Genomic DNA, 72,089 nt, shown 5'->3' on the forward strand with positions numbered 1-72,089 from the left:
TTTATTGAGCATGGTTTGTGACTATGGTTAAAACATAGACACAAACCATGTTGAAAAAAAAAACATGAAAAACATGAATAACCATGATCCAGTTTTCATGGTTACCCAAAAAAAACATGCATAAGCCATTGCAATACTATGGTTGTTTCAGAGTACTTAGAGGAACCATGGTTACTTTACTATAGTAAAACCATGGTCGATTTTCGTAAGGGCTTTAGCACCATTTGAACTATGCTGGAATGCCACAGCCTACCTGAGTATCATTGAAGGCAGTTAAAGCAGTTCTGTAAGCAAAAGGGGGTCCAACATAGCACTAGCAAGGTGTACCTAATTAAGTGGTCGTAGAGTGTATACCTAGATACAACTTTTTCTTTTTTTTTTAAATCTCCAACAAAAGCTATTATTAGCAGTGATGCAATTATGTATGATTTGATAAGGCATGAATTGCCATATTACATCATTTTATTTTGAAACATAAATAAAAATGACAAACTGGATGGTGTGACTATCAGGTTAAATGTTTATCTTAATTAATATTTATATTCAAACCACTGTAGAAAGCTGGAATAACAGCCAGAAGTGGTCTAAGCGAAACTGAGGCGGTTTTCTTTTTTTTCTTTCTTCAAATGGCATATTTACCAAAGAGGGTGATCCAAATAGCTATAGTACCGATATACAGATATATACTTCAGAGATACATAGCTCTCAGAAAAAAAAAACATAGAGGAAATTTACCACCCCCCCACCCCAACTGCTACCAGTGACCAGCACCCGCCCACCCAATTGCACCTCCACCACACTGACGTCTATGACAGTTTGATCATTTTAAATTTGATCAAAAGTAAAAAAAGAAAGAAAAAACACTATTTCTTCTTATTTCTTGGGTCAGTATTGTATGGGAAAATATGCTCATTTGTGTTTGTATGTGGTTTACCTTCAAACTTATCCCACATTCTGACAAACTTTATCATTTTCCGGGCTCCAGTCTAGGACATTAAAGGGTTAAAAATGTAAACTTTGGGGTATAATTTCAGCTTAATACCATTAAAATAATCAAATCCATACCTTATTCTGTATATTGTCATCCTTTAAATGAGAAATAAAGAGCTAGAGGTGAAAACGAACGAAATAAAATGTGAAAGTATGACTGAATTTCTACACTTATAAAGCCATTTATTTGCCGTTTTTTGACCAAAAGCGCAGTTTAAATGTGGTCAAATGTCCAAAACAACCACTCAATTGTATTCACTGGGCCACTATTGTATGGACTAATGTATGTAATTTACTTCAGAAGTTATGGCCCCTTCTGCAACCTTTTGTCTGGGTTCCAGTGTAGGGCATTAAAGGGTTAAAAATGGTAAACTTTGGGTTATTATTTCAGCTTAATACCAATAGAATAATCAAACCCAGACTATATACAGTATATTGTCATACTGTAAATGAGAAATGAAGAGCAAGTGGTTATAATGGACACAAGTTGGACATATGATTAAAAACATAAACATTTCTACACATTTAAGGCAATTTTTTTTGCCGTTTTTGACCAAAAAAGGTATTCAAATGTGGTCGAATGTCCAAAAATACCCCTCAATTGAATTCACTGGGTCAGTAATGTATGGAAAAATGTGTTCATTTGTCTCTGTATGTAGTTTACTTCAGAAGTTATGACCCATTATGCATCCTTTCCCCCCAATCTGCAGTGTTCCAATTTTTACATAGGCCTTCTGTGCACCCCAACTTTGACGGGGCGTCACGGAAATTCCCATTGGATTTGGCCGTGGATAAATTGTGAGGTGTGTCCAGACACCTGTAAGAACACATGGTAAAAAAATCTATTGGTAATAAATTAGTTCACGGATTTTCCAAAATATCCATATCTTTCCCTAACTATATTAAAAAATAACGAAAATAAAAAAGACTGGGGATGATATCACATAATGCACAGTCAATGGCAAATCTCCGCCCCTCAAAGTTGAAAAGGGAATATTTATCCGCGTATCATGTTTTTTCCATAGGCAGCTAATTCACCTGATCATTGAAACAATGTAGGCATTTAATTCCTGACCATTTTGCTGTTAATGGAAAAAATAACACAGCTTGCATTTCTTTACTGACACATAGTTTTTTGGCAAATTGATCTACCCCCGTCACCTCATTGCTCTATTGCTTTGAGGGAAGACCTGTCCTCTTTTTGACAGTTATCTCTCGTTGCCTAATGATGGTCAGACAACCGAACACTAACAGCGAAAAAGAGCACTTCTGAAAGTTTGAGACAATAATTTTTTTGCATGTACAAAACAAGTGTGGCCACTTGCCCCCCAACTTGTAACTTTTTGCCATGAAATCTGACGGTTCCGGGTAGCATGCACGCGCTAGCTGTATTCTGCCTCGTTGACTTTGCATTGACGTGACGTCACTCGGTCGGCTAGTTTTCGTTGTTATTTTTATAAGTCAATGGGCAAGTTTTGAGGATGGCAACAGCCAAAATATTGATTAATGGGTTGTCAGGTGGTGATATAAGCAAAAATAAAGTTACCACTCGTTAACACCAACAAACTGACAAGATATGAGACTGGGCCCACCACCTAATTTTGAGAATAGATTAACGTGCAATATTTTCTTTGTCGCGCGATAAGAGTCTCACATTATCGCAGCACGTTAACGCCGATAACGGCCCACCACTAATTTTGACACAGTTGTCTGTGTGTATTTGTTGCTGGAAATTCAAATGTGTTTCAATGTGTTTCAACGCCTGTGATTCCCATGGCTGTGAGTATCCTCAGGAGGATCTTGTGGTTGACTGTGTCAAAGGCTGCAGACAGGTCTAGTAGGATGAGGACCGAGGATAGTCCTTCCGTTCTTGCAGTCCTTAGAGCTTCAGTCACTGAGAGTAACGCAGTTTCAGTTGAATGTCCGCTTCTGAAACCAGTCACGTGTACTCTTGATTTGTCTAGTGAAGCAGGCTTGTCCTAGACCTTAACACTTAAGCCTGCCTATTTAACTCCTGAGGTGAAGTGGCTCGCAACGCCCACAGCAATAACCTCAAACAATGGCTAGTTTCTGGGGGTGTGGTCCTGATAATTGCTGTAATCAGGTCACCTGATACTTTTACACTACCACAGCTGACTTGACTAATTTCACTATAGCATGAAAACACATACACACAAATTGACAATCTTTACAGAACACAATTAGTAGAATATAGCAAAACACACTTACTGGCTGCAGTCACGTGTACTCTTGATTTGTCTAGTGAAGCAGGCTTGTCCTAGACCTTAACACTTAAGCCTGCCTATTTAACTCCTGAGGTGAAGTGGCTCGCAACGCCCACAGCAATAACCTCAAACAATGGCTAGTTTCTGGGGGTGTGGTCCTGATAATTGCTGTAATCAGGTCACCTGATACTTTTACACTACCACAGCTGACTTGACTAATTTCACTATAGCATGAAAACACATACACACAAATTGACAATCTTTACAGAACACAATTAGTAGAATATAGAAAAACACACTTACTGGCTGCAGTCACGTGTACTCTTGATTTGTCTAGTGAAGCAGGCTTGTCCTAGACCTTAACACTTAAGCCTGCCTATTTAACTCCTGAGGTGAAGTGGCTCGCAACGCCCACAGCAATAACCTCAAACAATGGCTAGTTTCTGGGGGTGTGGTCCTGATAATTGCTGTAATCAGGTCACCTGATACTTTTACACTACCACAGCTGACTTGACTAATTTCACTATAGCATGAAAACACATACACACAAATTGACAATCTTTACAGAACACAATTAGTAGAATATAGCAAAACACACTTACTGGCTGCAGTCACGTGTACTCTTGATTTGTCTAGTGAAGCAGGCTTGTCCTAGACCTTAACACTTAAGCCTGCCTATTTAACTCCTGAGGTGAAGTGGCTCGCAACGCCCACAGCAATAACCTCAAACAATGGCTAGTTTCTGGGGGTGTGGTCCTGATAATTGCTGTAATCAGGTCACCTGATACTTTTACACTACCACAGCTGACTTGACTAATTTCACTATAGCATGAAAACACATACACACAAATTGACAATCTTTACAGAACACAATTAGTAGAATATAGCAAAACACACTTACTGGCTGCAGTCACGTGTACTCTTGATTTGTCTAGTGAAGCAGGCTTGTCCTAGACCTTAACACTTAAGCCTGCCTATTTAACTCCTGAGGTGAAGTGGCTCGCAACGCCCACAGCAATAACCTCAAACAATGGCTAGTTTCTGGGGGTGTGGTCCTGATAATTGCTGTAATCAGGTCACCTGATACTTTTACACTACCACAGCTGACTTGACTAATTTCACTATAGCATGAAAACACATACACACAAATTGACAATCTTTACAGAACACAATTAGTAGAATATAGCAAAACACACTTACTGGCTGCAGTCACGTGTACTCTTGATTTGTCTAGTGAAGCAGGACGTGCACAGGAATCTCAAAGGGCAGTTGCTCTAACCTGAAGAAAGGGCACCCCCCCCCCAAAAAAAACAAAACATCAACAATGAGCGGCCTTCAGATTTTTTAGGAAACTGCACCATGGGTATTATTATTTTTAGTAGTAGTAGTAGAAGTAGTATATTATCATCATAATTATTAATATTATTTTATTGTATAGTATCCTGAATATGCGTACCATATGATATAACATGCTAGTTTTTAAACATATAGGCTTACCTATTAATCATATCAGAGATGATCAGCCTTATGCCCACCTGCCCTAAATGTCTCCTGATCCACATTTCCTCATGTGTGGTATGTGGCTGCCCCTAAATTAAATGAAATTATGAGAAAAAGCCTTGATAGTTTTTAAACCTGTATCAGTCACAGAGATGATCAGTCTTATGCCTACCTGCCCTATGTGCAGAGGTCTGTGGCTCTGAGTCATCCTCATCTTAAATGAAATGAAATGATGAGTAAATTAATAGGCTAAATATGAGGATGCTTAATCAATTAACCCACTGTCATCTTTATAATCCTTGTAGCAGCCAAAGTAGACTTTAAAGGATTTATCCGGAGTTGGAACAAGTTTGCCTGATTTTTGCATGTTTGGGATGAAATACAGTCACTCTAGAGCAAAATCAAGGCAAAAGGATGCGTTTTGAGAAAGTTTGATAATATCACGTTAGCCATATCAGCTATGCAATATGAAAGATGCGGGCATTGTTTTTCGGCGGTTACACACATTTCAAAAACACAACATTTTAAAGTCTTGCACAGCTCAAAACAACGTCACACGTACCTCATAATATGTTGAGGGTATCCACACATAAACCGAAGTGTCCAAAGCCCTTCATGTATTCTTGAAAGGTCTGCAGAATGTGTTTTGTGAAGCTACTACCTTGAGAATATCTAAATTACGGTCAAGACAACTATTTGACACTAAAGCCCACCAAGTAGATTGCCGAGTGCCTCGCATAATCAGCTTTGATTATTTCCATAGCGAGTAACCACAGCTGATGGTGCGACGCACTCGGCAATCTACTTGGTGGACTTTAGTGTCAAATAGTTGTCTTGACCGTAATTTAGATATTCTCAAGGTAGTAGCTTCACAAAACACATTCTGCAGACCTTTCAAGAATACATGAAGGGCTTTGGACACTTCGGTTTATGTGTGGATACCCTCAACATATTATGAGGTACGTGTGACGTTGTTTTGAGCTGTGCAAGACTTTAAAATGTTGTGTTTTTGAAATGTGTGTAACCGCCGAAAAACGATGCCCGCATCTTTCATATTGCATAGCTGATATGGCTAACGAGGCTAACGTGATATTATCAAACTTTCTCAAAACGCATCCTTTTGCCTTGATTTTGCTCTAGAGTGACTGTATGTCATCCCAAACATGCAAAAATCAGGCAAACTTGTTCCAACTCCGGATAAATCCTTTAAGTTATAATAAATAGAAATAGTTTAAAAATGGTTAAAAAGATCATTTAATTTGAATTTGAAATTTCATTAATAGGCATATTCCATGATTAAAATTCTGAATATTATATAGGAAAGCTAAAACAATAAGAATTCTCAGGTTTAGGTCATTTGTTGGGTCTTTTGTAGCCTATATTAAAAATGTGTACTGTCGCTTTAAGAATGGACGAGCTGGCTTTCACTTCAGATCGCAAAGAACCGTGGCGTGGGAGCACCAGTTCTTATATGTTGCTCTGAAGCTCCGAGCTTCTCGCAGACTTTATAACCTTTTATTTTCATTACAGATATTTTAGTCAGGTCATGCACATTTTGTAGGCCCATGTCTTGAGAAGAACAGTAAACGTCAGTTATCACGTGGAGTGATTCAGATTGAAGAAACACAGGACGAGTTGGAATTATCCTTTATGTGCCAGCGTGTACTAAGAATGCCATCAGGAATGACACAGAGGGGTTATCAAGTGGGCACCTCCTTCACCGGAGTTTCGTCGATTTAAGCCCACGACCCCTCCGGTAGGCTCGACGGTAACCCCAGGCGTCCCTGGGGTACCCCCCTCTGTGTCATCCCTGGCTGCCATTTGATGCCCAGCAGGTGTCCTGCCGTTTCAGCCAAAGCCATTGGCTGCTCCCTTCAGCTGCTTCAGCCAGTGCCTTGATGGCATGGCGCAGGCTCTGGCCTCTTACTCCTACATCCTTGAGCAGTCTGGTGGTAGATGACGCCACGAAGCCTCTGCATCCCACTTCTACAGGACGTACTTCAGTCCTCCAGCCACGCTGCTGTGCCTCTGCAGCAAGGTCAGCATACCGTAGGTGTTTTCGTTCATATGCCTCTTCTACAGACTCCTCCCAAGGCACAGTCAGCTCAATAATAAAGACCCTCTTCGCAGATGGTGACCAGAGTACCAAATCGGGTCTAAGTGTGGTGGCAGCAATTTCAGGAGGAAAGACAAGGCGTTGACCAACATCTGCCAGCATTTTCCAGTCCGAGGCTGAGTGTAGCCGGCAACGTTCTGTTGATGTCAGTGCACTGCGATTTGTCTTTGCCCCCCCCTCGCGCACGAATGTGACAGCTGGCAGGATGTTTAGCCTTGCAGGTGTTGCTGAATTGACAGTTGTTCGCCTGTTCTCCAAAGTGGCAGCAAGTTCTTTCAAAACCTGGTTGTGACGCCAGGTATAGCGCCCCTGGGCAAGACTCACATTACACCCTGTGAGAATATGCCTAAGGGATGCCGGCTTGGAGCAGAGTGTGCAGCCTGGATCTTCTCCTCTCCACTGCTGGAGGTTCATGGGTGTGGGGAGGACATCATATGTTGCTCTTATGATGAAGCTGAGTCGCTTTGCCTCCATACTCCACAGATCTTTCCAGTTCATTTTCCTTCCCTCCACATTGTCCCACTTGGTCCACTTACCCTGCTTAACAAGTGCCACCATCTTGGCCCTCCTGACGCCTTCCTCCTGGTTTTTGACCTCATCCACGATCATCCTCCTCCTTTCAGAAGCTGAGGCTTTGCTCCAAGCTGGCCGATGAGCAGTTAGTCCCAGCCCTCCTCTTCCATGCTGGACATGTCCCACGATGTCTGCATGCTTGAGAGCTGACACAGCCTCCTCCACCGCTCGTGCTGGTCTCCATTTGCGGCCTGCTGTGATGACTGGGGCGTTCTTGCTCACCATCAAGTCTTTGGACTCAGTCAGCATTACCTGTAGTCTTGTCTTGGTGCACTTGAATTCCTCCACGAGACTGGTGAGTGGCAGTCTGAGGAGGCAGTCTCCATAGAGGGCGGTGGACGTCAAGCAGCGTGGGACTCCCAACCACTTCTTTATGTAGTTGGAGATTCCCTTCTCCATCCTTTCAACTGTTGAGATAGGCACCTCATACAGTGTGAGAGGCCACAGCACCCGGGGAAGCAGGCCAAACTGCAGGCACCAGATCTTCAGCTTCCCAGGAAGCTCTGTGTTTTCAATGGCTTGTACTCCATCGTGTATGTCCCTCTGTAGTTGTGCTACCTGCTCCTTATCCCTCAGGCTCGCATCAAACCACCTCCCAAGGCTCTTGACTGGCCGCTCAGAAACCGTAGGAATTGGTTCCTCCCCGATGAAGAACTTGAGGTCTGACAGCACTCCCTTGACAATTGAAATGCTGCGAGACTTAGATGGTTTTATCCTCATACGGGCCCAACTGATGTTCTCCTGTAGCTTCCTGAGCAGACGTCTGGTACATGGTACTGTGGTTGTTAGCGTTGTGATGTCATCCATGTATGCCCTGAGCGGAGGGAGCCGGGCACTGGGGTTGAGCCTTTGTCCACTGACCACCCATTTGGAGGCTCGGATAATTACCTCCATTGCCATCGTGAAGGCCAAGGGAGAGACTGTGCAGCCTGCCATTATGCCGACCTCCAGGCATTGCCAAGTGGTGGTAAACTCTGTGGTGGTGAAACAAAACTGCAGGTCTTGGAAATAGGATTTAACCAAAGCTGTAATATGTCCAGGGATGTGGAAGAATTCGAAGGCAGTCCAAAGGAGCTCATGTGGCACTGATCCAAACGCGTTGGCCAGGTCAAGAAAGACGACGTGTAGATCATCTTTCCTTGCCTTTGCTGCCTGAATCTGGTGCCAGATCATGCTGGAGTGTTCCAAGCATCCAGGGAAGCCTGATATGCCTGCTTTCTGTACAGATGTATCTATGTACTGGTTGTTAAGCAGGTATGCAGAGATTCTCTGGGCCATCACCGAAAAGAACATCTTGCCTTCTACGTTAAGTAGGGAGATTGGTCGAAACTGGCTGATGGTTTCTGCCTCTTTCTCTTTCGGGATTAGGACACCTCCTGCCCTCCGCCACACTTTGGGAATGGTCTTCTTCTGCCATATCGTCCTCATCAACTTCCAAAGAAACCTTAGGACATCAGGTGTGTTTTTGTACAGCTTGTACGGTATCCCATTTGGTCCTGGGGCTGACGCCGTCCTTGCTCGGTGGACCACCCTTTCCACCTCTTTCCAAGTCGGGGGGCCAACGTCGCACTGATGTTCTGGGGGTGCGATTGGTGGGATATCTGCAGGAATTGCGAGATGTTCATGCCGTTTTGGATCAGAGTGTATGCTCCTGAAGTGGTCCTCCACGTCTCTTTTAGTTGTTTTTAGGGATCCGCTTTTCTCACTTGAGAAAAGGCCTTTCAGGAATGCATAAGGATCTTTGTAGAACCTTGTTCTAGTGCGTTCTATCTTCCTTCTGCGCTTCCTCAAGGTCTCCGCTTTGCGTAGAGATGTTAGCCGGATTTTGATGTCCATTTGGAGTGCGTTGATGCCTTCCTTTTCTACGTCTGTGGAATTTCTCCATACCTTCTTGAGCTGTCTCCTTTCCTGGACCAGACGCTTTATCTCCTGCTGTCTCCTCGATGTAACCACCACTGGGACTTGGTCTCTGCTCTTGTGTTTTTTAACACCGAACCGTTCCACTCCATACTGGTAGATCAGGTTTCCCATACTCTCCAGCTTCTTTTCAGCCGTGCCTTTTAGCTGCTCAAGGGACTTTGCCAGGTCAGTGTTGACAGCCTCCCACAGCTTCCTTTCTGCCGCACCAGGCCATTTCACCTGCGATTTGCGCCCAGCCATTTTTCTCTCAGCTGGAGGTCTAGCTGGTTGAGTGGATGGGATGGGACTCACCACTGCAGTCTCTGTGTTTGAGGTAACGTTCTGTGCCGTAGAGGTATTGATGCACTGCACACTGTGGTTGGCGTCCCGTTGCTGTGCTTCATCCGACTGACTTGACCCATTTCTAAGAAAGTAGTCAATGCGGGGTCTCTGCGGTTCCTCTCTCGCACACCCCTTCTTTCCCTGGTGTATCCTCAATCCCAAGTATGATGTTACTTTACTCCACCCGCAGACGCATCTCTGTAGTTTGTGACCTGTTGCTGCTGACGTAGCTGTATCGGGTGGCATGATAATCTCTTGTACTGCGCTGTGTCTCATAGTCGTTTTCGGTCCGGGGTCTGACACCATAGTTCCATCCGATGAGTCTTCTTGCGCCCTCACTCTCGCAGACTCTGAGGGTATTGTCTTCATTTGTCTTGACGTAGCAATGGCGGGTGCCCATGCGCCCTCACTCTCGCAGACTCTGAGGGTATTGTCTTCATTTGTCTTGACGTAGCAATGGCGGGTGCCCATGCTGCCCCTCCCTTTGCCTATCTCTCGAGGTGCAGGTGAATCTGAATTTGAAAACTTAATTTAGGAAGCTTCAATCAAAAATACGAATTGCAAAGCAAATCAGTTGAAACATGAAGCCTATTTTTCCGAGGCATATCTACAGCTGGCTGTCGGGTTTTTTTGCTACCTAAACGTGGCGCTGGCTGGCTGTCAGATGTATGATAACTAAAAGTTCTAAACTCAACATTGTATTAGAGAGGTTGATTGTGAGCATATTTTGTACCCTAATATGTAGACTGTGTGTAGGGCTCTAGCCGACACCCAGGCATCTTCAAAATCTTTCGTGTCTCTTATAGGCGCTCAAGCGCCTGTCGCGTGCCTTCTCCCTCCCCACCGGAGTTGTTGCGTAGCCGACCTACCTCACATCGCTCGTGCCCATTCTCGACGCCGGGTCTGATGAATTTGTATGACTGACTTAAGTCTTTATTGTACAAAACTTCAATCAAAATTATGAATTATAAAGAAATCAAATGATATTGAAATATGAAATTATAATTGCCATATTATTTTCCCCTCCCTTGGAAGGGCAATATCAGCCAATGTGGGCAAAAGGGCCGTTGCTCGGGCACCGTGGGCAACTATGCTGTGCACGTGCCTGGTTTCAAGCGCTGCCACTAAGGGGCGACACTTTCTTGGCGTAGTCAGGCAGGATTCCAGCAACAACACACAACCATGTCAAATCCTCAGAGTAGTGGAACTGATCAGGCAGGGGGAGGAAATGCTGTAGCCGAGGCTAGCCAAGGTGCAGCCCAATTGCTAGTGCCATGGTCATCTAGAGTAGCCTATTCTATCACTTCATATGATGACATTCTAGTATGGACAGATAGTAGACAGATTAAAAACCCAGCACTGAACACATTGGGGTGTATGAACGCACAATCTGATCCCTAATGTTGGTAGGCGTTGAAACACCAATTTAGGTGTCTTCTTGAGGACAGTACACAGCCGTGCGTCCATTTCAACAATGTGCCAGTGTTTTCAAATGATGTTTCTGAGTTCGGTGCCCAGTGGTGAATATTGAGTGACACATAAGGGGGGTGTCGCTTTTGCGCGGCCTAGATTTGGGTTGGAGGGCCTGTTGTTGGGTGGCTAGAGACATTTTAGGTTAGGCCTACTTCTTGTATCTCAGACCATTCTTCGCCTCCTCCAAAAGTGCCTAATTGGCCAGGAGCTTGTCATACATAGTCATGCACTCTGTAAGGTTGATGCAAACCTGGAGCTCTGCCTTCACAGTGTCTTGAAGATATTTCAGCGCCCCTTCGTACAACATCAGAAAGTCAGCCTTGCATCAGTTCCTCAGGTGTGGACTAAGCTCTTTCAGCGTGTTGTTTATCGCAAATCCAAAGTGGCTTTCCTGACGTCTTCTCTCCAGCTCGTTGTGTAAATCGGTCATCGTACACAGAGGTGATGCGAAATGACTTACCTTCAAGAGTCTGAATGCAATGCACTGAAGAGCACCATTGCATGGCTGATGAAAAAGAAGTAAAGCTCATGCAGTGACAGCTCTTCTCCAAAGCACTACCACAGTATCTTCAGACAGACATCCCCCCCAGGGTCCTGAAGTAACAGAAAGAGCCAGTGGTGAAGTTGAGGTCGGAGTGCCTGAAGTCTAGGGAGGAGAGGAGGACTTTATAGCTCCACGTGCAATCACTAAATAAGTAGGCTACCCCCATTAAGCCACAGCCATACCCGTGCACTGGCATGCATTGGCCTGAAGCGGGCACAGGAGGACGTCACAACAGATGGCAGTGAAGATAGCCAGCGTGTCATGACATGCAGCACAATGTTTCAGTGACCCATTTCCAGAATAGCGCAACATTCCTGCAGGTGCGCTGTCCTTGTGGCCAAGGTGCTGCAATGGCTGTACAATTTAAGGACATCAATTTCCACGTCCGCAGTCAACTTTTCCATTGCAAACTTGATGGTATCATGCAAAAGATGTGCAAGACAATTTGCAGAACAAATGTCTTCATTTGCGCTGTGAAGTTTGTGGAAAACACTTGTGTTTCCCGTAGTTAACGCTGGCATTATCTGCGTTACACCGCCGACACTTTCTTGAGGTCTAGACCAGCGGATTCCAGCTTGCTTATTAGTTGTGTGGTTATAGCAGCAGATGTCTCGTTGCTGTCACTATCAGGATGTGCTGAACTCCCTGTTCATAGTGGAAATAGCGAAGGACTATGGGGAAGCACTTGATAGCGCCCTTGTTGGAAGCATCTGTTGCCAGAGAAAAATGCAGGCCATTTTCAATTATATAGTTCACGTGAGTGCGTGTGGAATATGGGACCAACACATTTAAGCGTGGTCATCCCTATGTTCCCCGGGTCCTACGTTCCCCTCTACCGGGGAACATAGGACCCTTTTTCCAAAAAAGGGTTCTATGTTCCCCACTGCTTCAAAGTAGACTGCTGCCACATGGCAAAGTGCTGGTTGCTGTTGCAACTGTGGCAGGTTAGGTTTAGGGATAGTTTTGGTCAGGGCACAAATTGAAAACTCAAAAACATTGCATTACAACAGGTTAGTTATATATCGTTCCTCCTGACCGCCAGAGGCGGTGCTTACAGCACATGGATGTCAGCGCACGGGACGTGCAGGTCGAGTCTTAATAACAACAAATTCACTTGTGACCTGGGTGACGTCACCCTGTGACCCCGTGACCGGGGTCAAAAGTCCGGTGAACCCAGGAAGTGACCACTTTCACTTCTCGCATGCGAGTTGCAGGTTGAGTTGTTTGTTGGACTAAGCGCTGGCTATAGTCTCGTGCTTTGGCTTGGGGCTGTGTAGTTTCACCCCCCTTGAGACTGGGCTTTAGTTATTCATCGTTGTTCATCTACCTACGGATTTATTGAAAAAAAAAGATTGTATTTTGTCCTTTCGCTGGGTGTTCTCACTCGGCTGGGGCTGGCTGCCTAGCTCCGTAGCGGTGTTCTCTCGCCGCAGGACTGAGCGTGCATTTGGACTGGAGGTAAGGTTGCTTTCTTGCCGCGGTTTTGATTTGCTCTGAGATAATTTGTGGCACTCGGTGCCCTTTCTGTTGCTTGCTGCTTTCGGCTTGTAGCCATAGCCTGTTTGTAGCCTTGGTTCGCGGGCTGCCTTCTTATCCATACGTTTATGTTTGGGGGCCTCTTTACCATAATTACTTACCGGTAGTTCACGGAATCTCAGCGCTCTCGCTGGGTCCTCGCGCCTTTGTGCTCGCAGCTGGTGTATCTAGTTTCCAGATCTTTTTTTCTGCTGCTGTCTAGTGTTTGTGGCCCTTATATTGTTGTTTGTTTGGGGTGCGCTCACCCTTATGCATTGTTTACCGCCTTGTTTTTGCTACTGATGAACGTTATCGTTATCATTCTTTAGTTTGTACTGGGTTTTCTGCTTGCTTGAATATCTCCACTGCTGCATACACTGCCGGGCAAATCTTGAGCCGGATGATGGACAACGCGAGTGCCCATCTTGTCTGGGCCTCAGTCACCTGCAGGAGGGTTTAACCGACTTTGCCTGTGCTGATTGTATGTGCCTCAGCGTGGAAGCAAGGACTGCCAGGCTTGCGCTGGTGGCTGCACTGCAGGAGGCTCCCCGGCCCTCGGAGGGGCAGAGTGCCGTGCCTGTGCCCGGCGAGCGACATGGGGTGGCCCCTCGCCCCAAGTCTAAGTCGAAGTCTCCCCCGGCCCTTCTGGCGTCGAAGGTCCGCAAGATGTCGGCTGAGTTGGAGCAGGTGAAGGCCCTTTTGGCCGGCCTTCCGCCTCCGACGGGTACTGGTACCCCCGCACCTCCCCCGGCTGGCCAGCTGCCCGGGCACACGCCGCAGCCTCCAGCGGATGGGGGTGCCGTTATGCTTCCCCCGGATGATCGGCAGCGCGCACGCTCGCCGCCACCTCCCCGTCTATCTACAGCTGCTGGCTCCCGCGGCCTGGACGAGGTGTCCCTCATCGCCTCGGAGAGTTTGGATTTTATTAGGTCTGTGGCCCATGACTCTGTCTCTCAGACTGGCTCCCGGACGGTCAGCCCGGCTGGGTCCGTGACGGTGTCCGAGCACGGGTGCTCCACCGTTCAGCCCGCCTTGAGGGCCGCACTGACCCGCCTGGGGTTGGACTCGCCCCCGGCGGACCAGCCTCCGCATAGTGCCTTCTTTCGAAGCTCCACACAGCCCTCTGTATTAGCCATGCCACCCTCGGCCCCCTACATCCAGGAGCTGCAGAGGTGCTGGACGGACCCCAGGCGTTTTGCTCACCTCCCCAGTGACTGCCGGGCTCTGGCAACCATGAGGGATGCGGCTGCTTACGGCCTCCAGCAGATGCCGGGCATTGAGCCGTCTGTGGCGGCGTTGGTTTTATCTCCCAACGAGTCTCTGCGCCCTGACGCTCGGTGCCCCCGCGCTCAGTGCAGAGTTACAGACGATCTTCTGGTCAGGGGCTATGACACGGCGGCGCGTGTGGGCAGGCTCAGCAAGTCAATGTCTCACTTCCTGCTGGCCCTCGCCCAGACCTTACAAGGAACGGATGCTGGATCGCAGGAGCGGTGCGAGGCTGCTCTACAGACATTCGCCTATTCCTCGCGGGAGCTGGGGAGACTTATGTCTCTTCTGACCCTCGCTCGCCGCCAGGTCTGGCTGTCGCAGTCGCCGCTGCCTGCCTCGTCGCCCCTCTGGAGACCGACGGGGGCGATCTGGATGACACTGACGTCGTCCCACCGGCGGTCGGCCACTTCTCCAGCGAGCAGCTCCGGCGCTGGAGAGAGCTGACTTCGGACCCCTGGGTGCTGGTGACCCTCGATGGGGGTTACCAGATCCAATTCCAACGCCGACCGCTGAAGTTCCAAGGGGTCAAGACCACCACCATGGCCTGCCCGGAGAAGGCTCTCGTCCTCCGTCAAGAAGTCCACAGCCTCCTGGAGAAGGGTGCCATCTCTCCAGTCGAGCGGAGCAAATGGCAAGGTGGGTTTTACTCCGAGTATTTTCTTGTGCCGAAGAAGGACGGCGGTATTCGTCCAATTCTAGATCTCAGGGCTTTGAACCGCCATTTGAAGACACTGCGGTTCCACATGTTACGCACTGTGGATGTGTTGACCAGCATACGGGCGGACGACTGGTTTACCACGATCGACCTGAAGGATGCGTATTTCCATGTCCCCATTGCGCCACGCCACCGGCGGTTCCTGAGGTTCGCCTTCGAGGGTCGGGCATACGAGTTTCGTGTGCTGCCCTTTGGCATTGCTCTGGCTCCCCGGGTTTTCACCCGGTGTGTCGCAGCGGCGTTGGCGCCTCTCCAGGCCCAGGGCCTGCGCATTCCTGCCTTACCTGGACGACTGGTTAATATGTTCCCGGTCAGAGATTCTGGCCCGCTCCAACGTAGCACATGTGCTCTCGCATGTCGCCGAGCTGGGGCTCAGGGTCAACCTGAAGAAGAGTTCGTTGGTTCCGCGCCAGGAGACTGTCTTTCTCGGTATCCACCTGGACTCGAGGTCGCTGAGGGCTACTCCCTCTCAGGCCAAGATTGTCGACATCGGCCGACTGCTCGGCAGTTTCAGGCATGGCAGGTCGCTCACCCTCAGCGCCTCCTCGGCATGCTGGCCGCTGCTTACTTTCTGGTACCGCTGGGGCTGCTGGAACTGCGCCCACTCCAGAGGTGGCTGAACGACCTCCGCCTCCACCCGACCTTGCACCGTCGCCGGCTGATCAAGGTCACTTACACCTGCGACAAGCTTCTCCGTCCTTGGAGACGGAAGGCTTACCTCCTGCAGGGTGTCCCGCTCTCTGCTGTCCCTTCTCGGCGAGAGGTCATCACCACAGACGCCTCCCTGGAAGGATGGGGTGCGGTCTGGCAGTGCCGGACGGCCAGAGGCTGCTGGGATCCTCTGCAGCGGCGGCAGCACATCAATGTTTCTCGGCCTGCAGCGTTTCCGCTCGGACCTGGCTGGCAGGCACGTCCTGGTGAGGTCCGACAACTGCACTGTGGTATACTACATCAACCACCAGGGTGGCACCAAGTCCCTCCGGTGCTTGAAGGTGGCCCGGCGTCTGCTGCGATGGGCCCATCGCCATCTCCTGAGCATCGGGGCTGCGTATTTACCAGGTGCCGTCAACAATGCAGCGGACCTGTTGTCTCGGCAGGGCCCCAGTCCCGGGGAGTGGCGGCTCAACACAGCGGTGGTTCTCGCCATCTGGGAACGGTTTGGCAGGGCAGAGGTGGATCTCTTTGCGTGCCAGGAGTCGACACACTGCCCCCTATGGTTCAGTGTTCATGGCCCCAGTCCTCTGGGCCAGGACGCACTGGCGCATGCGTGGCCGAGGCGGCTGCTTTACGCATTCCCCCCACTGCCACTGATGGTGCAGACTCTTCACAGAGTGATGGTGGACAGTCATTCGCTTCTGCTGGTGGCTCCTCGGTGGCCCGGGAGAGTCTGGTTTCCTCAGCTGCTGCAGCTGTTGGACGGGGACCCCTGGTGCCTGCCGGTAAGGCGGGACCTTCTATCACAGCTGGTGGGCCAGATCTGGCACCCGGATCCGGCACCCGGCCAGACCCCCTGCTAGGGCTTTGTGAGCCGGCGGTGGTCAATACCATTGCCAGCTCGAGGGCACCCTCCACCATTTCCTCTATGCCAATCGGTGGAGACTATTCTCTGAATGGTGCCTGGCCCAGGGCGTGGAGCCTACACGCTGTCCCATGCCTGTAATTCTGCAGTTTCTTCAGTCGCTGTTCGACAAGGGTCTTACTCCTTCCACCATCAAGGTGTACGCCGCTGCCATCTATGCGCATCATGCCAGGGTTGATGGGCGTACAGTGGGATCCCATCACTTGGTGGCTCGCTTCCTCAGGGGCGCTCTCCGCCTGAGGCCCCCCCGGCGGGCCCGGGTGCCCACGTGGGATCTGCCCTTGGTGCTGCAGGCTTTCTGCAATGCACCTTTTGAGCCCGTGCTGACTGCGGATGTCAGCTGGCTCTCCATGAAGACTGCATTCCTTCTGGCCATTACGTCTGCCAAGCGCGTTGGGGAATTGCACGCGCTGTCGGTTGGTGGGGACTGCCTGCAGTGGCACCCAGATGGAAGTGGGGTTACTCTGTGGTCTAATCCCTCCTTCCTGCCGAAGACCCTCTCTTCTGGCTTTGTGAATTAGCCTCTCAGCCTGTCTGTGTTCACAGCGGACCAGGGGGAAGGGTCAGAACTTTTATGCCCTGTTCGTGCCCTCAGGATGAATTTGTCCCGTACTGAGGACTTCCGTCTGTGTGATGCCCTCTTCCCTGTGCCACACAGGTCCGAGGAGGGGCTTGGCACTCTCGAAGCAGAGACTGTTCAAGTGGATAGTGGAGGCCATACTGCATGCCTACAGGCACGGTGGCTCCGCAGTTCCTCGGGATGTTCGGGCACACTCCACTCGTGGTATGGCGGCTTCCTGGGCTTCGTTGAGGGGCGTTCCCCTCTCTGACATTTGCAGCGCTGCCTCCTGGCCATCCAGCTGCACGTTCACTCGTTTTTACAGGATTAATGTTGTCCCACATAATCCTGTCCCGATGGCGGTGGTTCCGGGCCCGTCACAGCAACACAGTACGGGTAGGCACCCCTCGTGACTTTGTTGGTATTGGTCATCCATGTGCTGTAAGCACCGCCTCTGGCGGTCAGGAGGAACGATATAGAATGAAGGTTACGTATATAACCACGGTTCTATGAGTTCCGGATGACCGCCAGAGCTTGGCTGTCACTCGGGAGTCTATGCAAGAAGACTTGCCAAGAGGTCACTTCCTGGGTTCACCGGTCTTTTGACCCCGGTCACGGGGTCACGGGGTCACGGGGTGACGTCACCCAGGTCACAAGTGAATTTGTTGTTATTAAGACTCAACCTGAACGTCCCGTGCGCTGACATCCATGTGCTGTAAGCACCGCCTCTGGCGGTCATCCGGAACTCATAGAACCGTGGTTATATACATAACCTTTGATTTAGGGATGGTTTTGGGAAGGGCACAATTTGAAAACTCGGAAATATACAATGCGGGGAACTTGGGAGCCTTTTTTCAAAAAAGGGTTCTATGTTCCCCGCTGCTTCCAAGTAGACTGCTCCCGCATGGCAAAGCGCAGGTTGTTGTTGCACCTCTGACAGGTTAGGTTTAGGGATAGTTTTGGGCAGAGCACAAATGTACAACTCAGAAACGTTGCATTTCTGACAGGTTAGGTTTAGGGATGGTTTTGGGAAGGGCACAATTTGAAAACTTGGAAACATACAATGCAGGGAACATAGAAAGATGGGAACATAGGACCTGGGGAACATAGGTACGCTCCCCATTCAAGCATAGTGCTTGCCCTTTGGTTCTGCCCAACGTCAGGCCTTTGGCCACTGCCGAATCACTGTGTACATGTCTGTCATCTTTTGCTGAGCAGTCCGAGTGGTGGTGTTTGATCGCGTGAAACAATTTGGTCAGCTTAGCAACGGTGGTTTTGTCATCGGTTGGTGTAACTGGTTCAAATGAAGATGTTGACGATGACTGTCCAGCACTGTTGACATTTCTTCTGTTGCGTGTCTCTCTATCGCACCTTTACCACGGCTTCTGACATTTATGTCAATGCAACAGATGTTGCAAAAGACAAAGTGATCTCCCTTTAAGCTCCTGCTGACAAAGTGATGTTCTAAGCACCACGTGTTGCTAAATGATGTCTTCCGATTTGGAATTTTTCAGCTATTCTTTCATCAACTACAAGCATACATACATACAGACACAGAAACCAAGGTTTTCAGTAGGCCTATACTTTTGCACTGCAAGCTTGAGCTAAAATCAGTCGGTAGCATGTCATTTTTCCGACGTCTCTTTAGTCCGATGCGTCAATATTCCGAACATTTCCCATTGATCCTACAGCCCACTAACTCGAAATAATTAAATTAAACCCTTTGCTCCGACAGCTCAATGTTCCGACCAATGGCTGTTTGGGGTTGGTCATCATCCCAGGTCGTATGTCCTGCTTTTCCCGGTGCCAAGTAGACTTCAGCTGCATGCGCTGCGACGAGCACATAGATGCCGTCTGAGTCGGTCTTGCTGTGCCCTAACCAAAACCACCCCTAAACATAACCTGTCATTAATGCAATGTTGCCAAGTTTTACAATTGTGCCCTACCCAAAACCATTCCTAACCCTAACCTGTCAGTAGGCTATTGCAATGGTTCTGAGTTTTAAATTTGTGCCTTGACCAAAACTTTCCCTAAACCTAACCTGTCACAGACAGCTGCATGACTACTGCGCAGGCTTTAGAGATGACGGTGATCTAAAGCAGCTTTTGGTCAGAACATTGGACTGTCAGGACAAAGGGTTTCATTTAATTGGTAAAAAGTTATCTGAGACTAAGTGCTGTATGATCAATGGGAAATGTTCGGAACATTGACGCATCGGACCAATGGGGCGTCGGAAAAACGAGCAGACCCCGATCTGTCAATGGCGTGTGCGCATTTCGGAGGGACAGCAGTTTCCAGACAATCAGAGCCTGCAGAGGCTCCATCAGCAGTGTGCATATCGTGAATGGTTGTATGGCCTACAATAAATCCCTGTAGGGTTATTTATCTGTGAACATCGCAGAATAGAGAGTGTAAATAGGCCTAACAATGGGTGTGGATTTGTGACAACCGATGCAACAGACGTCAATGACGCAAATGCAATGTGTTACTTTGTGAAGTGCGTACGGCCGTAAAATGACAAATAACATGCAGATTTTCCTAGCAATATAGGCTACAGCAATACATTCTGCTATGCGAAGTCTGGAGTAAAGTCTGGAGTAAAATGCAGCCGCAGATCTCGGGCACACATGACTGATTGCCAGTATAGTTTAATCAGCCTGATCTCCAAAATTTCGGTGCTCCTGGACACGGATGTTAAGGACACGAAATCCGTGTCCAGGAGCACGGATTTTGCTAAATTTTGTGCTCCTGGACACGGAATTGTTTTCCGTGATGGATACATGGAAGTGCTTTCTATATTCCCACAGCACTGTGTTAACTCTATCATTAGAACATACATGCCAAATGCTAATCCTAAACAAAATAATGCTATAGCAATTTAATTTGTGCCCTGACCAAAACATTGCCTAACCTTAACCTGTCATTAAAGACATATTTTTGAGAAATACCTTTTCCAATTGGTTGATAGGCTATCAAATTCATATAATGAATGAAAGAATACTAGCTGTGCCCAGACCAAAACAATCCCTAACCCTAACCTGTCAGTAAGAAATGTTTTTGGAGAAAAAATATTTGAAATTAGAAAAATCAAGACTCTGGAAACATAGAGCTGTGGGAGTACAGAGAGAGCACTTCCGTGTGTCCATCACGGAAACCAATTCCGTGTACAGGAGCACCGAAATTTTGGAGATCATGTCGGTTTAATCTAGGTCTGTGGTCAATGACATGTTGATCGTATCTTGAGGCCCCAAGCACAAGGCGAGGGCGGGAGGCAAGACAAACAGAGGGACACACCAGGGAGTCAGGATTTGGCTGATTAGCTTCGCCGATTAGCTAGGCACTTCCTCGTCGCAATTCCACCACCACTTTGCTCTTGGTGGGTGTGCGAGTTTAGTGTTGGGCACACATACCTATACAGGTGTGTGGTTGGGCATCTCCATGCATCCAATGTCCGTCTTCCATATATCTTTCTGGTCAATTGTAAGTCAGTCATTAACGTGGCACGTAATTGCCTGAGTAAACTGGTGGTGGAAACGACTCCATCTTTGAAGCTGAAAAATTCGTTACATTTTGGCTGAATTCACTAGGCTAGCATTTCCCATTGAAATGACTGGAGGCGGGACTTATTCACTCTCTCCAGTTCTTATACTACCTCCATGGGACACACGGATGTTGTAAACGGGTTGTAAAAACGGACCAATGGCCACCCTAGGAGGAGTTGAAGTGGGGTGCAATGCAAACTTTTTAGGGTTGTGGGACGTGTCTACACAGACGTCAAAGTGAACGTTTGGCCAGCCAGGTCAAGGGTGCGTCACCGTGGAGGCAGTATGCTGACCCTTGCAACAAACCTCAATGGGGATAAGCAGAGAAAGTAGAATAGAGGAGAAGCTTCACTCCAATTCGTTTCCATTGTAGCCACAGTTCCACCTAGTTACCTGTAGGTACTCTTACAATTAATGGACGTGAGGAATATTCTTCCTCACTAAGGGGCAACATTAAATGTAGGTATAATTGGAGGTGTCGTGGGCTCAAATTGTGTAACTACGTGGTTGGATATGAGAAATATATTCCTCAAACAAGGGCTACCACTGATGTAAGGGGAAATACAGCAATGTAATTATAATTACATTATTAAGTATAACATTCTTATACAGTTCCAAATATGTAATGTGTTATTACTATATGTGAGGAATAAGAGTATAAGAAATGATGCACGAAGACTGTGTTAAACGTCGTCCTTCTTGAGTATGTCCACAAATGTTAGTGTGGGACGTCCTCTTAACCGGCACCCATGTGGTGGTTCCCATAGCACCAGTTTGCTGGCTGGCAGTTCTGGGTGCCTTTGGCAATGTCCTGCAAGTCTCATTCAGATCAGCGTGTCATCTATACCAGTCTTTCTCAACAGGGGTGCCTGGGCACCCTGGTTGATAAATAAAATTATGTGATATAATACATATTTGTCTAAATTGATAAGTTAATGCTAGTCAGTGGAATCTTTCATCTGCCATCCGCTTCCGCGTCTGCCGCCGCCGCGTCCGCCACCGCGTAAGGTCTTTCGTGTTAACGCGATAACTTTTGAACGGATGTTTGGATTTGTCCCAGATTTTTTGGGTGAATGCTCTAGGGCAGGTTCAGGAACTGATTCGAGTTTGGAGGTCAACACTTTCAAGATGGCTGAATTCAAGATGGCTGAATTTTTGTTTGGCCCATAACCTCTGACTGGGTGGATGGATTTCTCCCAGATTTGGTGTGTTAATGCTCTAGGGTAGGTTCATGAACTTATTCGAGTTTGGAGGCCAACACTTTCAAGATGGCTGAATTCAAGATGGCCAAAAAAATTTTTGGCTCATAACTTCTGACCAGTCAGATGGATTTGTCCCAGATTTGGTGTGTTAATGCTCTAGGGTAGGTTCATGAACTGATTTGAGTTTGGAGGTCAACAGTTTCAAAATGGCGGAATTTTTATTTGGCCCATAACTTCTGACTGGGTGGATTGATTTGTCCTGTACTACCTTATTTTAACAGTTCACCATTTCAGTGAATCTACCATATTAGGTACAGTGTAACAATATTTAATACCATGTAATACTAGTGTAATACCAGTGTAACAATGTGCAATACCAGGTACAGTGTAATAACCAGTGTACAATATTTAATACCATGTAATACTAGTGTAATACCAGTGTAACAATATGCAATACCATGTAATACCACTTACACAAAAATACATGATGTAGTACAAAATTGGTACATGGTGTTACACTGGTATTACATGGTATTAAATATTGTTACAATGGTTATTACACTGTACCTAATGTGGTATTCACTGTAATAGTGAACCATTAAAACAGTGTTACCATTTGCCCCATTTTTTGCTTCATTTTCACAATAGTCATTTGGTTTTAAGCCTATGCACGTCATTAATCTATGTATAGATATTAAATATATTTCTTTAATATTTTGTATTTATCATATACGTTTATGAAAAGGTGGACGGGAGTGGTAGGAATGATCGGGGACTGGAAGCGTTGCGTTTCGGGGATATACCTTAAGCAGTCGAAGGCGACTGCACAGGCAGTCTAGTTAATTACTGTTAATGTATTACTTTTTGCTGTTATGCAGTAATGTGTAGGGGTAATCCCACATTTATTGGACGTGAGGAATATTCTTCCTCACGCAAGGGCACCAAAATATGTAGGTTCTACTACATTTATGGGTACGGGGACTATTCTTCCTCACACACGGGCACCAAAATATGTAGGGTCAACTACAATTAATGGGTACGACGTTAAATGTAAGGGAAGTACAGTAATGTAATTATAATTACATTAATAAGTATACAATTCTTATACAGTTCCAAATATGTAATGTGTTATTACTATATGTGAGGAATAAGAGTATAAGAAATGATGCATGAAGAGTGTGTTAAACTCTTCACGCTGGGTATCAATAATGTGTAGGTGTGTACTTATGGAATCGTCAATTGTCTAATTAATGATTTCATAAAACACGGTTCATGACCGTCTCATAAAATCATGACCATTATTGACAAATAATCTGAAGGTTTTGTGTGAATTCTTTTCTGGTTGACTTCGTAGAAATTGTTCAAATAAGACAAACACAGTTCACCACAATGCACATTTATTGTAAAAGCATCATCCGGTCATAACACTGATACAGCCAATGTGACTTGCAGGGCATAAGAACTTAGGTAAAATATACAATATATACACGGGGTATGAGAGGATGTGCTATGCGTGTGTGTGTGTGTGTGTGTGTGTGTGTGTGTGTGTGTGTGTGTGTGTGTGTGTGTGTGTGTGTGTGTACGCTATGCGAGAGAGAGAAAGAGAGAGAGAGAGAGAAGGAGGAGGCGCGCGCTCGATGGAGTCGCGCACCTCTGTCACCGCGTGTGCCGAGCGGTGGGAGGAGAGAGAGAAAGTGAGAGATGTATGTTCTATGAACTATGGCTCAAATGATTCTGCGCAGCTCTTGCGCGCAGGACCGAAATATGAGTTACCAGGAGGGGCGTTAAGCTTTCGGCTGATGAAGCGGGAACTTATCTTCAAGATAGGAGTTCAGGCTGATCAGAGAATACAGTCCTTTGTTTAAAGGTTTTACAGTATGCGTGGGGGGAGGGAAAAGGAAGCGCTTGGCGCTCTTTTACGACAATAGCTTACGTCCTCGACTCGGTAACTCTATGGGTTAAAACACTGGTACGTGTATCTCTGTGAGTGGATAATTTACATGTGGGTGCATGTAGGACTATGGCATTAATGCAACTAATGTAAACTAAGAATAGCGTGTGGCTATCTGTGGTGATGAGAGGGGAGAAAGAGAGAAAGAAAAGAAAGAACAGATAGAACAAAATAACCCAAAATAAAATATATCACACTCTACAAGTGTGGATATTTAAACACAACTCCTCAAAGCTATGTAACAGTCCTAACTGCATACCTATGCCCAATTCAGTGCTTACTGCGTTATCCTTGGTAGGAAGAGAGAGAGAGAACCCTTTTGATCTCTCTCGAGGCGAGATCCTTTGTTCTCCGAGGCGCGCAGGTCCTGTCTGTGGGTCCAAGCGATACCACGCGCCGTTCCGGGGCACGAGGTTGCAATGTGTCCAAAAAGTCTTGCTTCGTTGAACGGGGAAAGGAAAGTGGTATTTCGTTGTGTAGTCCGATTGTCTTTGCGCCGTCTTGCGAAGGTCCAATGAGAAAGGGATGCACGCAGGTCCGCTCCACGCGTAATAACTATACCGGCTGTCCACTCTCTTGGGGGACAGACAATCAGGCTCAGCCGAATCTCCGTAGACTCTAGGCGAGGTCCTTGATGTCGATACTAGTAAAAGATTAACAATTGTCCGTACAAAAGTTATCCCATAGCGCGTGAGTTCCTCGTGGGTCCTGACTCACTGCTCTCCTAGCAGTGTTGGCAAAAGTCACTCGAAATATCGCAACCGAATGCAATACAAACGAAACCCGGTTGAAGGAAGAAATATATCGACCATAGTGTTAACCTGGCCAAGATAACTTACAGTTTCAATAATTTCTAAAATAGACGTCTCTCCAAGGAGACGTGTCCCGGCACGTCTCACATCTCGATGGAGGAAGTCGGAGTCGGGGTGATAGCGGTGATTCATACCTTGACCTGGGGTTTTATAGGTACAGGGGCGGGGCTGAGCCACGTATGTAATTCGAACCAGGTACAGTAGAAAAGAAAATGGTGTCTGTATTTTACAAAATGGCGGGCATTTGTAAAATGAGGGGAAATGAATTAAACTTTAGGGGTAATAATGCCTACAAATGTAAGGCATTACAGGGCAAAACTCTGTAATATTTACTTAGTTATAATGCTAAATAACTTAAGTTACAAATGCATTACAATGACCTGGATTTTAGTGGTACTGTATTCAGTGTGGTGGGTCAGAAAGAAACTATTCCTGAACCTGGTAGTTTTTAGTCTGCATGCTGCCAAAACACCTCATGGATTGGAGATGAAAAAGTTATGACTCATGAGCTTGATTTACACTGTAATAAATTGCCAGATCCATATTTAGGCCTACAGTTCTTTTGGTGAACGTAACGAAAGCAATGCAGAAGTAGTGTGATGCCTTACATTTTAAATATAGTAATATTGCAATGTAATGGATTATTTTGAAAAGACGGTAACATGTAATCAGTAATGCATTGCAGTTTTTAAGTAACTTGCCCAACACTGATCTTTGGTTTGAACTGCAGCAGATGGTCTTCAGTATGCTTACATGCCTAAATGCATTGAGTTTCTGCAATGTGATTGTTGGATTAGACATTTGCGTCAATGAGCAGTTGGACTAGTATTCCTAATAAAGTGGCTGGTGAGTGTACGTATATTATTGCACCAGGAAACTTTGGTAGCCTAGAGACTGCACACATCCCCCTGACCCTGTGAGACTGAGTTCCGATTGATCCTTAGGGACTGAGTAAACCCAGGTTTACCTCGCACTGCCCTCGACTAAGGAAACCACACAACACTGCGCACACGGACAAGGACTAAGGCCAGTGTTGTCTCTCAATGGAAGAACAAACTACAAGTGTCCTCAAGTGTCTGCCTAATGTGATATAGTTAAGAGACTCTCAATGTTTGAATGACTTCTGTTTAGTGCTATGCATTGGCAAAGACATGGAAAGAGAAAATACCTCGGTTGTGAGAGTGTCTGAATTCATCATAACAGGTTTTGATCATCTCTCACATCAGAAACTGCTTGGGTCTATTATTTTTATTACTTATGTATTGATATGTTTTTTTTGGAGCGTGAACATGATTGTAATTATTAGAAACAAAGCATTGCATTCACCAATGTACATATTTATTTTCAACTTGGCGATTGTAGATCTACTGTACACCACTAGCTCTAATGTAACCATGATTGTTGTGCTTCTTGGAGAAATGAAAACTATTTCCTTTAATTCATGCATCACTAGTATGTTCTCCTACCATCTCGGCGATGGAGTCATGATTCTGACAATCACCCTGATGTCTGTGGATCGTGTGCTTGCCATTAGGTTGCCTCTGAGGTACCACAGCATCCTCACAAACACACGGAGCTTTGTGCTTGTCGCTGGTATCTGGATTGTTTTCTTGTTATCACTGAGTACGACTATGGAAGCAGCATATAGTGTCCCATACTGTCAGCCCATCATAAGATACGTGTTCTGTGACTATGCTGCAATGATTCGAGCTGCGTGTGTAAACCCTGAACCCTATTTCTCCATGCCAACATTACTAGGTTGGTGGTTGTGGATGCTGTGGGGGCACTTTACCATCATCCTATTGACATATGCTGTGATTGTCTGGACTGTTCTGAGACTTCCAGAAAAGGGAAGCCGGAGGAAAATGTTTACTACTTGTATTTCACACATCATTGTGGTCTCGGCCTATTACACACCCAAAATAGTATCTGTACTTCTTACTAGATTTGGATTGAGACTAAATCTGACTGAGAGAAATGCTGTTCTCATTGTGGCTTCAACACTGCCTCCGTTAATCAACCCCATAACATACTGTCTGACCACAAAGGACCTGAGACAGCGCATGATAAGCTTGATGAAAAAATGAGTGGTTATGAAGTGATTCACTGAAAATTGTATTGTTTTTTTATGCACAGATGACTTTTCATTTACTCAGTTTATGAATGACTTATGTAAAATTGTCACATAGCCTAATTACCGCACACATACTAATGAAGTTATGAATGAGCGTCGCTGCTTGGAGATTTGTAAATATTGCACATCACAAATTGCTTACTTTATATTTATTATTTCACAATGTTACTATCACTATGTCAGAATCGTCAAAACAGGACATAACTGGAAATGCACAACACTACTTCTTTTTAATTTACGTTCTATGTATGTCTGCTGTTGCCCAGTCTTGCACTTTATATGTCTGTATGGGTATTGTATAGGTACTCTAGGTGTAATGTATGCTTACTGTCTATGTCTAATTGCCTATGTCCACCCCTAAAGTCTATGTCTATGTCTGCATGGGAAATAAGAAACGTAATTTCGAATTCTTTGTATGACCAGTGCATGTAAAGAAATTGACAAAAAAGCTGACTTGACTTGACATACAACCAGCAGTCAACAAATGCCAAATAATGCCCGGTCTATCTCCACTGTCTTATCAAAACTGTATAAAATGTATGTATTTTAGGATATGTATTGCCTCTTTTCCACTGCCAATTTTCTGGTAGTCCTACAGCTTGACACAGCGAGACTCCGCCGCTACTTTTTGCTTTACGATTGTCCTGTGTTGTGCCTATTTGAAAAGCAAAAAGTGGCGGCCGAGTCGCGCTTTGTCAAGCTGTAAGCCTACCAGAAAACCAGCAGTGGAAAAGAGGCATGTGTATTTCCTATGTTTGCTCGACATGTTGATGCCAGGCGCTTGTGACCTAAGCCTTGTTATTTATACTATACACTCACCGGCCACTTCATTAGGAACACCTCTCTAGTGCTGGGTTGGACCCCCTTTTACCTTCAGAACTACCTGCAACAGTACACCGGTAGGCTGTGGCATTCCAACAAAGATAAATTGGTACCAACAAAAAAGGGGTTCCATGCGCTTCTGTTTTTACATCTGATGCATTAACGGGAGGGAGGCAGGTAATCTTGAACGGCTTGCCATCGAAACATTAGTCCCTAACATGTTGTGCACTTGAATTAAAAAGAAAAAGAATCCCATCTGAGCTGCTCCGGTGTCTTCTCTTCGTTCATAAATTGGTACCAATTGGGCCAAATTGTGCAAAGAAAATATCCTAATGCTATTATATCCCCATGTTGACCCATGTTTTCATGTTGTTGACGCCAAATTCTGACCATTCCACCTGAGTGTTGCAGTAGATATCAAGACCCATCAGACCAGGCAACATTTTTCCGATCGTCTCGTGTCGTTTTTGGTGAGCCTGTCCAAATTGTTGCCTCATTTTCCTGTTCTTAGCTGACAGGAGTGGCACCAAATGTGGTTTTCTGCTGCTGTAGCCCATTTGCCTCAAGATTTGATGTGCTGTGTAATCAGGGATTCTCTTATGCATACCTCTGTTGTAATGAGTGGTTATTTGACTTAATGTTGCCTTTGTATCAGCTCAAACCAGTCTAGCCATTCTCCTCTGACCTCTGCCATCAACAAGCCGCTTTTGCCTGCAGAATCGCTGCTCACTGCATTTTTCTTCTTCTTTCCCTTCTTTGCAAACCCTAGAGTTGGTTGTGTGTGAATATCTTTGAAGATCAGTCTTTTCTGAAATACTCAAATCAAGCCCTTCGGCACCAACAACCATGCCATGTTCAAAGTCAATTAAATAACCTTTCTTCTCCATTATGATGTCTACATTCACAAATGCATTGATTTGCCACCATGTGATTGGCTGATCAGAAATTTGACTCAATGAACAGTTGTAACAGGTGTTCCTAATATAGTGGCCGGTGAGTGTACATGTCCAAATAAATGTAAAATTGAATACAGTGCAGTGTGAATAAAAAAAAACATTTATAAATACCACTTTATTATTTAACTCACGCAGGCATGACAAGTCTTTAGTTAGTGTTAAGGGCTGAAACCCCCCATGAGCCAGAGGGACACTGCTGATGTTGAATACCCGTGAATTCAAGTCCATCATCCACCATTCACCTACAATTCCACTAGGCACGCACAAGCACTCGCAGACAGACTCATCTGTGTCATACTGATGTACAAAATATTCACAATAAAACATTGCAACAAACCTTGTTTCACTACACCAATATATGTTTGGGTTGTCATATTGTGACCAAGGGAGGGCACTCAAGGCACACCACACACCACGCCGGGACAAGAGATAAAGTTAACAAGTCCGACAGGCGCACAACAGATGCGTCCGTCTATGCCAGTGGTTCTCTTTTATTTTATTTATCTTTTTATTTTTTTAAAGCTCGGTGGCTATTTAGCCAAAAGATGTTCATGTTACAAAGACATTTTTTGTTCTGTTTGTTATTTTAAGGAAGAGAATATTTACAAAAATAAATCTTTAAAGATATATAACAAAGCATCAAAATGCTTAAACCATGTGAGATCAAAGGCTAGACTAGACTCTGACAAACAGGACTACACAGGCCAGAAGGTGGTCAGCACCATTCTTACATTCAAACATGGAGGCTAACATAGCCTACACAAGACAAAATAAACACAACACAGACTGTCTGTGTCACATCAGTGAGAAATCTCACATTTAGTGAGATTTAAAACGAAACATTGCAGAACATCATAGTAAATATTAAACAGACAACCGTTTGTCCACAAATGTCTCCGCCGACCCCTTGATGTTTTGGCCCGTTGCTCTGGACCGCTTCCAGGCGGAACCAAAATAAACCAGTCTTTGTTCCTAGACGGCCCTATTTGTGAAGCGAGGGGTCCATCGTCAGTATGCAGTGGTGATAAATGCAAAACGGCAGTAATAAATGGTTATTAGTGTCACTGTATGCACTTATAAAAACAGTGGTAACTTCGTAAACACACTAAAATCATATTTCAGTTGTTTATTATCCTTTCGAAGCGGTTTCCAATGATTGGGAAACGTGTCACGGCTGTATTAGCACAGCCGGTTTACCCTCTCTGCTATTAGTTCAGTGGGACAAAGATGGCTGACAAAACGCATCACGGGCCGACGGACAGACAAAGCCTCTTATAGAGATGCGTGGGACGCATCTAAAAAACAAGAATTTTATTGGGGGATAAAATGTACAATAAAGGGAAATGGGGGGAGGTTTCGTCGTCGTGGCCCAAGCAAAGGGAGTGACCGGGGGGATAGAGGCTGGAAGGCACTGGGGCAGCAGTTTGCCGGATAGGGGCCTTGTCAGTGGCCGGACAACGTTGGGGTAGTGGCGGGCACGGCTCGTCCAGCGGGGGCCTCGTCAGTGGCAGGACAGCGTTGGTGCACCGAAAGCACCGAAGATACACTAGTCACACAGCCCCAGGGGTTCGCCCGATAGGCGATAGGGGCCTTGTCAGTGGCCAGACAACGTTGGGGTAGTGGCGGGCACGGCTCGTCCAACGGGGGCCTCATCAGTGGCAGGACAGTGTTGACGCAGTAGCGGGCACGGGTCGTCCAGAGGGGGCCTCGCCAGTGGTTGGACAGCGTTGGTGCACCGAAAGCTTCGAAGATACACTAGTCACACAGCCCCAGGGGCACTTAACTGTCGTTGTTCTCTTGTTCTTTCTTCGTAAGGTCTCTGGTTTCCTTCACTGCCCGTCTCTGCATTCGTCTTCCCTCTGGTCACTCGTCTTTTATGGAAGCCCAGCCCGTGTCGTCTCGGTTCCCCAGTCGTCTCTCTTGATGATTGGGTACCTGCAGCATATATAGTGCTCCCCCTCTAAAACACACCAATCCCGCCATCCAGCTGAGCTGCATTGAAAACAATGATTACATTGACCGCTTCTCCAAACAAAGCTCGGGCAAGTCCACCAGAACAGCTGATATGCCGGGACCATCTGGACTTATGTTGGATGTTTGGGTTGACAAGACATAAGAAGATATTCTTTCTACAAGATCACAAGAATAATATGCTTTACCATTGCCCATTTCCATAGAGACATGCAAAGAAGCCAGGGGAACATTCTGCCTTTGGATATCATTACACTCGTTTCCTGACATGATAGCTGGCTGTCAGTGTTTAAAAAGGTTTTCGAACATATAGTATCAGATATGATCATTATCAGATATTTATTGCATTTGAATTGCAATTAACACATTGAATACTGGCGGTGCTCACAGAATTATGTCGTAGAATACCAGCGTTCTAAGCCCTTTTTTGACGTTTTTTGTAGACTCACAGCGTATTATGTGACTGAAAAATGTTATGGCTCGTTTGAAAGTAGAAACTCTGCCTTCTTAGTAGGTGAAAAACGTGAGTCTCTACGAGTTTTTATTGCCGAGCAAACCCAAGCTAAACCGAAGTGGGTGTCCATGGAATTCAGCTACAATCGGAGATATTGAGGTTTTTGTGAAGTGTGCACTGCTTCAGAATGTCACGAATTTGAAAGGGGACGAGTTGGTTTTAATTACAATTTGGTGCAAGGTTAGCTCTGACATGCATCTTGCTGCTCGTCAAGACACACCTCCTGCTCTGTCCCACTACGACATCGGCAATCAATGCCCTTCGAAATCCAAGTTTTTCACGCGGACTGAACACAAACTCTTTGCACACACGCAGAAGGTGAGACATTTGCTAAAATGGCTCCCGATAACTCTCGAAATAATAGCCCAACATTAACAACAAATCCCAATGATATGATGCTTAGATGTAGCCCATCCGATCCATATGATATGTAGCCATCTATGCTAGCTTCTGGCTTTTCACATACAGGAAAACACAGAAATTTCAACATGGGGGCGAATAATCAAATAAACAATTCTTCTCTGGTTGGCGATCAAACTTCCAAATCGGAGCACATTACTCCAATCACAGTTCGGGTGTCATTTGGATCCAAGGATCTGGTAAAGGTCTAGGTAGCAAGTCCAGAAAGTTCAAGATACTCCAGGCACGATATACAATGGTCTCTGTGTTTACCTATTGTGTGAGAAGTCAGATACTACACGCGCTACAGCGTGGGCACCGACCGTACTAGGGAAACAACAACATATAGGCCGGGAGCCAGCTACATCCCTCAGGATGTTTTTTGCTATGTTTTTTTCATTATGATTTCCTGTTAGCCTATACCCTGGGCCATAACAAGTTGATAGGGACAACTCCCAACTCGGCCCCGTTTGGTGTCAGGCCCCAAAAAAAACAACTTTTAAGGAAAATCTGCAGGCGAAATGAAGTAGCTGTAAATATTAAGGTACTGCAACTGCAAAAATGGTCTTAGAACCCTGTACATTTACATGGGCCATCCTGTCACATAGGGGAACCAACCTGAAAAATGTTTCAGGGCTTGGGGCTTTTCCTCTGTCAAATATCATCTTCAACATATCCAAAAAGCTCAAAAAATGCTTGTCCGCCTGACAAATTGTCCTCATATTTGATCATTTTCAACTCTGTTATGATATGCATTGGTCCCTCAAATGTAAATAAAAAACTGCCTAACTTCCTGAGCTTCAATTTAAGTCCAAGAGGACCTTTCTACTGACAATAGTCTGCTGTCATTCAGACACTTTCAGGCACCTAAGTCACGCCCTCTACTTCCTGGTTCATGGGGCCGGGGGAGTCAAAAAATAATTACCGGGCTTGAAAATTAGTGTTTTTTTGACACCAATCCAAACCTTTGACCTCCACCTATGCACCACAAATCCAAAAATCACTCATTTTCAAGCCCAGTAATCATTTTTTTGACACCCTCTGCCCCATGAACCAGGAAGTAGATGGTGTGACTTAGGTGCCCCATATACGACCTTGCTTCCTCCACTTGTGCTTGTGGCCTCGCCCCGCCTCCTGGCCCCTCCTCCGTGGAGAAAACGATAAAGTTTCCCAGCTGTCAGCCTAGCCACAACAACTTTTTGGGGACTGTTTTTCATTCACCATCCCAATTGCAAATGGGCTAAAGACTTTACAATTGAGCTTTTACAAGATATTGAAATGTAATGCTGTTGTCAGTGATGTCATCATGACATATTACTTCCTGGTACGAGTCCACAAGCACAAGTGGAGGAAGCAAGGACACATATTGGAACGCACACAATGAGAGTTTTTGGAATTACATCACCCTCAAAACATAGTGGTTCAAGCTTCCCAGCATCTGTGTTTATGTGAAACCCATGGTCAAGTGGACTTGGGATCTCTGGGTAATGCTCATGGGCTCTCTTCCAAATATGCACACACACACATTCTTGCATTTTCTACATTGTAAGGACTTCAGGCGGGGACATCCAATTTGACGACCATGCTTTCCAGTCAACATAGAGGGTTAAGAGTGACATGAATAGGCTCAGAAAAAAATCAGTTTCAACATTTTCACTTGAAACTGAGGATACACTCAAGGAAAAATTCACCAGTTTTTTTTACCAGCTTGTTAGGACATCTTATCACCGCCCCTTAGGGCGGGGCCAAGGTCCTAACTAGTTCGCACGAGACCAAGTGTGTGTGTGTGTATGAGAGGTTGGTTGGACCTTTTGTCCCTGCCCCTCAAGGCGGGGCTAAAGGTCCTAACTTGTGTGTACAGGACCGTGTGTGTGTGTGTGTGTGTGAGACCAAGTGAAGACCAAAGTGTGGATTCTAAGATTATACATCCTTCTCTAGAGTGGAAATTTTATATACAATGTCACATCCAACTGAAATTTCTGTATCACCAATAAATATATTAACTTGTTATGCTTACTGGTATTCTACTAGACCCCAAGCAGAACTTATATAGAATAGGACAAATCAATATCGTCTGGAAATGTTAAAAGGAAACATTTATCATATGGAATTTTGGTAAGGTCAAGCCATTCTGATGTTAAAAAAAATTCTTCAGGAGACCAGAGAAACTTACCACAGCACCACCACAGCTTAGAGAAGAGGTTCACTCCGTTTTGATGTTTGGGCTAGCTTCAGCTGTGAATTATACTGAGACATTGAAAGGAATCCAGCTCTAATCTTATTATTCACTTGTCAACTCAAAGAATGTTGGTATGTGTAGCAGGCCTACTTTGACAATTTGGGCTGAAGCCCACACCCGACTACGCCAGCCCTGAGGGCTATTTCCCCCAGAGCAAAAGTTAAATTAACTAAGATAATAGTGAAGATAGACTTCAAGTAAGGCACACTGGTTCACAGATACTCAGAGGCAAGAGAAGTATGCTTCCCCAACAAAATGAATATTTATTTCACAGAGGTCCACAGTACATCACAATAATATCCCCACAACACAGATGACCCCTTTCCCCCACTCACACACACACATACACACCCACACACGTACACACTCCCAATACACGGGCAGCACTGCCCTAATGCCCACGGGCCCTAGGGCCTGCTCCACGACTGTGGAGTAATAAAGAGAGCTAAGCAGTAAGGGGGAGTAGCGGAGCGGGCCCCGCCCAAACGGTACACGTTGGCAAAAGAAATAGAAAGAAACCCAAAATACACACAATAAAAAGAAAGTAAATCACACCAAAGAAATAAATCAAACGAATTTAAATAAATGGAATCACACAATTACTACACTAATATAGATAATCAAACTCAAATCACCCATGTGCTCACAGCAAAGGAAAAGTGCAGAATTCCACCACCTGGGACGCCAACAGCACACGCTGGGATGAGGGGTCGGTCTCCTGTCCCAAAAGAGAGAGAAAGAGGAGCGAGAGAGAAGAGGAGAGAGAATGAGAGGACAATGGTACAATTATTCACAGGGAGTAATGCACACAAACTCCTGCCACTAGTATTGTGGCAATGCTTAAATGTTAATACTGTCCGATAGAGAAAAGGAGAGAGAGGTGAGAGAGAGAAAGGACAGTGATACACTTATTCACTGTCAGTAATGCACACAAACTCCTGCCACTAGTATTGTGGCAAGGCTTAACTATTAATACTGTCCGATAGAAAAAGAGAGAGAGGAGAGAGGTGAGAGAGAGGAGAAGAGACAGTGATACAATTATTCACAGTAAGTAAGGCGCACAAACTCCTGCCACTAGTATTGTGGCAATGCTTAAATGTAAATACTAAATGTGGGGGGCCAATGCAGACTGGACCCCACCAAGTACCATATGATAGGCCAACCCACAAAGGGGGACAAATAGTACACTCCAAATCACGCTCCCGTATGTTACAATAAGATTGGCAGAAGGCACGTCCTGGGAGACGGACTAATCAGTGTTTTTAAGTACTTGATAAACACAGGGACCACAGAAATAAACATGGACAAGAGGCACTCAGACACGCAGCCACAGGTGTGCGTTCCCTCGTCAAAGGTAGCGAGAGCCCGCCGGGTCGACGAATCCCGAGCGTGAGCCGGGTCTAACAAAACAGCAGCCACCGAAGCCGTGGGAGGTCGAGGGACTGAATCTCCAAGTAGCCGCAGATCTGTTAAGTTAATAACAAAATCACACTAAGTTATCCGGTTCACTAATGCCCCATGATAGCAGCAAGGCGAGGAAGGGATACATACCGTTAGGCTGGAGATGGTTCTACAAGGCCACTATCCATTGTGAGCTCCGAACACAAACGCGCCACATTTCGCTGCTGTTCCAAAACCAGAGGAGAGGGATTAGACAAGGGCTACACCATGCAATCTAAGCAACCCACCGAGTCCTACGGTAACTTACCTAGCATCAAACGACACTGCGACAAAGCTAGCCACCCCACGAGTCAGCTGGCAGCTTCCCACAGGGCAACGCAACCCCTCTGGCAACCGAGGCACCAACGCACCGTTTGGATACACTGCAGAGCAAGCGAATTACGCAGTCAGAAAAAGGTCATCAAAGCAGCCAAAACTACCAGATCGGCACAACCGCACTCACCACGCGATAGCCTTCGGCCTTCCACGCCAAATCCCACGACGGAACAAGGACTGTTCTCCCCAAATGAAACCAGGCATGTGCCAACCTCCAGGCCAAGCCCCTTAAATACCGCCCATAATAATCAGTGCGCACCTATTCCCCAGCTCCGGTATCCATGCGATTGCGCATCCCATCACATATGCAAAGGACAAAAATACATGACCGTCTTTTCCCCCACATGACCCTCCCTTTTGTTGAGGAGGAAAATGCATGACCCGCATAATTCAGACTAAATACATTTTGACTGACCCTCCCTTGCACAAAGAAGAAAGTTGCATGACCCTCCGCTATTTTCCTCCAGTGGGCCTGTACATAAATAAACAGTCCCTAATGACTGAAACTGTACAATACAAGGTTGTGCTAGAATAAGAGGGAAATATTAGTTGCTTTATCCTGTGAACATTCAACCTTTTCCACCTTGGTTCTAGTATCTGCCATTTCTAGCCGGTGTCAAAGTATATGGACTTCATTAAACCTTTAACTAGCTCTCTTTAAGCATACCTTCAGGACACCATTGATGTGTAACAGGGTGGTGTTACAGAAATTAGTTTTACGACTACGCCAGTCTCTGTTGAGGGTGAGACAGCCCTTTCAGTATACATTTCAACCAAGTTCCCCACTCAGGATCAGTTAAGAACAGACAGAGAAAAAGGAGTCCCATGTGCTTTGTATTTATTTTCAGTATTCTCCTTTTAAATGCATCTCATGTTCATTCTTAGATGGCAAATGATTGACATGAGTTAGCAACCATGCAATGATCTGTGCAAATAGCAATAATTTCAAATGTACAAATATACAGGGCCTCAAAGAGGGCAAGCAAGAGTAATACACAGCAAGCGATCACAAAAGAAATGAATACAACCACATGCAACACACAGAAGTAGTAATTGAAATTAACAAAAAAAACAAAGTAAACAAAGTTGCTGTTCCTCTGAAGCTGTTTGGCTACTATTACAGCATCTTCTTGCACTGCACACACACACACTGGAAGGATTGGTTCCCCTCAAAGATAGCCTATGTACTATTGGACCAAATATTGTACAGCGGAACTGTGAAATAATCCACCTGTAATACAATAACCCATTACTAATTGGCATTGGGAAATCATTGAGATGGAGGATGGAAACTCATACTTACTGCAACTGTAGGATGATAATGAGTAGCGAGCTCACTGCTCAACAAGGCCAACTCAAACTGCCCACTAAAAAGAGTGAAGGCAATGTCAGTCACTAATGCAAAAATGGTAATTTATGCAAGAGCACCAATGAAACAGCCTACCTTCAGCTGAAGTCAGTAACATTCCAGCCAGTTTTCACCAAAGAACCACACAATGGGAGAGATCAGCCATGGAGCGAGCTACCCAGAACATGGCCACAATCAGTCATCAAGTACAGACTAGACAACCAGAAGACCAGTACACCAATGCATTACTATTAGTACTCGGTGCTTACCTTAAGATGCAGGGCCCTCTACAACTTGGCTCCCAGCTACCTGGAGCCCTGATGCCAGCCACCACCAGGTGCTTGGCTACAACACAACAACAGGAAGGAAGACGGGGCCCTGTCACACACCATGGGTCTTTATACCAAAATAAAAGTCCTGCCAGTAATGGGCCAGCCAATCACAGACAAAGGACCAAAATCAGTCAGATTGAGGGGTGGAGCCCAATCTGTCACATTTACCCCCACCTTTTGAGTCGGCGTCTCGACGACAAACCGATTCAAATCATGGGCTCCCCCACTGCAAGGAATCTCAGGGAACTAACCAACCTATACAGGCATTAGTGTGGCTAAAAGAGAGGGAAAACGCCAGTGGGCCCAACCTCTGGTACAGAGGGGACCCAGTGACCGTAAAACAAGGAGACGTGCCAGTCCAACTGCCGCCATCTGAACATGCATACTCAGTGGACCCAACCTCTGGTACAGAGGGAACCCAGAGAGACAGTAAAACAAGGAGACCCGGCAGTCCAACTGCCGCTATCCAAGAATGCACAATCAGTGGACCCAGCCTCTGGTACAGAGGGGACCCAGAGACAAAGTAAAACAAGGAGACCCGGCAGTCTAACTGCCGCTACCCAAACCATGCAGTCAGTTGACCCAACCTCTGGTACAGAGGGGACACAGTGACGGTAAAACAAGGAGACCCGGCAGTCTAACTGCCGCTATCCAGTAACACACAGTGGACCCAACCTCTGGTACAGAGGGGACCCAGAGACAAAGTAAAACAAGGAGACCCGACAGTCCAACTGCCGCTATCCAGTACCACACAGTGGACCCAACCTCTGGTACAGAGGGGACCCAGAGACGAAGTAAAACGGTAAAACAAGGAGACCCGGCAGTCTAACTGCCGCTATCCAGTACCACACAGTGGACCCAACCTCTGGTACAGAGGGGACCCAGAGACGAAGTAAAACAAGGAGACCCGACAGTCCAACTGCCGCTATCCAAAAATGCGCAGTCAGTGGACCCAACCTCTGGTACAGAGGGGACCCAGTGAAAGTAAAACAAGGAGACCCGGCAGTCTAACTGCCGCTTTCCAATAATGCACAATAACCCCCAACCCTGCTGTGCTAGCCTGCCAAAGGTGCTCACTGCTATCCCATAACCAGGCAATCAGGTCTCACAGTTGCTGCATTTCCTCCTCCGTCTCAACGATGCCACCAATACCAACCTATCAATACCGCGACCTTGGGGTGGTCTCGCCAAGCTGATGGAGGATCGCTGTTCTGCTGCCCAAGAGTCCAAGCCACGCCAATCCCGAATAACAGCTCCTAACAAAGAAAACAAACAAGTTATAACACCAGCAAACACGATGGAACCCTTTATCTCTGCTTTAAAGACTGTTCTCCTGCAGACTACGCTAGAATGTAACAGGGTGGTGTTACAGAAATTAGTTTCACGACTACGCCAGTCTCTGTTGAGGGTGAGACAGCCCTTTCAGTATACATTTCAACCAAGTTCCCCACTCAGGATCAGTTAAGAACAGACAGAGAAAAAGGAGTCCCATGTGCTTTGTATTTATTTTCAGTATTCTCCTTTTAAATGCATCTCATGTTCATTCTTAGATGGCAAATGCTTGACATGAGTTAGCAACCATGCAATGATCTGTGCAAATAGCAATAATTTCAAATGTACAAATATACAGGGCCTCAAAGAGGGCAAGCAAGAGTAATACACAGCAAGCGATCACAAAAGAAATGAATACAACCACATGCAACACACAGAAGTAGTAATTGAAATTAACAAAAAAAACAAAGTAAACAAAGTTGCTGTTCCTCTGAAGCTGTTTGGCTACTATTACAGCATCTTCTTGCACTGCACACACACACACTGGAAGGATTGGTTCCCCTCAAAGATAGCCTATGTACTATTGGACCAAATATTGTACAGCACAGATAAAAACTACTAGTTGTCACATCTACTCATCATTTAGCACATCTTGTTACTATCTAAATCACAAACACCTAGCACATAGAGCAAAGAGCATATGGAGCATGGACGGGCGCTAACCCAGTTGCAGCAGAACAGCGACTCTCCCTTGACCAGTGGAACTGTGAAATAATCCACCTGTAATACAATAACCCATTACTAATTGGCATTGGGAAATCATTGAGATGGAGGATGGAAACTCATACTTACTGCAACTGTAGGATGATAATGAGTAGCGAGCTCACTGCTCAACAAGGCCAACTCAAACTGCCCACTAAAAAGAGTGAAGGCAATGTCAGTCACTAATGCAAAAATGGTAATTTATGCAAGAGCACCAATGAAACAGCCTACCTTCAGCAGAAGTCAGTAACATTCCAGCCAGTTTTCACCAAAGAACCACACAATGGGAGAGATCAGCCATGGAGCGAGCTACCCAGACTTACTTACTTAGGCCCATCACTCCCAATGGAGCATAGGCCATCCACAACTTTTCTCCAGCCAACACGGTTTTGGGCTGTCCTTTCTGGCTCTGCCCAGCTGGTTCCCAACCTCTTCAGTTCTGCCTCAGAGTCCCGCCTCCAGGTGTTTTTAGGTCTCCCTCTCTTCCGCTTCCCCTGCGGGTTCCAGGTCAAGGCTTGGAGCTACCCAGAACATGGCCACAATCAGTCATCAAGTACAGACTAGACAACCAGAAGACCAGTACACCAATGCATTACTATTAGTACTCGGTGCTTACCTTAAGATGCAGGGCCCTCTACAACTTGGCTCCCAGCTACCTGGAGCCCTGATGCCAGCCACCACCAGGTGCTTGGCTACAACACAACAACAGGAAGGAAGACGGGGCCCTGTCACACACCATGGGTCTTTATACCAAAATAAAAGTCCTGCCAGTAATGGGCCAGCCAATCACAGACAAAGGACCAAAATCAGTCAGATTGTGGGGTGGAGCCCAATCTGTCACAGATGTATTAAAGAAAATGGAAGAAATTAGATACGTGGACAATGCTTTTTGGCAACTACAGATGCTGAGGCCCTGTATACAAACATTGCACATGAAGGCGGCTTAGAAGCCCTACGACACTTTCTTAAACAAAGACCTAATGCTAACTCACCACCCCCCTTACAGATTTCTTAGTGGACCCAACAAGCTGAACTTGAAATAACATCTTTCCGTTCCAGGACAAGCTCTATGGGCAAATCAAAGGCAAGGCGCTGCAATGGGCACGGCCTATGCACCGAATTATGCTGGACTGTATTTGGGTCTGTGGGAAGAGCGGTATATAAACAGCCACACCAATCCCTTCAAACATTTAATAAAAGTGTATGGGAGAAATTGACTACCTCTGATTTTTCTTTTCTGAGTGTAATGGAGCGCTGCTCCTTTAAGGGAGGTCTGACGCTGCGGCACACGTCACCACGCCGCTCGTAGAGGCTTATGGGAAGTCTCTTCATAAACACTGCCAGTGGCTAGTATTCGGTAAGCCTGCAAAGTTCTCCTTTGCGCGTTTCATCGCCACCGGCGAATGCTGTGGTTGCTTCTCCCCTCGCCGTCGAGAGGAGTGCGGTGTCCAGTTCAGATCTAGGAGATGTGGACCATTTCTTGTCCTCGTGAGTATGTGGACCATTTCTTGTCGCTGTTTATGTGCTAGCCAGCAGCTAGTGGCTAACTTCGCGTCTGCTGTTCTATAGGTTGTGATTCCAACTTGGCGTCTCTTACTTGGCTAGAGTGATCTCTTGCTTCTCCACTGGCAAGGACTTCGGTGGACAATACCAACGGTTACCTTGCGCCTTTCCCGTCTCCTGCACGCCGGTATGTATTATAGTGGGTTAGCTTGTGCCTTTACCCAGCTCTGACTGTTTGTTTTCTTACCATGGTTGCTAACGACGGCCATTATTATGGTTTCAGCGTGTGGTCGCTACCGGCGCCTCGGCCGTGTACCCCTGTATTGGCACTCCGACTGTGAGAATTGCGCTGCGCATCGGTGCACCCTCATCTCCGGGTAAGGTAACCTCTCGGCAGCAGAATCGTATGATAGTGGGTGTCCTGCTAGCTTGGCTAACGCTCTCCTCCTCCCTCGCAGGTTGTATCTGTGTGGCCGTGGTCAGACACACCACGCGTTTAGGTGCACGAGCGGCGACTTTTAGCCCCGGTTGGGTGGTGCCTCTGGAAGCCGGGAACCCGTATTTCGGCTGCTGCTCCGGCCTCGGAAATTGGACATTCGTGTGTGTGTGTGTGCGTGGGCGCGCTTTGGTTCAGTGTGTGTGTGTGTGTGTGTGTGTGTATGTGTGTGTGTGGGCGCTCGGCTCGGTGTGAGTTTGTGTGTGTAGGTAGTGTGGGGATACCTAGGGGACTGCACTGAGCTGAGCCTCTGGCATTGGTTTACCTCATGTTTTGATTTCGTTTTCTTTCGTTTGCTGTGCCTAATTTCCTTTTTTCATTATTTCATCCAATTATCTAATTTCTTATTTAACTGCATGTATTTACTGGATTTTGATTTATTTTGCATGGTTTGCTGATTTCTTGTTGTTTCTGTTTGCCGTGAATGATTTCTGTTTGTTGTGAACTATTTCTTTACTTTTTCTTTTGTTAATCCTGAGGTGTGCCATTCGCCCTATTGTGTTAGCCGTGCCAGCCCCTAGTGGCAAAGCCTGACAACCTGAGTGTAAGTTCTAAGGCCTTGGGCCTACCAGGTGTGTTGTTTATTGTGAATTAAGGAACATACTTTGGGGCAGGTGTTTACAGATCCGCGGGTGTGGTGGCAGCACACCCACCCCTGCACTTTACTGTTAACGTGAACATACTTTGGGGCAAGTGTTTATCTATCTGCGGGTGATTGCGACAGCACACCCACCCCACTGCACTTTGTGAATTGTGAGTACCTTTTTATATTTTATTACAAAGAGTGAAAATATATTTTTATAACGCAAAGAATAATAAAGATTTGAATTATTAATTGTCACCACTGTCTCTGCCTCCATTGTGCACGAACCTGTGTTTGCCTGGTAATCTATTGTGCGGGTACATTGTGTGTTGGTCCGGGGTATCTGTAACTACCCCTAATTCATTTCCTCCGGGGGCTCCACCCCCGGGGGTGGCGTAGTCGAACTACTTCCTGTAACGGTCTCGCCCACTACATGGGCCTGAATATTAATTTGGTGAAATGCAGTTACTGGTGGAATGCACCAACTCCATCATCAGACTTTGTTCTTGATTTGACAATCAGCACTGACACTGAGGACATACTACACGCTCATTCTACAGAAAAAGCACAGACAGGAACACCATTTTGAGGGCTGACAGCTAATATCCCATACGCGCAGTTTCAAAGACCGAGAAGGATCTGTGATGGGGACTCTGAATACCAGGCTGATTATATGTTTCACAGATTTAAAACAAAGGGGCAACACAAGACTGGGACATATTGAGTGATGACACCCTTTGTTTGCAGAACCTCCAACTGTCTCCTTTCGAAGGGCAACAACACTCAGACATTTTGGTCTAAAGACACTCACCAGCTGACAAACCCAAGCTGCACTTTCCCAAGCCAAAAGGCACCTACAGGTGTGGTGCCTGGTAACCACTGTGGAAATATTGAGAGGACAAGTTTACGGATGTTTACAGAAAAGCTTTTATTGTCGTGAAACAAAAACAAAAGACAGGGCCAGATTAAAATGGCTATAGGCTACAGGTTGTGATAGGCCAGAGCAATAACCTACAGGCTACAGGTTGCCAGCAGAATGAAAACATTAAGTGCTTCTGATATAAGGCACCCAGCTGAATGAAAACAAAGTGCTTCTGATATAAGGCACCCAGTAGAATGAAAACATTAAGTGCCTCTGATATAAGGCGCCCAGCAGAATGAAAACGTTAACTGCTTCTGATATAAGGTACCCAGCAGAATGAAAACGTTAACTGCTTCTGATATAAGGCACCCAGCAGAATGAAAACGTTAACTGCTTCTGATATAAGGCACCCAGCAGAAAAAAAACAAAGTGCTTCTGATATAAGGCACCCAGCAAGCAGAATAAAAACGTTAACTGCTTCTGATATAAGGCACCCAGCAGAATGAAAACGTTAACTGCTTCTGATATAAGGCACCCAGCGGAATAAAAACGTTAACTGCTTCTGTTAACCTAATGTTTTTTCTGCTGGGGGCTTATTGCAACCTGTAGCCTTAAGTGCTTCTGAGCTATAACCTACAGGCTACAGGTTGCAATAGGCCCCCAGCAGGAAAAAAAAAACATTAGGTGCTTCCGAGCTGAATCTGCAATTCAGCAAAATTGTTTTACCCGCTTTGACCTATGAGGGGCCCCCTGACTGGTGAGGGCCCCTAGGCTGCAGCCATATGTAGCCTGCGTGTTATTCTGGCCCTAAAAACTGTCTGAACATATCAAAACACAGAACCTGAGCTATTATAACTACACAACTCAAGCTAAACAATGCAACAAGAAAAGTGCATTCTAAAACTTCTCACGTCTCATTTCTGACACAATCCTGTTTCTGACATAATACTTCACAGCCCTCCAATCTCTCTTGTTCAATGCTGGACAGCTTGTAATGCAGGCTTCGCACTCTTCTTTCCCAGGTGTTGTGCCCCGCTTGATGTACCTTAAGACAGGACGAGATGGCATCAATAGCTGTAGCATCTGTAGACTACTCTATTAATAGTACAATTACCACAATGCCCTGCTGGTGATTAAAAAAGAGACCCGGTCTGTGACACCACCTGGAGAACTATTACTACTTTGTACCACTTTGGGGGCATATTTAATGTATTGCCTCTAATTTCTACCCATTGCTTGTTAAATATGCACAATAGTAGGCAAAATAGATTCAATGTGGCTATTGCTTGCATTTGTTGCTTGCCCCGAGTCTGCATGTCAGCATGCAAGTGGTCAATAAATACATCAAGAAAAAGCCAAAGATACCTTCCCAACTTGGCCTCCACAGCAGCAATTTCCTGGTCACTCCATTTTCGTTTGGAACCAAGTGCCTGGGCTGAAAGACAACATTCAGACAACACTTAATTCTTGATCAAACATTCCTCTCCTTATTAACATTTCTCACAAAGCAGAGCTAAAAATAACAAAAGAAAGGACCTGTGTCAGATGTCACTGTCTGAAACATACTGCTTTCTACTGCATTAGTTCAGTATATTGCATTATAATGCCAGGCGAGCAGTATTCTGCCCCTTTGCGCATTAGTGAGAGATAGTAGATAGATTATAGATTGTTTGATGGGACAGGATTAGTGGGTGGTGCCCTGGCGATCTTGGAGAAACATGGAGATTTCAGAGTGAGCCACTGAGTTGCACTTAAAACATTGCTAAACTCCCAAGTCTCCAAAAATGTTTAACAAATCCCAATCTAAGACCAGTCCTTTTCCAGTGTAGTCTCTGTGCTGGTGCGTGGAGACTTGTGTGTTTGAAACTGCACCTTTACCGTCCCTGCATTTCCGACAAATTCTGAACAAAAGCTTGCAGTGTTCAAAGCATTGCAAAGAAGGAAGATAATCACTTTTTATAATTCAAAAGGCTATAAATAATCTACATTCTTCACACGTTCAATCTCACCATTCTCTCGCTCAACATACAGTATATCACAAAAGTGAATACACCCTTTACAGTTTATGCAGATTTTTGAGTACATCTTTTCATAGGAAAGCATTACAGAAATTTCACTTTGACACAATGATTAGTGACCTTTTAACAACCTATTTAACCACTTAAATTTCTTGTTCACTCAGAAAAAAACAAAATACAGCCATTAATGTTTGAACACCCCAGATGAAAATCCGGTAGAGAAGGGGCTGTGTTTGCACGAATCGTCTCGAAATGAAACGAAATGAAAAGGGATGAAAAGGGAGGTCATCAGTGTGCGTTTCAACCTTTCTTTGCATTGAACTTTTACATTTTGAGTCTGCATCTGGCTTAAATAGATTAGTGTGAGATTTGAATGCAATCATGATCTGCTTCAGTAGTCACAGTGCATGTTGACATGCATGTTTCTTTTAGGTGTATTTCAGATTGCCAATGTTGACAGCATTCATGCATCCCCAAACCATGTCAGTCCCACTACCATGCTTGGATATTGAGAGGATACACCTTTTTTGTAAAACTCACTTGTTTACCACCACACATGCTTGACACCATCTAAAGCAAATTTGTTTATCTTGGTCTCAAGAGAGATGACCAGACCAAGGATATGGATCACTGGAACCATGTTGTGTGATCTGAAGAGACCAAGATAAACAAATATACTTTAGATGGTGTCAAACATGTGTGGTGGTAAACAAGTGAGTTTTACCAAAAAAGTGTAAACAAACACCGTGGCCGCCGGTGTATGCAGCAAGTGGCATTTGGACTGGTTTCACTCTCGACGATGTCTCACCTTCTTTTGATCTGCAGCGTGGAGCCGGGTAACGTGACAGACTGCCGGGGTGCCTCAGCTCAATGTGGCGTTTTAAGTTAGACGTGGATGTATTCGACGTACGAACTGTTTTTTTCAATGCTGGTGGACATAATCTGCATTCGAATATGACAACTGTGCCCTCCTCCCCCACCTTTGTGTAAAATATGCGTAATCCTTATCCTTTTTTGAGTCTTTAGCCGAAGCATCCTCGCCCTTCTCTTTCTCCATTTTGTTTCCCGCGGAAGTTATTTGATACTAGGATACGGAAACTGTCAAGTTCAAAGTCGCTGTTCTCCCTACACCTGCCTACACACAGGCAGTACCCTCCCCCCTTCCACACACACACACACACACACACACACTTCCTGTATCTTCTGTAGTCGAACATGTAAACTAGGTCAAAGTAAAAGTCGCTATCTTTAAGCTGTTGTTAGTCAGGGTTTCTGCAGGGATTTAATGAAATCTGGTAACTTGGAATGAACGGAATGATGAACGCAATGAACGTTCACGTTCACGCTCCAGATGAACGCGTTCATAGTTCGTTCATCATCTAGAAAATACTGTCCGTTCAGTTCACGTTCTCTCAAAATATGAACGCGTTCATGAACTTTCGTTCATTGAACACGTTCGGGTACAACACTGCATACCGGTAGCTATATTTACAGACCCATTTATTAGGCCTATTAGTCTATGTCCTGTTACAACTTAATAAGTTGTGTGGCTTCTTTTTTATTTTACTTCAGTGATGGGTATTATTGCACCAGAAAGTCTTGGTCAAGAGACTGCACACATCCCCCTGACCCTGTGAGACTGAGCTCTGGTTGATCCATGGGGATTGAGTAAACCCAGGTTAAGAAGCACTGCCCTTGACTAAGGAAACCACACAACACTGCACACATGGACAAGGACTGCCGTTGTTGGAAGAACAATGGACAGTGTCTTCAAGTGTCTGCTTAATGACATGTAATATAGTTTAGACTTCTTCTGTTCTACACTGTTAAGATGACATGGCAAAAGAGCATCTCAATGTTTGAATGACTTCTGTTTAGTATGCATCGGTTAAGACATGGAAACAGAAAATACCTCAGTTGTGAGAGTAGCTGAATTCATCATAACAGGTTTTGATCATCTCTCACATCAGAAACTGCTTGGGTCTATTATTTTCATTACGTATGTATTGATATGGTTTTTTTGGAGCATTAACATGATTGTAATTATTAGAAACAAAGCATTGCATTCACCAATGTACATATTTATTTTCAACTTGGCGATTGTAGATATATTGTACACCACTAGCTCTAATGTAACCATGATTGTTGTGCTTCTTGGAGAAATGAAAACTATTTCCTTTAATTCATGCATCACTAGTATGTTCACCTATCACCTCAGCGATGGAGTCATGATTCTGACAATCACCCTGATGTCTGCGGATCGCATGCTTGCCATTAGGTTGCCTCTGAGGTACCACAGCATCCTCACAAACACACGGAGCTTTGGGCTTGTCGCTGGTATCTGGATTGTTTACATATTATCACTAAGTCCGGTTATGGAGGCAGCATACAGTGTCCCATACTGTCAGCCCATCATAAGATACGTGTTCTGTGACTATCCTGCGATGATTCGAGCTGCGTGTGTAAACCCTGAACCCTACTTCACCATGCCAATAGTACTAGGTTGGTGGTTGTGGATGCTGTGGGGGCACTTTACCATCATTTTTATGACATATGTTGTGATTGTCTGGACTGTTCTGAGACTTCCAGAAAAGGGAAGTAGGAGGAAAATGTTTACTACTTGTATTTCACACATCATTGTGGTCTCTGCCTTTTACACACCCAAAATAGTATCTGTACTTCTTACTAGAATTGGGTTGAGACTTAATCTGACTGAGAGAAATGCTGTTCTCATTGTGGCTTCAACAGTGCCTCCGTTAATTAACCCCATAACGTACTGTCTGACAACAAAGGACCTGAGAATACGCATGATACACTTAATGAAAAGTTCAGTGGTAACGAAGTGATTGAGTGAAAATATATTGTATTGTTTGTTTTTTTCCGCACATACTTATTTTTATTCATTCAGTTTTTGAATGACTAATGTTAAATTTGTCATCTTAATTTACACTAACACAAAACAAGGAATTTATTGCAGTTTTATTGTTCATGGCCTGCTCATTGCTGTTATTGTTCATGTGCGTATAAGCAAAGAAAGAAACGCTGACCTGCTCATATGTATCACAGATGTATACTCATTACTCTCTAATTCACAATTGAACAATTTAACCGTTCCACTATGAACTAGCTGTTTATTAAAAGCTTTTTAACCCAGAAGAAGAGTGCCTTGGATATTTTTCATTGACTTGGATGGATCCTTAGTAAAGGATAACCAAAGAGCACCTTCGCCAAAACTTGAGTAAACGCCGAAGCCCTCTGACTCTTTTTCTTTGTTCTGGATCACAATTGAACAAGTTAGAATGGTTTGGTTCACAAACCAATATATTTTTAACCTTTTGTAAAATACTGTATCATATCGTACTTTTGAATTAGGAAATGTGGCACATTTCAATGAGACATTTCCTCATATATTTAAGGGTGCCTTTCAGCAGCAAAAAATACTGTACTTTGGTCATACGTGTAAATATAAGATTATGATCTGGTAAATGTTAATGAAAAGACCAAACTTGGCAATAGACAGCACAGTTTCAATAGGGTACAGGTCTTTTCGTCGAATGGATTCTTGAGAGGGGACCATTCGAACAAAACGTTGGACCATTCGTATAAGGCAGGGGATCTTTCGTCGAGGACGTTCCGTCTACCGCAAAAGCCTACGAAACGTTAGACGAATCGTCTCGAATTCTTTCAATATATAGTAGTATATTGACGGGAAAATACTGGACAATATACACGTAGGCCCTACTGAAGCAATAACATGGATGACATGACAGCCTGATCTCACAGAATTCTGTGCAATGAACATGGACCCTTGAGACACGAAAGCTGTTGTCATGGTCTCTCTCCCGACCCCAGTTAACTAGCACTTACTGCTTTCAATTATCCCTCCTGCTCACTCTGCTCTGCTTAATTGTGACACCTGTGCTCACTCTAATCTGCTCATTGCTACACCTGCTCTCACTCTCCCTCCTCATTGGCCAGCCAGCTGCACCACATTCACTCTGCAATTAACCCCTGTATTTAAAGCTCTGGTTTTCAGTTCCTCTCCGTCAGACCGTCTTCGGACACACTTCAGATTCCTGTTCCCTGGCAATTCAACTCTGACTCCTGTTGACGAACCCGGACCCGCTCTGAAACCCTGCCTGATCTCCAGTCCCTGAAAGCCGACCTGCCTTCTGTCCTCGACACCTGCTCCATCCTCTAGCCCGGTAATTCTGACCTGCCTTCTGCCATACGACAACGATCTTGACATTACCCTGAACTGTACTTCTGCCCCTGTTAATTTGCCCTGTTGTGTGTGTGTTCCCCCCACCAGGACTTCCGGACCCTCCACCACCGGCTTCTGCGACGCTTCTCTGCAACTGGGGGGGCACACACACACAGGCTCCTGGACGCCTGGACTCTTCCACTTCCCTTTTCCCCAAAAGTAAAATAAAAACCATCTAACGTGACGCAACTGTGGTCCTCCTCTGTCTGGTCCGTGACAGAACGGTCTGACCAGCATGGACCCAGCGCACGGCCAACCCAACATGGACACCGACGAGCCAGAAACACCTACTGCCATGCAACGCCTGGAAAACACAGAGAGAGAGGTAAACCGCAACACCGGTGACATATCCTCCCTACTTCAAGTCGGCCACCAACAGCACCAGCAATTCCAGCAGCAACAGCAACAGCTTCAGCATCAGCAACAACAACTTGCGATGATCATTCAACTGCTCACCAATCTTTCTCCTCCATCTGCTCCCACCGGCCCAGCCACAGCCAGCCTGCTCTCCGGCCCAACTCCAGCCAGCTTGGTCACCGCCCCAGCTCCAGCCAGCCTGCTCCCCGGCCCAGCCCCAACCAGCCTGCCCGCCGGCCCAGCTCCCGAGTCATCTGCCCAGGCCGCTGCCGCCGCCGCCGCCGGAACCCTAGAGCCCAAGATCGGCAATCCAGAACGGTTCAACGGCGACCCAACCCAGGTACGGGTGTTCCTGACGAGCTGCCCTGTCCAGTTTACCCTGCAACCCAGAACCTTTGCCACTGAAGGGGCGAGGGTCGGTTACGTGATCACCCATCTGACAGGCCGGGCTCGACTCTGGGGAACGGCGGAGTCCGAGCGACAGACCCCAGCCTGTTCAACCTTCAACCAATTTGCAGAGGAGATGCTCAAGGTTTTCGATTTGGAATCCACAACTGCCGAGGCATCCCGGACCCTGATGAGTATTCGCCAAGGCAGAAGGACTGTTGCGGACTACTCCATCGACTTTCGAACTGTGGCAAGTCGGAGCTCCTGGAACATGGAAGCGTTGGTGGATGCCTTCCTCCACAGCCTGGCAGACTACATAAAGGACGAGCTGGTATCCCATGATCAACCCGTCACTCTTGATGAGGCCATTGCTCTGGCTGTCCGCATCGACCGCAGGATCCAGGCCCGCCGTCGTGAAAGGGGGCGCCAGAATCCATCCACCAGCACAAGGAGCGGCCCAACTGCTTTTCTGTCCTCTACTGCCACACCATCTAGCCAGCCAGACCAGTCTGAACCGATGGAGATCGGCCGCGCCTCCCTAACCCCTGCGGAACGCCAGCGGCGCATCACCTCCAACTTGTGCCTGTACTGCGGTGGTGAAAATCATAGTCGCCACCTGTCCAGCAAAAGCCGGAGCTCACTAGATGTAGGAGGAATCCGGATGAGCTCAATGAATATTCCGCCCTCCATCAGCCGTAAACCCCTTATCCAAGTCTGTTTTCACCTGTCTGGTACCACCCACACTCTGGCAGCCCTGGTGGACTCTGGCGCAGAAGCAAACATCATTGACACAAGACTTGCTCATCAGCTGGGCCTGGGAATCCACCGCTTGTCCACTCCTGTTCCAGCCCGGGCCCTGGATGGTCATGTACTTGGCACAGTTACCAGCATCACAGCCCCTATCTCTATGAGGGGGTCAGGAAACCACCAAGAGACCATCCGCTTCCACCTGCTCAGCTCTCCAGGCCAACCCCTAATCCTGGGCTACCCATGGCTCCGTCTCCACAATCCTCACCTTGATTGGGCCTCTGGAACTGTAAAAGAGTGGGGAGCTGACTGCCACCTGACCTGTTTGCGAGCACTCTCGCTGCCCCCCAGCTCATTACCCCCCAGAACGGCCCCTGACATTTCCAATGTTCCTGAATGTTACCATGGCCTCAGAGAGGTGTTCAACAAGACCAAAGCCACATCTCTGCCCCCACACCGTCCGTACGACTGCGCCATTGATCTCCTTCCTGGGGCTGCTCCTCCCAAAGGTCACCTCTACTCTCCATCTCCTCCCGAGAGAAAAGCTATGGAGGATTACATCAGGGACTCCCTGGCAGCTGGGATCATCCGCCCGTCTTCTTCTCCTGCCGGTGCCGGGTTCTTCTTTGTGGGAAAGAAAGACGGCACCCTTCGCCCCTGCATTGATTACCGAGGTCTGAATGATGTCACAGTGAAGAACCGGTACCCTCTGCCTTTACTCACCTCTGCTTTTGAGCTGCTCCAGGGATCCACAATTTTCACCAAACTGGACCTTAGAAATGCTTACCATCTAGTGCGAATAAGAGAAGGTGACGAGTGGACAACTGCGTTCAACACCCACACCGGCCATTACGAGTACCTGGTAATGCCATTTGGCCTCACCAACGCCCCAGCAGTGTTCCAGGCTCTGGTGAATGATGTGCTGCGGGACCTGCTGAATACATTTGTCTTCGTGTACCTGGATGACATATTAATATTCTCCAGAGCTCTGTCCGAGCACACCCGTCATGTCCAGCTGGTTCTTCGACGACTCCTGGAGAACTCCCTCTATGTCAAAGCGGAGAAATGCGAGTTCCACGCTCAGACTGTCTCATTCCTGGGATACATTGTTGCTGAGGGCAACATTCAGATGGACCCTGCAAAGGTTTCGGTAGTTACATCCTGGCCTGTTCCGGAGAATAGGAAGAAGTTGCAGCAATTCCTTGGCTTTGCCAATTTCTACAGGAAATTCATCCGGAACTACAGCTCCGTCGCAGCTCCCCTCACAGCTCTGACCAGCATCAAACACCCCTTTTTCTGGACCCCAGAGGCCAACACAGCCTTTCATACCCTCAAGGCCCGGTTCACCACTGCCCCCATCCTCCAGATGCCGGATGCAGACCGGCAGTTCGTCGTCGAGGTGGATGCCTCAGACGTTGGAGTCGGGGCCATACTCTCTCAACGGGCAGAGGACAACAAGTTGCACCCCTGTGCATTTTTCTCCCGACGTCTTTCACCTGCAGAGCGCAATTATGATGTTGGAAACCGTGAGCTGCTGGCCGTCAAGCTTGCCCTAGAAGAGTGGCGTCACTGGCTGGAGGGGTCCACTGTTCCGTTCCTGGTCTGGACCGATCACAAAAACCTTGAATACATCCGCAATGCCAAACGTCTTAACCCCAGACAGTCCCGCTGGGCCCTGTTTTTCACCAGATTCAACTTCACCCTGTCATACCGTCCAGGCTCTCGGAACACCAAGCCAGACGCCCTCTCCCGTCAGTTTCAGAAAGATGATGCCCCTTCCCAGGAACCTGCATCAATTCTGCCCAATCCCTGCATCATTGCTGCCCTGACCTGGGATGTTGAGGAAGAAATTCAAAAGGCCCTACGCGACCACCCCAGTCCCAGTGCGTGCCCAGATGGTTGTCTCTTCGTCCCGAAGAATCTGTGGTCACAGGTCATACAGTGGGGACACAACTCCCGCCTTGCCTGCCACCCGGGTTCAAACCGCACCTGCCGCCTCCTTGAACGACGCTTCTGGTGGCCTTCTTTGGGAAAGGATGTTAGAGAATTCGTCCGTGCCTGCCCCATCTGCACTCAGAACAAGTCCTCCAATCGGCCCCCTGCTGGTTTACTCCAGCCCTTACCAGTGCCCACACGACCCTGGTCCCACATCTCCTTGGACTTTGTAACTGGCCTCCCACCATCAGGTGGGATGACGGTCATTCTCACAGTGGTTGACCGGTTCAGCAAGATGGCACACTTCATTCCCCTCCCAAAACTGCCATCCGCCAGAGAGACTGCCCAGGCTGTTCTTGATCATGTCTTCCGTCTACACAGGCTGCCAAGGGATGTTGTCTCTGACCGGGGCCCACAATTCACCTCTACATTCTGGAAGGAGAAACAACTGATGTGGATAGAGTATACCCACAACTCCCTCACCTGCTCTGCCACTGGTATGTCACCTTTCCAGTGTGTGTATGGCTACCAGCCCCCCCTGTTTCCCAGCCAGGAAGGTGATGTTTCCTGCCCGTCTGCCCTAGCCTGTGCCCGCCGTTGCCGCCGTACTTGGTCGCAAGCTCGTGCCACGCTACTCAAGTCGGCTGCCAGCTATGCCACTGGGGCTAACCGCCGAAGGTCACTGGCACCCTCCTACCGTGTTGGCCAGAAGGTGTGGCTGTCTGCCAAGGATCTGCCATTGCGGGTGGACTCCCGTAAGCTGGCACCTCGATTCCTCGGCCCGTTCCCAATCCAGAGGGTCATCAGCCCAACCGCAGTCCGGCTCCAGTTGCCGACGTCCATGAAGGTGCACCCTACTTTCCATGTTTCGAAAGTCAAGCCAGTGCATGAAAGCCCACTGGTCCCCGTGACACCTCCTCCCCCTCCTCCTCGCCTTGTTGACGGTGGGCTGGTGTACACGGTTCGACGCCTGCTTCGATCCAGACGGAGAGGTAGGGGCGTCCAGTATCTAGTTGACTGGGAGGGCTATGGGCCTGAGGAGAGGACCTGGGTACCAGCCAGTCGGATTGTGGACCGGACGCTCATCGCCGACTTCCACCGTCTGCACCCTGATCAACCCGCTATCCGTAGGGGCCGTCCTAGGGGGGCCCCTGACCGTCCTTCCCGCCCAGCTGCCTGTCCTGTGTCTGACCCTGGCCCTGTACCTGTCCTGCCCCCTGATCACGAACCTGCGGCTCCCTCCGACGATGAGGGTGCTCACTCGGACCGCTCGGAGGAGTTCTATTCTGACCTGCCTTCTGCCATACGACAACGATCTTGACATTACCCTGAACTGTACTTCTGCCCCTGTTAATTTGCCCTGTTGTGTGTGTGTTCCCCCCACCAGGACTTCCGGACCCTCCACCACCGGCTTCTGCGACGCTTCTCTGCAACTGGGGGGGCACACACACACAGGCTCCTGGACGCCTGGACTCTTCCACTTCCCTTTTCCCCAAAAGTAAAATAAAAACCATCTAACGTGACGCAACTGTGGTCCTCCTCTGTCTGGTCCGTGACAGCTGTGGTAGTTTCAAAGATTTTAATAAAGCAGAGAATGTGCACACATCAGTGGGTGCTAGACCAAACAAGATAACTTGTAAGAAATAATAAATGTCCGCTGTTATATGCTCCCAAATGTGTAATGGCACGACGTTTCAGACTTTCAAGGACTGGAAGTGCTTTCTATGTATATGTTCCCACATATACAGTACATAGAAAGGTATTTTGAGACATTAATGGCTGTTTTTCAAATTATTTGAGTGAACAATAAATTGAAGTGACTATGTAATTTGCGCACTGGCTACTGTTCATTGTGTCAGTGTTTTTTTTTTCAATATAAGGTTCCATGAAAACATACTTACCATTCTGCAGAAATATGAGGGGTGAACTCACTTCTGTGACTATACTGTACTGTAGTTATGTTTTTGATGTGAGCACTGAAAATAAATATCACTCCAATGTATTTGTCACAATTAGAATATTTTAATTGATTTGGAGTTAATTTAAGCACTGAGTTTCTGTATTCAAAGTCAAAAGAAAAGTCAAAGTTAACTTTATTATCCCAGATGGGAAATTCAAATGGTCAGGTGTGTATAAGTACAGTACAGAACATTCAGACAGGGTAGACTTAAAAAAACAGATAAATAAGTAAAGCAATTAAATACCAGCCCCCCACCCCCCCCAACACACTAGCTCATTTCCACACAACTAGACGGTTATATCCCCCCCCACACACACACACAGACATACACACACGCACGCACACACCACCACAGTGTGTCACGTCCCTTGTTGAGAACCGTGTCTTTCATTAACAATCCTGATTGCAGAGGGAACAGATGACTTACTAAACCTGATTGTTATTATTTACCTTTGTAGTAGCCTACCCTTGCCACGTTGGCTTAACTGAAATCTGTTATGTAAAGGGTGGGTAGTGTCTGCAAGAATGCAAGATTCCATCTTTGTTTCCAAAAATAATTATTTCAGTCTTATCTTTATTTAACTGCAATATGTTGGAACACTGGGAGGTTCTTGTGTGTCATCCCTTTTGCAGTGTTATGTGTTTTGCACTACATATATGTTGTTCAATTGAACACAGACAAAACTGATGTAGGCTAATTGTATTTGGGAAAAAGAAGGAAAGGGTCAAGATTGCAAGCTAGCCAGGCCACGCCCTCCTAGTGACACAACACTTTCTGCGTTGCTTCTAGTCAGGCCAAGAGCAATGCAAATATTGTTTCTCATCTCCCGAAAAATTGGGAACTCCACCTACTTTGTCTGACACCAGTCAACCAGTAGCCAACATAGATTTTATTTTATATCTTACTTTTCTGTAAAGCACATTGAGTTGCATTTATGTATGAAATGCGCTATACAAAAAAATTGCCTTGCCTTGCTTGCCATGGCGATTCTGTGTCACAGAGTTTTGCGTCTAAAGTAGCAGAAAAGTCGACAAGCAGATAAGTCGACAAAAAGCCTAATTTGATGACGTTAACACAAAATGTACAACTCTTGGCACACAAACGTAGGAAAAAAACTTTCCAAAAAACGTTCCAAACAAAATTTGGAAAAGTTTGGGAGCTGCGGTAATGGCAGCCAGACGGCACCATCACCATAACACACACACATGCCATCAAGCAAAAGACAATTTCCTAATATGGCAACAATCTGGAATCTTTTTAAAGGAATGGTACACCCTTTTATGATTTTCACATATTTGCAGTATTTCCAAGCATTACTCATGAATGTGCATATCATTTTCTGTTTTGCACTCTGGTGAATTTTACATCAATTTTAAAGTACTTAATAAGTACATGATGTGTTGTTTGCCCCCATAGACTTAAAGGGGTATGCCACTATTCTGGGGCTAAATATAGTTAAAATCGTTGGCCAGGGTTTATAACGGTGGTAAAGTGTCTAATTTTTCATGTAAGCTGTTGTCTTGCTTTAAGACAAGTTAAAAGAGGGAGCATGTCGCTAAGCTAGTGAAAGTCAATGGATCCGTGTAGCATGCTATTTATGTAAATGATATGCCAGCAGCTGTTAAATGTAAAGTCATTCTTCATGCTGATGACTCCTCTCTACTTGTATCTGACAGGAACATCTCTCAGATTCAACACATCCTCAATGATGAGTTGAATAATGTAAGACAGCGGCTGCTAGACAATAGACTGTCATTGCATGTGGGGAAATCTGAATGCATTTTATTTGGTTCCAAACATAGGATAAAAAAGGCACCTGAGTTAAAAGTCACATGTAACGGTAACGAAATACAAACAAAATCAACAGTTACATATCTAGGTTTAACACTGTATCAGACTTTGACTGGTCATTCAATTGCGGAGAAGCTATTATATAAAAGTGCTTCTAAATTGAAATTTTTGTACAGTAACACAAGATTTTAAAGTAAAAAAAACTTGTGTCAGCGCTTGTGCAGTGCCATTTTGACTATGCCTGTTCAGCATGGTACAGTGGCCTGACAGTGAAAATTAAAAATAAAATGCAGGTTATGCAGAACAACATGACCCGTTTTATATTAGGTAAACCATCTAGGTATCATGTCACTTCAAATGATTTTAAGAAAGTGGACTATCTGCCTGTGAAATTAAGGGTTGAACAGCTAAAACTGAATCATATGTTTAACATTATTAATGGGATAGCCCCTAAGTACTTGGGATCCCAGATTGTAATGGTGCATACTCAACATGCCCATGGAACAAGAGCACGTGTTCGCTCCTGTAAGGTACCAGCTTCAAAGAGCACAGCTCGCAGCTCTTTCTTTTGTACAGGAATTATGCTATGGAATAGCCTTCCACTAAATATTAAAATGGCAGGAACAAAAAGGTGTTTTAAACAAAGGGTTAGGTTTTTTATGTGGAATAAAGTGGAGAACTAGGTGACGTAGGAATGTGATGGTATATGTGTATGTAATATCTGTTACATGTTTTTGTTATGTCTTGTCCTCTTCCATCAGGGACCATGTTGGAAATAAGTGTTTACGATTTTACATACCTTTTGTCTTCCTATATCCATAAATAATCCAAACCAAACCAAAAATAATTGGTCATACAGTGTTTTGCAAGTGAAACATGAGAAACTGGGTTCAGCTGGTTCACTTTCAGAGTAAAAGTTCAAGGACCTTTAGAGGTCAACAGAGGTCAGATTGAGCTTGGCATATTGCAGATTTGAATTCAGCACACTGGAATTGACTAAATAAAACTGTTTGCCGACGTCTCAAAAATGCTTTTACGTGTCAAAATTCGGAATTTTGTTACCAGTCTATCCTAGCCTGGCGACGCTATCCTACGTACTTCTGCCCAAAGATTTTGGCTCTGTACATAGTCTGGCCCAACCCTCCTAGCTTGGTTCGCTCACGGTTCTGCCAATCAGCAAACAGTTGATAACGCAGAACTCAGAATGCAGAACCGTTACTGATTAGTTAAGGTAACACTTTCACACTTTTGTCTTGTTATTTGTATGCTTTGGCTACACTGTATTGTAACAGTCATGCTAATAAAGCACAATTTGAATTTGGTAAAATTACATAGTAAGGTCAGACCATCTCCCACCCTCCATGGAAACGGATTCCTCTTAGCTTGTTTGACGGAGTCAAGAGTCAGCTTTCGCCCAGGCTAATGCCGGGCATACACTGTGCGATATTTTCAGTCGTGGGTATTAAGCCCCTGCTCACACTGCATGAGGACATTTCGCGATTTAAAAGTTCATATCTCACGACTCACGTCCTCACACCATACGAGCCGACAGTCCGATGCGAGCAGAATGGTCCGATTGTGCGACACAACACGCGTGTTTCCCGGGGCTGCAGAGGAGAGAACATGCGCACCTGAGGTGGAGATGAGAACGCGCTCAGGAGCGAATCGCACGGCCCTATTAATTTGTGCTTGTGTAGTGTCAAATCGGGTCGTAGCACTGCGTTAACTGTGCGATTTACTCACGAGGCACGACCAGGATTTCAAACCGTTTTGATTTTCTTGGGACCCTGCGATTGCACGATCGTGAGGCGAAATCGCTTGTCATTACCCCATGTACACTGCACGATGCGAGACCCACGATTGACCAGTGATTAAGCAAGAAATCGGCCTGACTCCCAAAAAGTTGTGCGAGTGCCAAATCAGGGCATAATCGGGGCAAAAGTAGCACAGTGTAAGCCCAGCTTTTCTGGTCCCAGGGCAGAGGTAATTATTTTCTGTTATTTATTTATTTTAAAATGAGAGGGGACAGGTACATGGGGCCTGGTACATGAAATACTTGGCTCTGCTGTCTACCATGTGGCTGAGCCGGGTTTGATTCCCGGCCCGGGTTCGATTCCCGGCCCGGGGTCCTTTGCCGGCCCTTCCCCGTTTCTCTCTCCCCACTCGCTTCCTGTCACCACCATCACTGTCCTATATCATAAATAAAGTCAAAAAGAAATGGTTATACCAGAGAGTGTTTATGGGTAGTACGAGAGAGGAATCTCGCGACTTTTTCCGGGTGGTACTGTCCACTGAGTGGCGCCATCCAGACAGCGCAGAGGAGCGCCAAGGAGCGCAGAGGCTGTTGAAATGAATGGGGTCTCATGGAGCTCAACCACGACGCTGTCATTGCTTTGGGAGAGAATTGGTATCATCGTTTCATTTTATTTTTCCAAAAGGCAGGCTAGATTATCCTTTCAAACAGCACTTAGTTTGAATGTTTAAACTCGCTGGATCTTTGTAAAATACGACTTTATTGTCAATATGACGTCACGAGTGGCTTCACACACTGCGTTTGGATTGGTCGGCCGGCTGCATTGCTGTGATCACGACGGCCGTAAAGCAATTTTGTTAGCAAGATGCTAGCGGAGCCTGACTCATAAATGCCAAAGCTGTAGGAAATCAGAAGGACATAACGCCCAGGTTATTGTACATTTCATTGAAATCCACATTGGTTTCTCAGAACTTACAGTAATATTGTCAAGTTTCAGTCGACAGCGAGCACAATGTCAAGTTATTAGCGCCAGCCTTATGAGCTCTGCTGTCTCGACAGCGCTCCCTAGGTGAACTGCAGGCACGGCTTGGAGGGCGAGATTCAACACTGTATGTAAACCCACTGTGGTTATACTTTGAAGGCCAACCCTTTCAAGATGGCCGACATTCAAGATGATACAGAGGCATCCTGTTTACTCTCTTGACACTCAGGCCACAATATAAAAACAAGACATTAAGCATCAGAGGACCAGGTACACCACAGCTCAGTGCAGCTCTGCTCTCTAAGGTATATGTATGGTAAGCCTCTGATTTCCATTTACAGTATAGCTGTACTGCTGTTACTGCTGTAACCAACCGTGAAACCTTTCTTATTAGTGGTGAAGCCTATGTATTCGTATGTACATTTTTGGGGACTGATTGAGCTGTATTCTCTGGTGAGCGAATCATGTGTCCATTTTCCACTCCAATTTTTTTTCTCTCAAATTTGATTTACTTCAATGAAAGTAATGATAGCAGAAGACTACTGCCTGGTAATGTTGGCTTCATGTAAGTGGGATCCGCTTTTGCCTTTCTAGGTGTCGAGGTGTTCTAGGTGAATAACCTTCACCTGATATCAATGACAGAGTAGTGTCAGGTCTATAAAGACTGAAAACAAGTAGACTACTAATATCTTTTTTCATAGCAGGACATTTTTTTTCCTCTAGTTCCAAGACCAGCTAGACGATGGCTGTGGAAACCACTAGTTCAGTGCTTGTCAACATGAAATATCTTCTGCAGACGTAGCATCTCAGTGTACTGTGCTTCAAATCGGGCAACACTCTCAGACAAAGGTTAGCCCGCCCTAAAGACAAAAACTCAAAAGAAAAATGTGTTTCTTAAAATTATGGTCAGACTTAGCTCCAGTTGTGGCTGTTGATAAGGTCTGCCAAAGATTTCAAGGCACACTGCTGGTGAAGTTAAAAAGCCTTTAATTAAACAGGCTTACGCATTGCGACTACTGCCTTCTTCGGAAAATGTGTTTGTAGTAAAATGCAGTCAATAATACACAGGTCGGTAGTCTATATATCTGGAGACAATTTTAAAGAAAGGAGACAATCTGTCAAGGATACAAAAGGTATGCAATTTTGTTTAAGGAGAGCAGGTCTTTTTTTTTATTTATTCATTGGACCCCCTGTCATATATAAATGTCTCCAAAAGTTAACATGCAAAGCCAACGGACCCCCAAATCAGATATGTAGGCTCTCCCACTATATTACAGGTTTACTAAATAACACTTCAAGTGCCCGACATTTTACAAATACTAAACAATGACATTGGAATGCTGTGTGTAAATGTCCCCTCTAAGTCCTTGAATGATCCATACTTCTTTTTTTTGTATGTGTTTCTACAGCATGTCGGAAGCAGACAACAGGACAGAGTTCTTGTTTGTGCTGGTGGGCTTTCCAGGACTGCACCCTGACCACTATAACCTAGTGGCATTCATTTTCTGTGCTGTGTATGTCATCACATTGGTGGGAAACTTTGTTCTGGTGCTGACTTTTGTGCGTGTGCCCAGCCTCCATAAGCCCATGTACATTATAATGTTGAGTCTGGCTATGTCTGACATAGGCTTCAGCACGGTTGCACTGCCCAAGATCATCTCTCGATACTGGTTCAATGACATATTCATCTCCTTCAAGGTGTGCTTCTCCCAGATGTATCTGATACACTACTTTGGCACTGTGAACTCCTACATCATGGGCATCATGGCTATGGATCGTTACATTGCCATCTGTTTTCCCTTCCGGTACCCGGTGGTGATGAAAAATCGCACCATGGGCATCCTCAATGTGTTCTTTTGGCTTTTCTCATTCGTCACCCCTGCTATCTTCGCAGTGTATGACTACAGGCTTCCCTACTGTGGGCCCAATCGAATCTTACAGTGCTACTGTGATCATTTCTCCCTTGTTACACAGGCCTGTGCTAGTCATGCTCTGGCTACGCTGATTGCCTTCACACTGGCCATGCTGGTGCTGCTAATACCATTAGCTTTCATCATCTACTCTTACGTCCACATCATCGTTAGCATAGCACGGATAGCCAGCAAAGAGAGCCGGTGGAAAACGTTCTCCACCTGCACCACCCAGCTGTGCATTATCATCCTCTACTATCTGCCACGCTGCGTCGTGTACATTTTCAATGTCACCGGCCTGTACATCAACGGGGATCTTCGCATTGCCCTTATCCTTTTTTACAGTCTGTTTCCTCCCCTTGTGAACCCGTTCATATACTGCTTTAGAACAAAGGAGATTAAACAATCATTGGCTCATTGGTTCAGCGTGAAGAAGCAAAACAAAATAAAAAGTCCTCCATAGTAACCAGTCACAGCTGAGGGAGAGAGAGAGACTGATTAAGCCGGCAAACAGGCGGTTATATATTTTTTTTTTACATATAGCTGAGACATTGTAAAGTTAATGTTGTCTACATACAGCAGGTTACTTTTTTGTTAGTAGTTTGTTACTTCCCTACTTTTGTGGGGTACCTATTTATTAATGTGTATCTCATCTCCAAATAAAGACATGGGTATAGTATTGTTGTAATATTATGTGTAAAGCTATAGTTCTGTCCATTACTGATAACATATTGTAAACATCTTAAATAAACACATTTGGCCATTATATGTGACATGAATTATTTCAGGACAATTACATTTGCGTCTCCCTCAGTATTGGGTACATACTGTATGTGTGTGTGTACACCTAGTTTCCATATTTTCTCAATTACCGCAGTATAGCCCATGATCCAGATTTATGACACAGCGCCTTATGCCACTGAGCCAACCCCTCATGAAATGTATGTACTTTTTTGACTCCGAAGGAGCTGCTCTGTTTCAAAATATTAGTCATTATGCTTGCACCACAATAAAATAACAAAAACATTGAGTGGTCCAGTCATCTCTGGCCTATTCATTCTGAAGTAGACCAACTTGTTATCTATTGTCTACCTACCGTCCTGAACACCAGGAGGGTTGTGCAAGTGACCTCCCTTTTCCAAGTTTAATTATGGTTCAGGTAAATGGTAAATGGACTGCATTTATATAGCGCCTTTCCACTCCTTCGAGCACTCAAAAGCGCTTTACAATGTATGCCTCACATTCACCCTCCCATTCACACAGCAGTGGCAGTGGCTGCCACGCAGGGTACCACTCTGCCACCAGGAGCAACTTGGGGTTAAGTATATTGCTCAAGGACATATCAATGGGGTCAGGCATAGCAGGGCTCGAACCTGCAACCTTTGGGTTGCCAAAAGGCTCCTCTAACACCTTAGCCACCACCGCCATAGAGAATTAGCAGTAAATCCAATAATCCGATGAAGGCTATGCTCAGCGTTGCCAGATGTGACTAATGATTTCTTGAACAAAAATAAAAATGCTCAAAAGCTGCCTGGAGGCACTAAATCTCAATGACCAACACCCTTTTTTACCCATAGAGAGTCATCCTAAATACGTAGCCCAATCGGGCAGAAAACCACCCAATCTGGCAACACTGGCTACGGATCAACACAGACAGGCCTAGCAAGAGGCTTGCTGAAATTTGCCCCAACAACCTCAGCAACCCCCCTGCAACAATATAGGGTCCAAGACATAGACTGCCCAAGACCACATTTTGCTCAGGGGCCCGTCCGTGAATCCAAGTAACTTGGATATTTTTTTCCTCATTAAAGTCAAGTCAAGTCAGTTTATTTGTAATGCACTTTCTACACAACAAAAGCAGCTGACCAAATTGTTAACAGGAAGGCCTAAGTAAAAAGACCTGAAACAACACAGACAAAAGACTTGAAGACACCCATAAAACGAAGGTTATGTATATAACCACGGTTCTATGAGTTCCGGATGACCGGCAGGCGGTGCTTTCAGCACTGAATGTTCATCACATGCTTGCATGCAGGTTGAGTCTTAATATCAACAAAGTCACATGGTGACCCCCGGGTGACGTGCACGCTTGCCCTGGTATTAATTGTGTGCTCACCCGGAAGTCAATGCTTGGCAATCTTCTCGTCAGCATTCCGAGTGACTGCCAAGGCCTGGCGGTCATCCGGAACTCATAGAACCGTGGTTATATACATAACCTTCGTTCTATTTCGTTCCTTCTGACCGCCAGGCGGTGCTTTCAGCACTGGATGACGTATAACAAAAAGGTCACGAGGAAAACCAACGCACCCAGGCTGAGGGCTACGAAGAGCTTTGAAGGGTCGCCGCAGCCAAGGAGCCATGCGTCACCACGTTGACTCTATAAAACCGGGCAAACGTACAAGCCGATGTCCACGATGCAGCGGCACAAATGTCGGGGAGCGGGATTCCTCTCAGGGCCGCCCACGATGAAGCAGTTGCTTGGACAAAGCTTTACCCCGTCTACTCCCCGAGTGGCAGACAAATAGGCAATCGGACTGTCGTGAGGCAGCAGTCGCCCGCACATAAAATTCCAAGGCTCGTACGGGGCATAGCAGGGTGTCAGTCAGCCCGCCGTCACCCTCCTGAGAGGAAGAGCGGAAGGCAGCCAGCCGCAGAGGCACATTGACATATGATGATGGCAAGACCTTTGGTAGAAACGAGGGGTTGGGCCAAAGGGTAACCCCGGTGCCACCAGAGCTCCACCGCAGACATTCATGGCTGACCGAGAGGGCGTGCAACTCCCCCACTCTCCTAGCTGAAGCCATAGCCAGGAGGAAGGCCGTCTTCATAGAGAGCCACTTGAGGTCAGCCTCCTCCAGAGGCTCGAAAGGTGGCTTGCGCAACGCCTCCAGTACCAACGGCAGGTCCCACGGTGGTGTCGGGTTCCGTCGCTGACGCCTCAGCCGTAGCGTGCCCTTCAGAAAACGCTTAACTAGTGTATGGGAGCCCACTGTCATGCCCACCACTTTGGCATGCATGGCCGATATTGCCGCCGTGTACACTCGGATGGTGGAAGGTGCAAGACCTTTGTCAAAAAGAGACTGTAGAAAGGCAAGGACATCTGGTATAGGACAAGACGTCGGCTCCAAATCCCGTCCGATGCACCACTGGGTAAACAGGCACCACCTGTTGTTGTACAGCGCAGTGGTGGAAGGTGCGCGAGAGTGCGAGATGGTATGCGCAACTGCCGGATCACACGCAGCTAGCAGGGGGTCAGGCCCCTGAGAGGCCAAACCCACAGGCGCAGGCATTCCGGGTTCGGATGCCAGAGCTGACCGTCCAGTTGAGAGAGGAGGTCCAGTCGGTGGGGAAGGCACCAGGGCTCCCCGTCCAGCATGTGGTACAGTACCGGAAACCAAGGCCTCCCGGGCCACCTGGGTGCCACGAAGAGGACCTGGTGGCCCCCTCTCCTGATCCTCTCCAGGGCGGGTAGTATGAGTGGGAGGGGCGGGTAAGCATACAGCAGCGTCCTTGGCCATACGTGGGCTAGCGCATCCTGGCCCAGCGGAACCAAAGGGACCCCGAGCGAGAACCACAGGGGGCAGTGAGTGGTCGTGAGGGAGGCGAAAAGGTCCACCTGCGCCCTCCTGTATCTGCTCCAAATGGCCTGCACCACCTCCAGATGCAGTCTCCACTCGTCAGGAGGAGGCTGCCCTCGGGAGAGGAGGTCGGCAGCAGAGTTTAGAATGCCGGTCAAGTACATCGCCCTCAGGCTCAGAAGACGGGTGTAGGCCCAGGGAAGCAGGCGCTGTGACAGTCTCAGGGAGGACCGGGACCTCGTCCCCCCTTGGTGGTTGATGTGGTGGACAACAGAAGTGTTGTCCGTCCTCACTAAGACATGCCTCCCCGCGAGCCAGGGTAGAAAATGCCTGAGCGCCATCATGACAGCCAGTAGCTCCAGGTCGTTTATGTGCAGGCGCTGTTGTTGTGGGCTCCACAAGCCGCGGGCGGTCCTGCACTGCCAGACCGCACCCCATCCGGACAGAGATGCATCCATGGGAACACCTTGCGTCAGGCGAGAGCGCCTCCTCCAAGGACGAAGGCAGAGTAAGCAGCTGGGCGTGACACTGATCCGTCTGTGACGGTGGTACTGGGGGTGCAAGCCAAGGTCGTTCACCCACACCTGGAGAGGCCTCAGCAGGAGGAGGCCGAGGGGAACAATGCGGGATGCCGCAGTCAGCATACCGAGTAAAACCTGGAAGGAGTGTAGGGTCTGCGACGAGCCCCTTTGGAACAGACTCACCTTGTGCAAGATGGCGTCTATCCGTGGATCGGACGGGCACGCAGTCATCGACCGGGAGTCCAGCAGGGTGCCGAGGAAGATTGACCGCTGCGCCGGTGTCAATGAGCTCTTCTTCAGGTTCAAAGAAATTCCCAGCTCTGCGACGTGCGCAAGGAGCCTGGCCGAGTCCTGGAGCGCCCGCTCTCTGGACTTCGAGCATACCAGCCAGTCGTTTAGGTAGGGGAACACCCGCAGCCCACTGCTCTGCATCGGGGCCAGCGCCGCAGCCACGAACCGCGTAAACACCCTGGGTGCCAGGGATATTCCGAATGGCAGAACGTTGAATTGGAACGCCCTCCCCTCGAAGGCGAACCGCAGATATTGCCGGTGCCGAGGTGCAATCGGCACATGGAAATAAGCGTCCGTAAGGTCCACCGAGGTGAACCAGTCGCCCTTCCTGATGCCGGACAGGACGTCATCTGTGCGCAGCATGCGGAATTTCAGCACCTTGAGGTGCCTGTTCAGGGGCCCGAGGTCCAGAATGGGGCGAAGCCCGCCCCCTTTCTTGGGAACGATAAAATAAGTGGAGTAAAACCCACCTTCTTGTGAGGATGGCCCGAGTTCTTGAATTGCATCCTTCTGCAGGAGGGCCTGGATCTCCTGCCTCAGGGCCAGGGCCGTGATGCTGTCCTTGACCCTGATCATCTGTACCTTCCGGAACCTTGGCGCCCGGGACCCAAACTGGATGCTGTACCCGCGGGATACCACAGACAACACCCAAGGGTCGGGGGTAATGGCTTCCCAGTGCGCCAGCTGGCGACTGGTGAAGCGACTGACCGCTGGCGGGGGGCAGTCATTGGCGGCGCCCACGCCTCCCGCCACCCCTAGGGGGGCGCGAGTCAGGCGGTCCGCTCCGACGGGCCCGGGGCCTGGAGGGTTGCTGGCGAAATCCAGAAGACTGTGATGGCCGAGGCTGCGAGGCTGGAGACGGTCTCTGGGGAGGTTGACGTCCAGCTGGGCTGGGCCTCCGACTCTGAGCGGGGGTCCGGCGAAGACTGGCAAAGTCCTTCCTGGCCTTGAAGTGACTTGAACGCCACGTTGAAGCGCATCCTGGGCGGCCGGTTCAAAGAGGTGACCGGGGACCACCGGCAGAGAGCGGAGGGCCCTCCTACATGACTCAGACAGAGGCGACTGAGCGAGCCAGACCTGTCGCCTCGCCATGGTCAGGTTGGACATGACTCTTCCTTGTTCCCTGGAGATGTAGGCAAACGCCTGTAGTAGCGTGTCTGAGAGATCCCGCACAGACGAGTCGACCTCCGCAGTCTGGAGGGTCTGCGACATGGCCAACAGGAGGTGGGACATGGAGTTACCAATGCGCGCAGCGCGCGCAGCTGCGTCGTATCTCCTGCAGAGGAAGTCATCCGTGACACGGCACTGTGGCCGCGGGCAGCGAGCATCTGGTCTCAGGGCCTCGTCCGGCGAGACTATCAGGGCAGCCAGTGTAGGCTCGATACCAGGCATGGAGTCAATGCCATAGGTGGAGGCCCCCTGCATATTGGCCAAAGCCCGGTCATCGCTGGTCCGGTGAGCAAAGCGCCTTGGATCTGCCCAACATTTGTGCAGCTCCTCTAAATACGGGGCAGACGGGGGCACGCAGAATCCTGCAGGGCCGGCGGGCTGCTGAAAAAACACACTCTGCAAAGCCGATTCCGCCGGTCGCACATCCATGCCCAATCGTGCCAGGGCCACCTTGAGGGTGGGCCTCACCACCGAACCCTGGACTTGCACAGAGCCCCTGGGGGAGCTCAGGGCAGAGGTAAGCCCAGCGCCGTCACGGCCAGTACTGTCTGACAGGTCCTCCCATTCGTCGACCACGGCCAGATTCTCAGAGGCCGCGGTCGAGAGGATGTCGTCTTCGCGGGCTGACACCACCGGGGACAGTTGCGGGGGATCTCTCACCACAGACGACGTGGTAGCCGCCCGAGATGAATTTGCTGCAGCCGTCGACTCGGGCTGTCGTTGACCTAGGAGAATAGCTTTGAGTTCGGCAAACTCAGAGGCCATAGCATCCACTCTCTGAGCCACGAGGTCCACTTTCGACAGCTTCGCTGGCGCCACGCCTTGAGGGTCTTTGGCCTCCAGTCGGCGCCTCTTCTGCTGTCCAGCGGGCACAGGGTCCTTATGCGGCGCAGGCAACCGAACCCCTTCCACAAGGGCCAGTCGCTCTTTTCAGGCGGTTACGCTCAGGCAGGAGCAATTCACACACGCCATCTCGGTAAGGCCTTGCCGCAGGTGTTCGAGACCGAGGCAGGTTGGACACTGGTCATGTCCGTCATCGGGGTCGAGAGGGACACGGCAGTCGACACAGATGAACATAGCTGCGGGCGAGACACAAGAACACAAGCAGAGAGACAGGTAGGACTCAAAAGGCACCAAGCCAATGCTCCGCCGCAGGCAGGGAAAAACGGGGTGGAAAACACCCACGCACAGCAGAAATTGCAGCCACAGGGCGCAGACACCCACAGGCTCGACGTACCACCAGGGCGAAACCACCCACAGTCGGACTACCCCCGGTAGGCTAGAGAATGAAGCACAGTAGGCAAACGGAGCGGAAACACTCAAAAACAGCCGAAACAGTCCAGATGCATATAAAAGGGGTTAATAAACCAGCACAGAATATGCGCCCTTGGCCACAGATCACAATAAACCAGACAACGGCAGCCTAGGAAGTGGAGCGTAAGCACTCACGCACAACAAGGTCGACCGCAGCAGCGTAAACACACACGGTCAAACGAGCACAGGAGATTGTACGACGGGCAGCGAGAAGCAACAAAACAGCAGACTAGAGCGGAATCACTCACAAATATCAGTCGCAGCCGGAGCGGCGCACACGCCACAGGCCAAGCCAACCTAAGGAAGGAAACGTAGAACGAAAAAGCCGACAAGCAGGCAATAGAAATAAAACATACACAAAAGACGGAGCGAAAACACTCACAAACCGCCGCGGCAGCCGTAGCGGCGCACACACCACAGGCTAATAAACCGAGATACACGAAACACTCGTAAAATGAGCAATACGCAGGAAACAGAGCACAACAGGAGCGGAACCACTCACGCACAGCAGTAGAAGTGTAGGCCTACAACCGATTGGTAAACAAACCGAGGATGTAGAATAAGAAAGTCGCTAGACAATGACTGAAGTAAGACAGGCCACAGCAAGGAGCGGAAGCACCCCTACGGGTAGGCAAAAACAGGAAAATATCCTTAAGTAAACAATAAGCCAATGAGCAACAGCAATAGAGCGACAAAAGAAAAGAGCGAAACCACTCACACAACCGCAGCTGTCGCGGTGCAAACATCCGTAGGCAATTAAACAGAAAACAGAGCGAGTACACTCACGCACAGTAGCAGATAAGGGAAAAAATCCCACGGCAAACAATGAGAAAACAAGAAATAGATAACGGAGCGAAGCCACTCACCACAACCAAAAAACGCCGTAGGCCAAAGCACCACCGGCGGCCCCAGGCAGGCCCGGGCGAAAGCCACCCACGGCAAACAATGCAGGGGCACCACTCGCAAGGAATAAACAAAACGGTTAGGCGGAAGCACCCAGGCAAACGTAAAGAAACAGCGAGTACAAAAAAGTAAAAGTAAAAACTCCAACACGCACACAATAAGTAGAAGCGAGATAACGTGAAAACCTCTGCGAACAGGCGAAGGCACCTACACCAGAGTAGAAGGCCGAAGCCAAAATGCTAACGCCATACAACAGCTAACGGGCGGAAGCACCTGCATCGTAATCAAAGGTCACGGGCAACAAAACGCCCACTGTACTCACCAACTGAAGTCCGAAATGCGTTCGCGGCCGTCAGGAGGGCGAAAAAATCCGCAGCTCCAAATACTTACAAGTATAAGACCGCTCACAGGAACGCAAAACAACAGACATGGTTATCAGACCTGCGTCTTAGCGCACGAGAAGATGAAAAGCATTGACTTCCAGGTGAGCACGCAATTAATACCAGGGCAATTGTGCACGTCACCGGCCAGGGGTCACCATGTGACTTTGTTGATATTAAGACTCGACCTGCATGCAAGCATGTGATGAACATTCAGTGATGAAAGCACCGCCTGGCGGTCAGAAGGAACGAAATAGAACAAAAGCACAAGCATTAGTGGATATGGTAGCTGGAACAATACACTGAAGTCATATCAATAAAAATAGATAAGCCTATCTAAATAAACTCATGAAATAACATCACACAGGAATGTCAATACATGAGCAGGGACAAGAGGTGGGTTAAAAACAATAAATAAATAAATAAATAGATCAATAAGGCCCAGATGAGATTAAAAGACAAGAACTAGGATCAAGGAGAAATAAAAGCCTGAGTATGAAAATGGGTTTCTATCTAAAATCAGCTAAGAAGGGAGCCAGGTGGATATGAAGAGGGAGCTCATTTCACAGTTTAGGGTCACCAACTGCAAAGGCCCAGTCCCCTCTACTTTTTAGTCTAGAGCGGGGCACCACTTAACACATTTTGTCGGCAGACCTAACGGCCCTGGAGTGACTCTGGATAGTTAAAAGATCAGCTAGGTGGGGGGTGCGCCAAACCGTGTAAAACCGCGTTAAAATTGATCCCGTATCGTATGGGGAGCCAGTGGAGGGCAGCAAGTACAGGTGTAAGGTGCTCACACCTTCGTATCTTGGTGAGAAGACGTGTTGCTGTATTTTGCACAAGTTTTAGCCGAGTGAGAGAGGAGGAACATATACCGGCATATAGGGCATTGCAGTAGTCTAAGCGAGAGGTGACAAAGGCATGGATGACATTTTCAAAGTTTTTAAAAGATAAAAAAGGTTTAGCCTTGGATAAAAACCTTAGTTGATAAAAACGGGATTTTACGACCATGTTGATTTGTTTCTCCATTTTAAAAAATGGATCTAGGGTCACACCAAGGTTTTTTGCTGGGTCCATGAGGGCCTAGGCTAGGTCAATACGTGGTCATCAGGGCTCTACATTGAAGACATCATTCTCAATCAATGAATTCAATGGAGCAGTGAAATGTAGGCAAATGTTTATTTCTAATATCCCATTTTTATTTCTAATTTCATTATATCTAACTTTGTTTTGCAATTTAAAAGTATTTGCAAGGATTTGACATTTAATTTGTAATTTAATCTGTATTCTGATGGGTGGTCTGTTCCATGTTTTGTTTGTCTTTGTTGCTACATGTACAGACCGCAGGTACAGTGGTGACGTTGGCGCCTGTGTTATTTGTCTTTTGGAGAGCTTGGTGTGTATTCCAAAGAAGTAAAGTAATGCAGGAAAAAGGTGCAATCCAGCAGGAAAGCTGTACTGGAAAACCGAATGGGAACACTGATTATGGGCTCCTATGGGAGTCCTGAAATGTTTGTATCCTATTCTGTTTTGGCTTTCATTTTATTCTGCTTTTCAATACTGTTTTATTTTCGTGAACTGCATCCAGCTCTTGCACACACAATTCCTTTCCTTCTTTCCTTGATGCAGGCTGCACCATTGCCCTTATGGAACATATTGACCAGGGATTACATGACTTCATCCTATAGAGATTTACATGCCCTCCTCAAACCATATATTAGTGGCATCCTCCAGCACCTTGCAACCATTCTCCATCCACACCCAGACACACTTTAAGGTACCATATGTACGGTAAGCTGTAGGTTTTACTTTCCAACAGGAAACAACAGCAACACCACTACTGTACACCGCAACAACATTTGGGGCTTGGTTGATGTTTATTACCTATACAAATGATCACCTTTTCTTGTAGCCTAAAGTAGATAAAAAGCGTACAAACTCACAACATGTACTGTAAATGTAATGTAAGATACTGTACATCTACTGTAACTTGTCATCTTTCTTTTCAGTATGTCACAGGAGAAGAACTGGACAGCCATCACAGAGTTTTTTCTTGAGGGCTTCCCTACGCTGCACCCAGACTATAATGGCTTGATTGCATTCATATTTTGTGTAGTGTATGTCATCACTGTTGTGGGAAATACCATCTTAATTGTGACTTATGTGCACGAGCCCAAACTGCATAAATCTATGTACATCATCATGTTGAGTTTGGCTGTATCTGACATAGGATTCAGTACTGTCACGCTGCCCAAAGCTATTGCAAGGTATTGGTTTAATGACGTGTCCACTCCCTTCAATGTGTGCATGTCACAAATGTTCCTGGTCCATTACTTTGGCACAGTGAACTCCTACATCATGGGCATCATGGCCATGGATCGCTACATAGCCATCTGTTTTCCCTTCCGGTACCCGGTCGTCATGAGTTACCGCATCATGAGTAACCTCAACGTGGCCGCCTGGGCGGTGGGCTTCATCACGCCCTTCATCATGACCATCTTGAACACCAGGGTGCCGTACTGCGGCCCGAACCGGATAACCCAGTGTTACTGCGATCACATTAATGTCATCACCAAGGCGTGCGGTGACACCGGCACCGCCACGCTGGTGGCTTTCACACAAGCCATGCTGGTGCTGCTGATCCCTCTGGGTTTCATCGTGTACTCCTACGTCCACATCATCGTCAGCGTTATGAGGATAGCCAGCGCACAGGGCCGATGGAAAGCCTTTTCCACCTGCATCACACAGATTTTAATCATCAGCCTGTACTTCCTGCCACGCTGCACTGTGTACGTCTTTGATTTGACCGGCGTCTACCTGGATGTAGACATCCGCATAACACTGGTGCTCTTCTACAGCCTGTTTCCCCCTCTCGCCAACCCCTTCATCTATTGCCTGAGAACGCGAGAGATTAAGCAGACTCTGGCTCGCTGGTTTAGTGTGAATAGTCTTATGAGGAAATCCACTGTGGTTGCCACCATGTGACAGTTTCTGCCAAATACACTGTGAACTGAAGAGGTTTCTTTAAAGGAGAACTTCTGCCAATTTCAAT

General features: G+C 46.9%; 3 protein-coding genes, 2 long non-coding RNA genes and 1 pseudogene across 6 annotated transcripts; 5 read left to right on the plus strand and 1 right to left on the minus strand.

Annotated features, from left to right (window-relative positions):
• The first annotated feature begins 25,957 nt into the window (after positions 1-25,957).
• LOC134452087 (olfactory receptor 5V1-like) lies at positions 25,958-26,908 on the plus strand (annotated as a pseudogene).
• Positions 26,909-38,745: 11,837 nt separating this feature from the next.
• On the minus strand, positions 38,746-39,639 carry LOC134452088 (uncharacterized). The gene is made up of 3 exons (XR_010035357.1): positions 39,563-39,639; positions 39,422-39,485; positions 38,746-39,349 (listed from the first exon to the last, which is right to left on the minus strand). It is a non-coding gene; the product is annotated as an uncharacterized LOC134452088 (long non-coding RNA).
• Positions 39,640-40,580: 941 nt separating this feature from the next.
• Positions 40,581-42,171, plus strand: LOC134452089 (uncharacterized). Of its 2 annotated transcripts, XR_010035359.1 has the most exons (3): positions 40,581-41,021; positions 41,118-41,211; positions 41,293-42,171. It is a non-coding gene; the product is annotated as an uncharacterized LOC134452089 (long non-coding RNA). The 2 variants fall into 2 exon arrangements; XR_010035358.1 differs by having other exon boundaries at positions 41,118-42,171.
• Positions 42,172-46,688: 4,517 nt separating this feature from the next.
• Positions 46,689-47,639, plus strand: LOC134451801 (olfactory receptor 5V1-like). The gene has a single exon (XM_063202199.1). It carries the CDS (start codon positions 46,689-46,691, stop codon positions 47,637-47,639), a length of 951 nt encoding a protein of 316 aa, XP_063058269.1.
• Positions 47,640-60,380: 12,741 nt separating this feature from the next.
• On the plus strand, positions 60,381-61,343 carry LOC134451802 (olfactory receptor 2AT4-like). The gene has a single exon (XM_063202200.1). It carries the CDS (start codon positions 60,381-60,383, stop codon positions 61,341-61,343), a length of 963 nt encoding a protein of 320 aa, XP_063058270.1.
• A 9,704-nt stretch (positions 61,344-71,047) lies between these two features.
• LOC134451803 (olfactory receptor 2AT4-like) lies at positions 71,048-72,022 on the plus strand. Its single transcript, XM_063202202.1, has one exon. It carries the CDS (start codon positions 71,048-71,050, stop codon positions 72,020-72,022), a length of 975 nt encoding a protein of 324 aa, XP_063058272.1.
• Positions 72,023-72,089: the final 67 nt, after the last annotated feature.

The sequence above is a fragment of the Engraulis encrasicolus genome, chromosome 7 (genome assembly GCF_034702125.1).
Source record: "Engraulis encrasicolus isolate BLACKSEA-1 chromosome 7, IST_EnEncr_1.0, whole genome shotgun sequence".
Taxonomy (NCBI): domain Eukaryota; kingdom Metazoa; phylum Chordata; class Actinopteri; order Clupeiformes; family Engraulidae; genus Engraulis; species Engraulis encrasicolus.

Bases quoted from the DNA above. Each gene is read 5' to 3' on its own strand.
- LOC134451801 (XM_063202199.1), top strand. From the start codon at position 46,689: ATGGAAACAGAAAATACCTCAGTTGTGAGAGTAGCTGAATTCATCATA.
- LOC134451802 (XM_063202200.1), top strand. From the start codon at position 60,381: ATGTCGGAAGCAGACAACAGGACAGAGTTCTTGTTTGTGCTGGTGGGC.
- LOC134451803 (XM_063202202.1), top strand. From the start codon at position 71,048: ATGTCACAGGAGAAGAACTGGACAGCCATCACAGAGTTTTTTCTTGAG.